Source organism: Callospermophilus lateralis, chromosome 20 (genome assembly GCF_048772815.1).
Source record: "Callospermophilus lateralis isolate mCalLat2 chromosome 20, mCalLat2.hap1, whole genome shotgun sequence".
Taxonomy (NCBI): domain Eukaryota; kingdom Metazoa; phylum Chordata; class Mammalia; order Rodentia; family Sciuridae; genus Callospermophilus; species Callospermophilus lateralis.
The window spans coordinates 1,209,405-1,275,718 of record NC_135324.1 but is presented as its reverse complement, the minus strand read 5'-3'; the positions used below and the strand labels follow the sequence as shown (position 1 = coordinate 1,275,718).

The following is a 66,314-nucleotide window of genomic DNA, read 5'->3' as shown; positions in this document are numbered from 1 at the left end:
GACTTTTCCTTTTCTTTTTTTCTTTTTGGCCCCCCCTCCTCCAGGTTGAGCTTTACAACTCGGACCCTCTCATCTGCCGGGCGGGGCTGAAAGTGTGCTTTGGGATCCAACTACTCAACGCTGTCTCGCGGGTGGAGCGAGCCCTCCCCAAGCTGACCTTGCCCTTCCTGCTGCTCCAGGGCTCCGCAGACCGCCTGTGTGACAGCAAAGGGGCCTACCTGCTCATGGAGTCAGCCAAAAGCCAGGACAAGACTCTCAAGGTGAGCAGCTGCCCGGCCCCGCCCCGCCCCGCCCCGCCCACAGTGTAGCGGGTAGTCCCGCCCACAATGTAGCCCCGCCCACAATGTGGCCCCGCCCACAGTGTAGCCCCTCCCCACCACCTAGCCGCACCCACATCATAGCCCCGCCCCACAGCATAACCCCACTCACAGCATAGCCCTGTCCCACAATTTAGCCACACTCACAACCTAGCCCCGCCCATGGCATAGCCCCGCCCCACCACCTAGTCACACCCACATCATAGCCCCACCCCATATCATAGCCCCGCCCCACAGCATAGCCCTGCCCAGTTAGCCCTGCCCCACCACCTAGCCACACCCACCTCATAGCCCCACCCCCTATCGTAGCCCAGCCCCACAGCATAACCCCACCCACAGCATAGCCCTGTCCCAGTTTAGCCACACCCACAGCATAGCTCCACCCACAGTGTAGCTTCACCACACCACCTAGCCACACCCACATCATAGCCCCACCCCATATCATAACCCCACCCACAGCATAGCCCTGTCCCTCAATTTAGCCACACCCACAGCATAGCCCCGCCCACCGCACAAGCCGCCCCACCACCTAGCCACACCCACATCATAACCCCACCCCTATCATAGCCCTGCCCCACAGCATAACTCCACCCACAGCATAGCCCTGTCCCAGTTTAGCCACACCCACAGTGTAGCCCCGCCCACAGCATAGCCCCGCCCCAGGGCGTGGCAAGAGGCGGGCTTCCCTGTGGGTGTGTCTAATCAGATCCTGGAGAGCTGGTGGGAGGACCTGGACCCTGCCACTGTTTGCTGAACAAATACAGTGTCTTGAGAGAATGTCCCTTCCAAGTTCCAATGACATGCATGGTCTCCAACCTCCCTGGGTGCCAGCCCCAGCAACCCCAGGCCCAGCAGCAGCCGGAGACATGGTCACAGAGATGCTGGGGCACTTGACAGTCTGCAGGAGGTGGCCCTGCGGGTGGACGAGGGACACCTCGCAGGGACAGGCCCTGAGGCTTGGCTATGTGGCCTGTTAGACCCAAGAGACAGCCCTGGCTGCCTCGGACAGACTCTCAAGGTGGGGACGCAGATGTGCTAGTTTTATTTGAACTGGGAGGAAGCCCCCAGATAAGGAGTGGAGCCCCTGCTGAGCCCCCAGGACACATGACCCAGAAACCAGTGGGGCAGATCCCAGCTCCAGGGGGACATTCCGGCTGACAGCTTCTGCCCCCCCACCGGCGGTGCCGTGGCACCCGCCTGTCATCCCAACGACTTGGGAGGCTGAGGCAGGAGGATCGCAAATTGGAGGCCAGCCTCCATAGCTTAGCAGGGCCCTGTCCCCTACCCTGCCCCCCTCTCAAAAAAGTGGGGGGCGGGGAGTGAAAGCCAGATGCTCCAGGGAGCTGGCTCTAAGGACACTGCCCACTCCTGTCCCCTGTGTCCACTCCCCACCCCCACAACCTGCCACTTCTTCTGATGACGTACCCTGACCCTCCCCACCCCGCCCGTGTCTTCTCTGATTGCAGATTTACGAAGGTGCCTACCACGTCCTCCACAAAGAGCTTCCGGAAGTGACCAACTCCGTCTTCCATGAAATAAACATGTGGGTCTCCCAAAGGATAACCATGGCTGTCCCCAGAGGGGTCCCCAGAGGGTCCCCGCCCTGAATGCACTGGCCAAGGGACCAGCTCATGGCCTGGGGGAAGCGGGCAGAGGGAGAGCAGAGCTGGCTACTTCAGAGTGGCTTAAAAACCAACCAATCGCCAAATTGGAGGACCCCTGGCGCAGTTAACTTTAAAAAAAAAATAAATTTATGTCATATATAAGGTTATCAGGCACTGGAACTACCCTAAAGGGTAGACACTATGCAAAAAAAAAAAAAATATATATATATATAATAATAGTAATAATGAGAAAGAGAAGGGTGACAGGCAATTCCCACAGAGGGACTCTATTAAAACTTTTTTTTTCTTAAATAAGCAGGGCCCCGCGTAGTGGCGCACGCCTATAATCCTAGCCACTCCGGAGGCTGAGGCAGGAGGATCGCAAGTTGGAGGCCAGCCTCAGCCACTTAGCGAGGCCCTAAGCGACTCAGCGAGACCCTGTCTCTAAATAAAATATAAAAAGGGCTGGGGACGGGGCTCAGGGGTTAAGTGCCCCTGGGTTCAATCCCTGGGACCAAAAAAATTAATTAATTAATTAATTAAATATGCAGGGACTCTGCCCGCCTCTCCCAGCTCCTACGAGGTTCCCAGGGATCCCTGGTGATCCCAGGAAACCAGATGCAATAATCGGAGAAGTGTCCACCCCTGGCCCCTACTCAAGCTCCCGCCCAGTGGCCCTCTCTGACCAGCCATGACTCTGTGGCCTTTCTCGGGTGTGTAATGACGTGGCCTGTGTCCCCACCCAGGGCCAGCTCCTGGGGCCGACTCACGTGCCCTTCCAAGGCTCAGCAAATGACTGGCACTTCCTCCACATGAGCAGCCACCCGTGACCTTGCCAGCTGATTTACAATCCACTAGAGCCCAGGGGCACCCACCTGTCATCCCAGTGCCTCGGGAGGCTGAGGCAGGAGGATCACAAGGTGGAGGCCAGCCTCAGCCCAAGCGAGGCCCTAAGCAACTCAGCGAGACCCTGTCTCTCAATAAAATAGAAAATAGGGCTGGGGACAGGGCTCAGGGGTTAAAGACCCCCCCTCCCCCGGGGTTCCATCCCTGGTACCCCTCCCCCCTCAGAAAAGAGGCTGCCTGTTTTTGGGGACACTAATGTCACCGATGCTATAAGAGAGAGTTGTATGCAGATGAAGTATCTAAAGCAGAGACTATCGGAATGGGGGGGTGAGTGGCAAGGAGTAGCTGTCCCTGGGCCTGACGGTCCTCCTCTGCCACCCAGAGCCACCCTGGGGATCTCACGGCTGGCTCCACAGCGCCCTCTGGTGGCCAGAGGAGGGAATCACAGTGCTGAGAGCTGGGACCCAGAGGCCCCCCGCCCCCCCCCGCCCAGGGCTCAGTCACGGCCCAAACGGGTGTCGCCCAACCTTTCCCGGACAAGGACCGAGCCTGACCTGGGCTTCTCAGGTGCCCACCCCAGCCCTGGCCCTGCCCGTGGCCTCCCCGTGAGCCAGCAATAACTGGGGACCCCCCGCCCCGCCCCCTGGGAACTCTTTCACCTTGACCTTGGGACTTGCTGTTACCTCAAAAGTCTCGTTAGTGCGACCAGAACCCTGGGCGGGAGCTCAGCTGCTGGGGACACCCCGCGGGGTTGCGAGGGAGAAGTCGGGGTGCCCTTTGGGCCCCTCTTGGGGGAGGGGCTGCTCCTCCTGCCAGGATTCCCCAATATGGAGGCTCAGAATCTGGGGGGCTCAGACCCTTCTTCTTTGGGCGTGGCGGGAGTGCCCTGTCCTTCTTGGGGGCGTGGCCGGGAGGTTCCCCCTGGACCCCTGGATGTCCTTCTATAGAAGCCCTGACAGAGTCACCAAACTTCTATGTCTTGTTCATGAGTTACTAATATTCCAGAGAGAAAAAAAAATGGCCCGAAATGAGGGACCATCTTGTGAACCCTGGAAGAGGGGACAGGGGACACGGACGTGGCACATCAGCCCCATCTGGCAGTGCCCCATGCTGGGTGGCCCTCTGTCTTTCAAAAAGCCGGGCCAGCCTAGAACCAGGGTCACCATCGGCATTGACAGCTCCGTGGTGACATTCTGGCCCTCAGGGTCCTGCCCTGGACCGAGGCGTCCAGGCACTTGGGGTTGGAAGGGATGTGGGCAGCAGCCCACGACGCCCCAGTCCCTTGGCAGAGAGGACGGGAGGGCTGGGCAGCCCCCCTCGGACCCCAGCTCCCTGTCACCTTCTAGAAGGTTCCAGGGGCCACCACCCTCAGGACGCTCTGGACCCCCCCCCCCCCCCAGAGGTCTCTGGCCGCATGCCACCTCCGGGCCCCACCGTCTCTCAGTAGCTTTCCTTCCTCTGGCCGCCGATGGCCGACATCCATCTATTAGGATCCTGGTCATCTTCCAAGCCATGGACGGGTATGTCATTGTCACCGCGGCTCAAGTCACATCCCTCCCGTGTACTGTTAGTGGGGAACGTGGATCGGCTTGGAACTCTTAAAGGAACCCATGTACGCTACCGCTAACCCTAATAAACCAGATGTTTTCTGAACGCTGTCTGTCTGTCTGTCCCACGTGACAGGCCTCCCTTGGAGGGAGCCCCGGGACCCTTTGGGAGGGACAGTGGAGTCCTGGGTGAGCCCTGCCGTGTCGGGCTGGTCGCCTGATGCACACTCCAGCACTCTGGGTTCCGTGGGTGGGTGGCCTCCAGCGCCTGGCCAGGGTCGCATTGTCCTGCTCCCCTGCGGCCCTTACTCTGAAGCAGCAGCCCCCCGACCCCACCCCAGCTGGCCTCAGGGAGTCTGTTGTCCCCAAACAGCCAGAGAGACCCTTAAAACATAAGTGAGCCGGGCACTAGGACACACACCTGTCATCCCAGCGGCTCCGGAGGCCGAGGCAGGAGGATCGCAAGGTGGAGGCCAGCCTCAGTCACTTGGCAAGGCCCTGAGCAACTCAGCGAGACCCTGTCTCTCAATAAAATCCAAAAAGGGCTGGGGACGGGGCTCAGGGGTTCAGCACCCCTGGGACCAAAAAGAAGGAAAACAGAGACACATTCAAGGGGACAGACCTCAAGCGGAAGCAGCAGCCACCTCTCGGTCGGTCTGGGCGTTCCATCTTGCAGAGTGACAGGGACGGAGCCAGCCGTGGGTCAGGGCAGTGACACAACTTCACATCTTGCATCCGGTTCGCGTGTTGCAAGCCACTTGGTCTGGGGCCCTGAAGACAGAATCTGAGAAGTCCGGCCAGAATGTCCCCTCGGGTGCTCCAAAGATAAAGACCTCTCAGGGTACTTCCACTTCTTCCCAAGTGACACGTTCCTGCCCCAGCGACCACTGCTGTCCCCGATCCCAGCCAGAACGCCCGACCCTCTTCCTCCAACCCCCGTGTGCAGGCCGCAGCCTGAGCCCTGCCTTTGATCTTCCATCTGCTCAGCTCCAGGGGTATTGAGGGTTACATAGGAGTTTTCTCAGCAGAGAAAAAGGATATGCAAAAAAAAGAGAAATTATAGGATGGTGGAAAAATGAACTATTATTATGCACTTAGAGACTACAACTCAGGGCAGGGCTGGGCGAGGCACTGAGGGACTCCCTGGGGACACGAGGTCTAAGGAAGGACCAAGCACCTTCATCATCAAGAACCTTCGCTATCAAGAGACGCGATATTTTAAGCTCATAGTTTTAAAAATCAAAATGAATGCGGAAAAAAAAATCACAGGGCACACCAGATATCAACTTGTACCCAAACCCAGGGACACTTTTATTGATTCATGTTGACTTCAAGTCACCCTTTCAGATCTTATTTAGAGACAGGGTCTCGCTGAGTTGCTGAGGGCCTCCCTAAGTGGCTGAGGCTGGCCTCCAACTCGCGATCCTCCTGTCTCAGCCTCCCGAGTCTCTGCGGTGACAGGCGTGGGCCATGGCACCTGGCCCACTTATGTCTCAACAGACCCTCTGTCTGCATGGGCCCCACCTGCACATCACTGTCTTGGTCCCCTCTGCTCTGATCGGTCCAGATCCCCTTCTTGAGAAGCCCCCCCTTGCATTTTAGTGCCAGACTTTAGTTCTTCAGTTTTTTATTTGCCTTTTTTTCCACTGATTTTTTAATATTTTTATTTTTTAGCTTTAGGTGGACACAATATTTTTATTTTACATGTATGTGGTGCTGAGGGTCAAACCCAGGGCCTCGTGCATGCTCGGCGAGTGCTCTACCACCGAGCCACAACCCCAGCCCCTTGATTTATTTCTGTATTTATTTTATTTTATAAATATCTTATATTTTTATTCCTGTGAAATCTTTTCAGTCGGGATAGAAGGCGCAGTGAAACCAGACAGGGTGGCCCTGACCTATAACCCTCACAACAGGGGAGGCTGAGGCAGGAGGATCACAGGTTGAAGGCCAGCCTCAGCAATTTACTGAGACCCTACCTCAAACAAAGGGGGTGGTGGTGGTGAGCTGGGGTTGTGGCTCAGTGGTAGAGCACCCCAGCACCCCTGGATTAAATCCCTAGTATCTACCCCCCACCCCCCCAAAAAAAAAGTTAAATGAGGGTCAGATGTGATTTTGAAACCCTAAAATCCACATTATAGAAACTAAGCAGAAATCCTCTCAATGCCACAGCTCGTCCTGTGTCCCCAGGCCCCCTCACCCCACACCGTGCATCCTGAGTAGCCTCGTGGACTCAGAGGCCTCACTGAGGGCTCCATGGCCACAGGAAGTTCAGCCATATTGACTCCTTCATTTCCTTCCCCATGGCCTACTACCTCCTGGGGCACTGGACGGCTTCGCACAGGAAATGTTTCGCCATCAGACTAAAATGTCGCAGTCCTTGTAGGAAGGGCCACAAGGGGCTCTCTGGAGAGGAGATGGGGTCTAGGCTGAGGGAAAATGATCCTCCTGGAAGGAGGCCCAAAGAGGCCCACCACAGTCAGAGGCCAGAGGCCAATGGAGGCCGGAAGTGGAGGCAGAGACAGGGCCGAGGAGACCTGAGGCCCACAGAGACATCCAGGTCGGCTTTGAGCCTCTGCATTGGGCCCCACTTCTGCTGCCCCCCACCCTCACTCTCCCCAAACTGTCCTCTGACACAGGCTGGGGACCTGCCGCGAAGCCACTCTTTATTACCACACAGGCTGCCCGGCCCTCCCGCCCGGCCCCACACGCGGGAAGGGTCAAAGCAAGCCAGGACCGGGCTGGGCCAGGGCCGGATGCCGGGGAGGGAGGCCCCGAGAGGCCAGAGCCCCTGCCCCGGCTTTTCCTGAGTGGTGCCCAGCCCGAGGTCCTGGAAGCTGGTTTGTGCATTGGGAAGGTGGTGGCTGTGGCCACGGAGACCCTCCCCCAGGGTTCCCCAGGGTTCCCCAGGTCCTGGGTGGGCCAGCGAGCCCCCTCCGCCCACCCTGTTGCTCTCAGTGTGCAAGGAGCAAGAAGACTCCACGCGCAGACGCACACGCACGCCCGTGCCCGAGGGAGGCCCAATCTGGAGGCCTGCCCGGTCACAGGCCTGGCCTCAACAGTCCAAGCCGATAGACACCAGCAGGTCCTCCAGGGCCCGCAGCCGCTGCTGCGCCTCCTCGATGGCGCTGTAGGTCTGCACAGTGCTGGCCACGTGGAAGCGGATGTCGTCCACCAGGGGGATGGAGTCCGTCTCCTGCCGGGAGGCCACGGCCGCGGCCTCCTCCCTCACGGCCTCCACGAAGTCCTCCCGCTCCACAAGCTGCAGGACACGTGGGCTCAGCGGGTTGTGGACACCGGGTGCCCCGCCCACCCGCCTGTAACCACGCCCAGCTACCCGTTGCCCCGCCCACCTGCCTGCTGCTACGCCTACCTCCTGGTCACGCCCACCTGCCCGCCCACAGCCCCACCCACATGCCCGTTGCCACGCCCACCTCCTGGTCATGCCCACCACGCCTACCTCAGTCACGCCCACCTACCCACGCCCCGCCCACTTCCCAGTCACGCCCATCTGCCCACCACCACGCCCACCTCCCCCTGCCCCCTGCCTGCCGCCACGCCCACCTCCCTATCGCCACGCCCACCACCCTGTCGCCACGCCCACTTGCCCGCCGCCCCGCCACCACGCCCACCTCCCCGCCCGCCACCACGTCGCCACGCCCACTTGCCCTCGCCACCCACCTTCTCTATGACCTTGGCCATGAACTCCGTGCACTGGTCCTCCAGCCGCGCCAGGCGGAACAGCTTGGCCACGCGCCACACGCCCACCACAGTGTCCTCGTCCAGCAGCTGGGCCAGGCTGCGGCCACACAGCCTCTTGAGGCCCGGCAGCAGGTACATGTCCGCCACGCTCAGCACGTCATAGGCCGCCTCGGGGGGCAGCTGCGGAAAAGAAGGGGCGACGGCGCAGCCCCAGGTCACCCGTGGCCGCGCTCAGACCTGCGTGGGGAGGGCGGGACATTCCAGGGAGCAGAGGCCACTCAGGCTCTTAAGCCTGGCCCAGATCCCCACCCGTGGGGACACAGGGACAGAAGAGAACTGAAGGGGTGCCTCCCCCCACCACGTGTCTTGGCTGAGTCCCCAATCGCACAGACCTGGGTGGACTGTGCTACTTCTAGCTGTGTGACCCTGGGCAGGTCACTTAACTTCTCTGTGCCCGTTTGCTTGTTCGGGTAAGGTGGTGAGGGCAGAGGAACTGCCTGGGGGGGCTTGGGAGCAACCCAGGGCTCTGTCCCTGGCAGGGGAAGGCTAGGTGTCCGACTAGTGTCAGGCGGCAGGCCCTGTGCCAGGCCAGGTACCCTGCCACCTGCTTGGCTAGCCGTGACATGCGTATTTGCCCAAGACCTGAGGGAGTAAGGGCAGGCATTATCCCAGGTGCTTCCAGAGGGGATCACCGAGACACAGAGAAGTTAAGTAACTTGGGTGAGATCACACAGCTCCCGGGGGCTGGTCCAGTGTCAAACCAGCCTTGGAGCTCAATTCCCGCTGTGAGCTGTCAAGAAGGTGGCCTTGGGGCCAAAAGCTCCTTCAGTAGGGGGCAGTTTCAGGATATACCCCCAGGGCAGGGCCAGAGGGCTGGGCCAAGCGGCAGGATAGGAAAAATGAAGTAGAGAAGGAGGAAGGGAGGCCCGAGGAGCCAGGTAGAGGCTGAGCATGGGAAGGAGTCTGAGCAGAGGCCTCCAGGCCTGGGACTGTGGGAGACAGGAGGCAGCTAAAAGCTCTTTCCAGCTGGGTGCTGCAATGGAGATTGCCATCTGTCCCCTAGAATGCCTCACACACCCCTTTGGGTGCCAGGGACTGAACCCAGGGGTGCTAAACCTACCACTGAGCCCTGTCCCCAGCCCTTTTTATATTTTATTTAGAGACAGGGTCTCACGAGGTTGCTGAGGGCTTCACTGAATGGCTGAGGCTGGCCTCCATCTTGCAATCCTCCTGCCTCAGCCTCCGGAGCCCCTGGAATGACAGGCGGGTGCGGTGGCCCCCGGCTTCTTCTCCCCTTCTTAAAGTGACAGGGACTGTTTCCCAGCCTCCCTCATTGGCAAGTGTGGTCACTAAGCAATCTCTGGGGGAGTGTGAGAACTGACAGGTGCAACTTTCAGTGATTCCTGGGAAAGGAAACCACTCGCCCCCATCTTCCTCTTCCTCCGACATCAGGAAGTTGCCTGTGGCTCAACTTCTGTAAGCAGAAGGTGACGCCCTGGGCAGGTGGGTGAGCCTCAGCCTGGGGGCCGTGGGTGCAAATAAAGTTTTATTGGAACACAGGCCCTCAGCCTGGAAACGCAATGGCTTCTGCTGTGCTAGAGCCAAGTAGCTGAGAGAGACTGCCTGGCTTTGAGAGCCTGAAATAGGCACCTACAGAAGGAAGGTCTGGGGTCCCCTTAGGGGTGGCAGGAAAGCAAGAGGGAGAAGTCAATCTGGGTCCCCAGCAAGCCACCTGCCCTGGGACACTCTCCTCAGATCCTAACCAGAAACAAGCTTGGAGCTTGTGTGGGGTTCTTTTTTTGGTGCCGGGGACTGAACCCAATGGTGCTCAACCACTGAGCCCCGTCCCCAGCCCCCTTTGTATTTTGAGTTAGGGCCTCACTAGTTGCTGAGGCTGGCCTCCAACCGGAGATCCTCCTGCCTCAGCCTCCTGAGCCACTGGGATGACAAGTGGGCGCCGCGCACCCGGCTCAGCTGATCCAGAGTCAAACCAGCCTTGGAGGTGGCCTGTTTTGAGTGCCCAGTGACAGCGGCCATCACACCCTCAAACACCCCACCAGGGGGACTGCCAACCGGGAGGCCTCACGCTGGCGATGCCTCAGGGTGACTGAGGGCAGCGGGAGGCACCAGGGGAGGAAGTGACAGGAGAGCCCGGGACCCTTAAGGACATAGGGTTACAGTCCCCACGCGCCTCATCCGCTGGAGCAACTGGGGATCGTGAGGAGTTGACCCGATGCCCCCAAGGCCCGGAATCTGTCTCCCGTTCTTGGTCGGAAGCCACCAGGGCCCCTCTGTCCAAAAGGCACAGCACCCCCCTCACCCCCATGAAGCCCCCTATGAAGCCCCGCGACATCGCACCCCCACATCTCCCCCCAACTTCTTTCCCCTGACGTCACCCCTCCACGTCTTCCCCCGACGTCACCCTCTGACGCCCCTTCCCAAGTTACCCGGGGTCCACTCTGACCGCAGTATCTTCCCCCCCACGTCGCCCCCGCTCCCCCGACGTCGCCCGGCCGTGGCGCACCTCGGTGCGGTCGCTGTACACGTAGTAGAGCACGTGCGTGAAGACCTCGGGGGAGATGCCTTGCAGGGTGACAACCGGGGGGTCCCCCGAGGCCGCAGGCTCCTCGTTCTCTCGGAAGTGGTCCTCCAACAGGGCCCGGAAGTAGTCACTGCGGCCGCAGAAGAAGGCCTGGGGGAGGCCGGACTCAGCGGGGGCCGGACAGGGGCAGGGGCCAGGGCAGGGCGGGCGACCCGGGGACAGGTACCTTGTGACACAGGAAGCTGCAGCCGGCCACGCGGAAGCAGACATCTGGGCAGCTGTTGAAGCCGTCGGGGCAGGGGAAGGGCAGCTCCCCGAGGTCGCCCTGGGACACGGGAGAGGGACCCATCGGCGCTCAGAAGGGCAGGGGTGGCCCCGGCGGGGAGCCCGGGGCGGGGCAGGGCCACCTGCAGCGCGCTCACCCGCAGCTCGGGGGGCAGCGCGCAGTCGGCCAGCAGCGCCAGGTCCTCCCGGAGCCGGGGGTCGGCGGGCGGGGGCTCGATGGTCAACACCTTGACGCACGTGCCGGGCTTGGAGGCCACTGCGGAGCGAGACGCCATCAGGGCCAGGCCGACCCTGCGGCGCCACCCGGAGCCCTGCGCCCTGCGCCCGCCCAGAGCCCCCGACGCACCGAATTCCGACACCTTCTCGCACTTGGCCTCCAGGTCGCCCAGCAGGTCCCACAGCTGGCACTGCTTGGCCAGGCGCTCGCAGTCGCTGACGTGCTCCACTCCGATGTCCAAGCGGCCTGGGCGCGGGGCGGACCGATCAGGGCCTGGAGGGACCCTCGGGGACATCCCGTGCCCCAAAGGAGCATCCTAATGGTGGCCTGGCGTGGGACCGAGGGGAGGGGACAGCCACAGGTGGCCCAGCGGGCAGGCCAGGCCGCTGCCCACGCCCCACCCGAGAAGGCACCGTGGCAGGGACGAGAGCCTAGAGGTCCAAGGTCACCTGGCTGTCCAGCGAGGTGGCCCTCGCCCCGCCCACCGCACCTGAGCATGGAGTCACCTGTGTACAGGTACTGCAGCAGGGCTCCGAACGCCACCGGGTTGATCTGTGGGACACAAGGACCGCGGGGCAGGACGGTCAAGGGCAGCTGATCAGCGATCAGCGCATGCGCAGCCGTTCCCGGGCCCGTCAGCGCCCCTGAGCCCCGCCCCCCTCGACGGGGCGCACCAGCGGATGCCGCAGCGCCACGACGCTCCGGCCCTTCCACTTGGTGTCCAGCATGTTGGCGAAGTAGGCACTGCGCGCCCCCAGGACGCAGCGATGCGCGCGGAAGGACTTTCCGTGAATCACGAAGACCACGTCACTGTGGATGCCCTGCTCCAGGAGCCTGCGGACACCGGGCAACAGCGACACTCACTGGACGGCTCAGATCATGGCACCTAGCCCAGTGTGCACCCCACTGCGCATGCCCAGCGCATGCAAGCCCCGCCCTCTGCGCATCACCTGGCGCCCAGGGCCCAGCTCACCTCTGCAAGAAGTCATCATAGTAATCCCGGCGCCTGCAGGAGGCCGTGACCTGCTTGTAATCCCGCAGAGCCCGGCGGATGGGGTCGCTCAGTGCCCCGTAGAGGCAGCGCTCGCCATCAAAGGTATTGGCCTCGCAGCGAGCTCCTAGGGCAGCAGGGCTCGGCTATCAGTGGGTTGGAGCCTGACGGAAATCTGAATCTCCCGCCCCTCCTGCTTACCTCTCCACCTGTACAACTCATAAGCCCTGACGCCCCCTTCCCAAGTTACCCTGGGTCCACTCTGACCGCAGTATCTTCCCTGCAAGGTACCGGGCAAGGCAGGTAGACATATACACCCAGATCTGCAGTATAGACTGTACCCACAACTCTGTGGCTAGCCATAAAGGACACAGCCCCCCCCCCCCAAACAGGCCCCTGAGCCCATTGAATTTACACTCTAGTGGGGCCCAAGGACAACGCACAGGTTCATAAGCGATAGTTACATGTCCCTGGCGGGCTCCTTCTCTCACCGTTGGCCAGAAGGTAGAGGACCAACTCTTCATGCCCACAGAGGCAGGCATAGTATCTGAGGGGAGGAAGGATGGGAATGCAGCGGCCAGAGGCGCAGGGGCCCGCCATGCCCATCCAGACCACCCCACCAGCCTGGCACTCACAAGGGGGTGCTGTCCCACTTGTCGCGAACGTTTACCTCCACGTCTCGCTGCTCTAGCAGGTACCTGGTAGGAAGGTCAGAGTCGGGGTCAGAACGGTCATAGTCTGGGGAAGGAGGCTGAAAACCTGCTTTTGAGCTGGGGGAGCCTCCCCTAGACCAGGGCAGACCAGAGGGAGGAAGGCTTTGGAGGACAAGTAGACAAGAAGAGCCGGACACTAAGCATCAAGTGTGGCGGGGAATCCTGGGCTGCGGGTGCAGAGGCCAGGCCCGGGAGGGGAGAAGGATGGGACGCGGAGCTTCCTGCACTTGGGAGAGAGGTGAGGGGGCCCCTATTTCAGCCAGAGCCCTCCGGCTTTGGGGGGCAGTAGGCTGGTTCTGCTAGGGGCAGGGGGAACGACGCAGCTCAGGCATCAGGGACAGGGACAGGGGCGCCGATCTAAAAGGGCACACGTGGAACATGGTAGGTGACCCGGGAGAGAAAGTGAGAGAGGGGGTGATGCGCCAGCTCTGGGCGGACAGGCAGCCCGGAGACTGGGAGAGACCGGGAAGGCTGAGTTCACTCAGCTCCGCGCTTATCCACCAACTCCTGGGTGCCACCTGAAGTCGGGGAGGGCCCCGCGAGGCTTTGCCAGAGTGCCACAGCCTGGGATCAGCCGGGGGAGGGGGTGACAGAAGTCCCGGGCGAGGGAGGACCAAGGAAGAGGGGTGCCCGGGTCCCAACGGGGCGCCCCTGGCCTCCCCGTCCGGCCCCTGGAGCTGGCGCGAGCTGCACGGGGAGCCTCTGCCTCCCGGGGGACCACGGTCCGGTCCGCAGCGTCAGGTACGAGAAAGGAGCCACGTAGGGGGTCCCAGCCTGCCCCGGGGTCCGCATCCGGCGCTACTGGGTGGCAGGGTGCCCTCCTCCAGGGAGCCCTCGGGCTGCGAATCCGCCCCCGCGCTCCGCGGGTGGGAGCTGAGAGCCGCTGCACGCCCGCCGGCCGGGGCACTCCCCCTGCGCCCTCCCGGGACCGCGGGTCCTCACCGCACGCGGCCCACGTCCCCTTTCCTGCAGCTGGCGAACAGGTCGCTGGTGTCCATGGTGCGAGAAGCTCGGACCCCGGCCGGACAACCTCAGGCGGCGACGCGGCGCGCCCGGCGGGACGTAAACATGCGCCGGCCCGCCCCGCAGCGACGCCCGGTCCTGCCTCCGCCCCGCAGCGGCGCAGGCCCCGCCCCTCCCCCCGCCCCTCAGCGACGCCCGGTCCCGCCCCCGCCCCGCAGCGGCTCAGGCCCCGCCTCTTTCCCCGCCAACAACGACGCCCGGCCCCGCCCCGCAGCGGCGCAGGCCCCGCCTCTTTCCTCGCCAACAACGACGTCCGGCCCCGCCCTGCAGCGCCGCAGGCTCCGCCTCTCTCCCCAGTCAACAGTGACGCCCGGCCTCACCCCGCCCCCGAACACGCCCAGGCCCCGCCTCCCGGAAGTAAGAACAGGCGAGCAGCGGACTGGCGGCCCGGCAGTCCCCGGGCGGGTTTAATGAAGTCCCGGGCGGAGCGCTCAGAGCGCCGCCCGCCGCCCGCGGGCCGGGGTTCGCGGGGCCGGGAGAGGGGGCGCTGTGCCGAGGTCGCGGTGTGGAGTCGGGGGAAGCGGGGAGAAGCCCCGCGTCGAGGGCCTGGCCGCGGGTCGCGGTCCGGGGAGGGGGCGCGGGCGCGTGCGGGCTCCGCGGCGGTCTGCTTCGGGGCCGCGCTGCTCCATCCCGGCGCGGACCCCGGCGGGCGCGAGGCCCCGGCCCAGCTCGCAGGCCCGCGCTCACAGGTGCGTGTCCTCCTCGAACACGTCCGAGCCCTCGGGGTCCCGCTTGCCCCCCATGAGCGCGCTCCAGCTCCCCGGGCCGTTGATGGCCCCGCCGCCGTTCAGGCTCGGCTGCTTCTCCTGCATCTCCGACTGGCTGTCGCTGGCCACGTCCAGCGTGGGGTTGTCGTGGCAGCCGTTCTCTACGAAGCGCAGCTCCTCGCCGTGCGACTGCAGCGGTGGGAGAGGGCGCTGAGCGCGGGCTTCGCTCCCCGGCCCGCCGAACTGCCCCGGGGCTTAGTAAGACCCGACGGGGCACCCCCAGGGGACCCCCTGAAGCTGGCATGCTCCCACTTTTCTGGTGCCACGCTGAGCTCCGCACTAGGACACCCTGTCGCCCCCTGGGGTCGTGCGATCCCTTCCAACATCTTTGCAAGTCAAAGTCAAAACGCGCGCTTCGTGGGCTTGGAGCCGGGCCTTGCCCTTGGGAAACCTCCGCTTGGCGCCTGCGCAGCGCCGGCCCAGGGCCTGACTCTGCCACGGACTCTGTAGTGACACACTTGGGGGAGGAGGAGCTGGGGCCCAGGTGGGACCCCGAGGATGAGGACACATCCCCCTCCCGCAGTGCCCGTGCGGTCCTCGGCACAGCCCTGTGCACCCGGGACACCACCACACCATGCCTAAGGCGCGGGCTCCCTCCCGGGCCCAGCCCCGTCCCGTCCCTGTCCCCGGGGCTCACCACGTGCTTGAGCTTGGGCAGCCGGCGCTGCCAGCAGTTGTAGAGCAGGCCGAGCACGATGATGACGAAGCAGATGACCCCGATGATCACCAGCACCACAAAGAGCGTCCCGTAGTCACTGCGCACCTGGGTGGCCCGCGCCTGGCAGCTACTTGTCGTGGAGTAGTTCTGAATGCCAATCTAGGGCGGGAGGGGCCGGGTCCGCGGCTCAGGACCTGGGGGGGCTGCTGGAGCTTGGGACTGGGCTGGGGACAGGCACCTGTGCTCGCTGGGGACTGGGGGTTACAGGCTCCCACCTTGCAGCGGGCGCGGGGGATTCTGGTATGTTCTGGTCATTATGGGCCAGCTTCACGTCCCTGGGACAGTGCTGGGTGCTCTGGGTAGTTCCTGCTGGAGTGTCACTGATGACATGGTGACAGGCACACAGCCGGTGGTCTGTCCCGGGCCTGTCCTGTCTGCCAAGAGGCTGCTGTGCCCTGGGGCTGAGCCCCGAGGGCAGTGACGCCAGGTGGCTGTGTGGCAGGCCTGGGTGCACCACCGGGTCTTTAGTTCTTGCAGTTTCTGTGACCCATCTGCACGTTTTGGGGACTTTCGGTTAACAAGGGTCAGTTTGTCTTGCTAGAACCACCTGCCAGTGTCCTTGCTCAACTCATGCGCTTACATCCTTGCAGAGACCCGGCATGTCCTGGGGCCCAGTCCAGCTGCATCAGGGGCCCAGGAGGACAGAGTGCCCAGCGGGAGGGAGGCAGGTGCAGGAGGCCAAGGCCAGCCCAGGCCTCCACCGTTCCCACCACCAATGTCCCCACCACCAGTGTCCCTAAACCCAGGATTGCAGAACTGGGGAAGATCTCAATAGGCAAGAACTCGATAGGCAAGTGACCTCACTTTTCTGGGTGTGAGGTCACTTGCCTATGGAGTGTGTGTCACCCAGAGGGTGCCCTGTTTAATCCTGACAGCCTGTGGGTGGGGAGCACCAAGGACTAAGTGACAGCACCCAGGTCTGGCCCGAGTGAGCACTGTGTTTACCGAGATAAAACACCAGCACGGAAACAGGGTCCCCTTGCATGTGACAGATAAGGATGTGGCCCAGGGTCACGCGTTCGTATCTACTGTCACACACTGCAGAGCTCAAGAATGAAGGGGACTGACAACACGTCACTGGGTTCCACGAGAGCGGGGTGAGGAATGCAGGGTGCTGCCCTTCGGGGAAGTAGGTAAGGAGACCAGGGACCTCGGCTTCCCGGGGCTGGTCCAGCAGCTGCGGAGAGGCTGCCGTCTGTCCTTCCGCCCAGGTCTCCCCAGGAGGCCCCAGGCATTCGGCACCCAAGATGGCAGTCCACGTCTGGCACCCCAGGTCCCCAGCAGGAGGAGCAATGGCGGCTGGCCATTTGGAGGTACTGGGCTGGTGGCTCCTGAGGCATACCCAGGTTTCCAGAACATTCTTGAGGTTTCTCGAACCTGTCACGCTCCCTCCTCCAGGTGCTACGGGGGTCCTGCTGTTTCCTGTTTGACCCCCACCCCCTCTTCTCCAGGCCCTCCCCTGACTCCCCCTTTCTAGGACCCCAGGCCCCTTCCCAAGGGCCTGGTTGGGAAGGGCCCCCAGGCTCACCCCGCCCAGAGCCCCATCTGTTTGGGCTTCCTTGACCCACGGGCTGTGGGGCCCCCCAGGGAAGTCTGCGTGTCCCCAGAGCTTGAGGGACAGACGGGAGCGAGCTCAGGAGCAGCTCGGGGATCCAAGTCCCTGTACCCTTACCTCCTCCAGGCTCCTGCGGATGTCACCCAGCATGGAGAGGACATCTTGAGTGGGCAGCACCCCTGGGAGGAGGAAGGCCCCCATCAGCACGGCCATGACCCCTGCGGCCCCTCCGGGGGTCCCTAGACCTACACCCCCTCTGGGACCACTGGCCTGAGCCCCTTCAGCCCCACTTTTGGACTCTAATGACACCCAGATCCTCGGGGCGCACAGGCGCAAGCGCGCACCACCAGCTCCTGCAGAAAGAGGTGCGCCCTCTCTGCGTCCTCGGCTCCCTGTCCATTCAGCTGACCCGGTGGGTGACCAGGTAACAGGTGTGACCAGACGTCACCTCTGCAGCCCCTCCTGCCCCTCCCTCCCGCCACACCTGGGAGTCCCCACCTGGGCTGGAACATGCTTCCTTGTGCCCTGCCCCTGCGCCCTCCACCTTTGCCCCCAAACCCAAGCTGATGGGGTGGCCTGGAGCCTGCGACCAGGAGGGGTGCTGTCCTGGGTACCCAGGGCCCAGGCCGCCCGCCCGCCGTCCTCACCCTGCTCGCCCACCAGCGCCATGAGCAGGTGCTGCTCCTTGTCGCTGGGCTTGCTCAGGGAGATGTGCCAGTCCCCGTGACGGCCGCTGCGGTGGCGGGGCAGCACCTCCTCCACTAGGGCCACCAGCTGGAGCCCTCGGTGGCGCCGAAACACCTCCTGCAAGGTCAGAGGCCCGCTCAGGGAGGGACAGACCCGTGTCACCCTGCGCTCCGTGGCCAGAGGCTGAGAAAGACCCTCAGGCTCCTCTGGGGACCACCTGTGAGCCGGAGCCGGGCTGCGGGGTGGGACAGGAGGACGCTGTCCCTTCTGCTCTGGCCGCTCTAGGTGAGGAAGGGGTGGGGCCGCCTCTCTAGCCCCCAGTGGAGCTGGGAGGACAGGGCACAGGTGGCTGCTCCTCGGGCCTGGGGTCAAAGCATAATGGGGTCTGGCATGGGGTACAGAGAGGGTTGGGGACCGTAAGGACGCACATCAGTACAGCCACTGGAGGAGCGGTGACAGGGCTCGTCTCCTGGCCACCACAGCAGCAATGCGGCCCCCAGGATCTGGGGAGGGGTGGCCTGTCTCCCCTCTGCCACCAGAGATCTGGCCCGCGGTGGTAATGAAAAGGGCCACCGCGTGCTCTTATGCTGGTGTCTTCAAGAGAGAGGGCCCAGTGGACCCTGGAACTGGGGACAGGGCGGAGGTGCTGGAGGTCGGACTTCTGCCCACTGGGCGCTCTGCACAGCTGTCCCTGTCCTTGACCAGGCCCAGGCACGGTCACGCCATGTGAAATGAAAACTAGGGTCTGGTCCTAAAGAGGAACCCGGTGGCAGGGGCCCAGGCTGGGGCTGGAGGCCTCTTGGCACACAGATCACCAAGCCACATCGGGGAAGAGACCCTTCTTTGGTCCCAGGGCCACTAGGCCCTCCAGCTCCTCTTCTTCCTGGATGTGCAAAGTAGCTACATCCACGTTCCCAACCTCTAAAGTCGGCAGCCCCCCTCGGGTCGCTCAGCTCGCCCTTGGGTGCCCTGCCACGGACAGGTCAGCCAGGGCTGCTGGCGAGGCAGAGCCACTCCCCGGCCACCCCAAGGGAGCCCCGGTCAGCCCTCGTCTGTAAGCCACCAAAGGTGACAGAAGTGCTGCCTTTCAAGAGTGGGACAACTCCCTTCTCAATATGGGTGCCCAGAGCCAATGGTAAGGAAGCCTTTGGGTGCAATAGCTGTCATCCCAGTGACTCAGGAGGCTGAGGCAGGAGGATCGAAAGTTGGAGGCCAGCCTCTACAACTTAGCCAGGCCCTGAGCAACTCAGTGAGACCCTGTCTCTAAATAAGATATAAAAAGGGGCTGGGGACAGGGCTCAGGGGTCGAGGGCCCCTAAATTCAATGCCTGATATGTTTAAAAAAGGGAGAAAATGAAAGACCCCTTAGAAACCTTAAAATGCAAAAAGCATTCTGTCTCCCTCCCTCCCAGTCTGTGTTGTCCTTGTTTGTGGGTTTGTAGCGTTGACGGGGCTGATGGTCCTGGGGTCAGGCTGGCCCTGGGACCCCGCCCCGCTCTGCCCATGCGCTGGCCGGCCACTCACACAGTCCACGTTCTCGGTCATGTTCAGGATGATGTAGTTCTTCCCCGCCAGGTTGCTCCAGTCCTTGCAGATGACCTGGACCAGGAGACGGAAAGAGGGTGGCCGCAGTAAGAAGGTGTCCCGGGGGACAGAGACCTGACACCCTGTGGGAAGCCGGAAGACGCCGGCTGCTGCGGGTCTGCGGAGCCAAGTGGGATGGGCGACCTCTACAAGGTGACAGGCCACTGGTTCTGCCCAGGAGCCACAAACCCAGGTGGCTTCAGGGACCCGCTGAGGGCGCCTCAGAGAAAAGGGGAACTGTCCCTGGGGCCGGGCTGCGGGGCCCTGTTCAGAGACTGGGGGCAGGTTGCCTGGTCTGTGGGTCCCAGGCTGACCCTATCCTGGTGTGGCTGTGACATGTCCCCAGAGCCCCCGTGGGGACGATGTAGGAAGGTCCAGAGGAGGAGTGAGGGGTGTGAGGGCTGAACCCCAGCACTGAATGGCTCCCTGGGGGTCCCCTGGTGGGGTGTGGGGAGGAGGTGGCCCTGGGGCCGTGGCTTGGGGTCTCTATTTGTCCCTGCTCCCTGGTCCCCATGGGAGCTGCTCCCTCCCCACACTCCTCCTCCATGATGTCCTGCCTCCCCTCACCCAGGAGTGGAGCTGCCGTCTGTGGACTGGGACCTGGGACACCCTGGGCCCCACGTCCACTGTCCCCCTCTGCAGTTGTGCTAGTGGGCTCCTAAGTCACAGCAGCAAAAAAAGCTGCCTACAGCAGACCCCTGCTGGGCACGCCTGTCATCCCAGTGACTCAGGAGGCTGAGGCAGGAGGATCACAGTTAGAGGCCAGCCTTAGCCAAAGTGAGGCCCTGAGCAACTCAGGGAGACCCTGTCTCTAAATAAAATGCAAAACAGGGCTGGAGAGGGGCTCAGGGGTCCAGGGCCCTGGGTTCAATCCCTGGTCCCCCCACCACAAACCTGGCCCCTTCCTTCCCTTCTGGAAACTGTGGGTGTGTGTTGGGGGCCGGGGGTGGAGGGGCGCAGGCCAGCCACCTGCTGCGCTTCTCCTAGGAGCAACACCAGAGGCCACGGCGCAGGCCAGCCACCTGAACAGCGGAAACCAGGAGGGGCCACCAAGCCTCTCCCAAGGTCTTTGCGCTCGAGTGTGGCACACGCCGCAGGCTGGGCCGTGAGGAGTGGCACTGTTCCCAGGCTTCCCTGGGGCTTTGGGGACAGCCCCACCTGACAGGCCCTGCCCCACTGCAGCAGCCGGGGTGACGGGGAGGCCCACAGGGTGCGGCCGAGGCCCATGCGCCCCTCACCTGTGTGGAGTCCCAGGGGGTCCTGGAGGGCGCTGCGGCCACCGGGCCCTCCTGCGGCTGCTGGCTGGGTGTGTCTGGCCCCAGGGTGGCAGGGGAAGGGGTTGGCTCCGAGTCTCGGGGGGCTGGTGGGAAAGAGGCTGAGGTCCTAGGGTCGAGGTGACCCTCGCCTGGGGCTCTGGTGGCAGGGGACGGAGCCAGGGGCGGCAGGTCCCCGGGCCGGCCAGCCAAGTCGGGGGCCCCCACAGTGGCGTCTTCACGGGGTCCTGGAGGGACCTCGAACTCTACCCCGAGTCCCGCCGCTGGCAGCATGGTGGCCGTGTCCTCCTGGCTGGGCAAGTCCTGGTCCCCCAGGGTCACCGTGCGTGGGGTGACAGAGGGTGGCGACAGGCTGGGCTCCGCACTGCTCTCCGCGTCCACGCCCGATGACGCCTGGTCCCCAGAGTCCTCCTGCCGGGGTCTGGTGGCCCCCGGAGCCTGGCTGCTGCTGCCCCTGGGAGGAGAGTCTGGCGCCTGCGTGGTGGCCTCCGCCTGGGGTCCGCTCACAGGAAGCAGCTGTTCTTCCTCCTCCTTCTCCTCCTCCTCCTTCTCCCTCTCCTCCTCCTCTTCCTCCTCTTCCTCCTCCTCCTCCTCCTCTTCCTCCTCCAGGGGCATGTGCCAGGGAGGCTCCACCAGGTTCATCTTGGGCAAGGACGAGGGGAGTCCCAGAAGGTCCTGGGGCTGGTCAGCGTCCTCCAGGGGACCCGACTTCCCCGTTAAGTCCGGGAAGACGTAGTCTAGAGACAGGAAAAGTGCGTTGGCTTCTTCAAACCGGGACTTACTGGGATCCACTGGGCAGGGCTGAGCGACAGGAAAGAGCTACCACCTGCCTACAGGGACAGGGACGCATCAGTCTTGGTCATGTGGGGCGAGAGTGGGAAGTGAGGCTGGGGAGGAGGCGGGGTGAACACAGAACACAGGGGTCTGCTCTTGGTTTTTTTGGTCCCAGGGATTGAACCCAGGGGCCCTCGACCCCTGAGCCATGTCCCCAGCCATTTTTACATTTTATTGAGAGACAGGGTCTCCCGGAGTTGCTCGGGGCCTTGCTAAGCTGCTGAGGCTGGCCTCCACCTTGTGATCCTCCTGCCTCAGCCTCCCAAGCAGCTAAGTGATATCCTGACTCTAAATAAAACATAAAAAAGGTATGGAGACGTGGCTCAGTGGTTAAGTACCCCCGAGTTCAATCTCTGGTACAAAAAAAAAAAAAAAAGAAAAAGGAAAACATCTTAATATTTTCGGATTCGATATGAAATTATACCCATAAAACAAATATATAAAAGGATAAAAATTCTTTACTTCAATATAAGTAAGAATTTTATAATAGATCGATTCAAAAATAAAATTCAGTGCATAGCTGGGTGCTATGGTGCACACCTGTGACTTGGGAGGCTGAGGCAGGAGGATCACAAGGTGGAGGCCAGCCTCAGCAACTTAGCAAGACCCCGAGCAACTCAGGGAGACCCTGTCTCTAAATAAAATAGAAAAAGGGCTGGGGACAGGGCTCAGGGGTAGGGTGGTGGCCAGGCATGTGGAAGGCCCTAGCATCCATTCTTAGCACTGGGGGAGAGACAGACAGCCAGCCACACAGACTGACACGAAGGGACGGATGAAGGGAGGGAGGAGGAGGAAGGAAGGCTCCGTTACACTGTGAGATCTCATGTCTGAAGGTCCCTGGGACAGCAATGTAGGTGACAGCAATCGCGATGACCAGAAAAGCCTCAGGAGAGGCCCCTGTGGGAGAATCGGGGCCCCTGTTGGGGGCTGGTGACAGAAGCAGCCAGCCCTGGCTCGTGGGGGGCACGCGGGCACTGACAGAGTTGGGGACCTTCTAGAAGAGCCCGGCTCAGTGGATAGACTGGACCAGGCGTGTGGAGGGTGCGCTCCCCGCTGACCCCACGAGGCTGGGGAGATCCTGGAGGCCAGCGCCCCCCACATCCTTCTGCTCAGTTGGAGGCCGAGTTTCCCGAAGCTGGACGCCCCCACCCCCGGCCACCTTCCAGTGTCTGGCTCCTCCTCTAACCCCATTGGTGGCACTGGTCATGCTATTGACAACAGTACCTGGCCATGGGGGGACTCAGCCACGAACGGACCTGTCCACACTTCTGCAAGCCCCTTAACCCCTCTGGCTTGGGGTTTGGGGCAAATCACATGGGAATGTCGCGATCCATGATTCCTAAGGTCCTAACGCCTGTATCTTAAGTGTTGGAGGGTCCTGGTGAGTGTCCTCTCCATCGGTGACACTGAACCCCTAGCTCTGCAGCTGGGAGGCTGAGGCAGGAGGATCACAAGCTGGAGGCCAGCCTCAACCATTTAGCAAGACCCTGTCTCAAAACAAAATGAAAGAGCTAAGGACGTGGGCTGGTGGCAAAGTGCCCCTTGGTTCAGTTCATGTCACCGTAAGAAGAAAAGGCCAGAATTGTCCTGGATGTGGAACAGAGAGTCCCACTACTGTGATGCACTGATAAAAAGACAAATATACACCCCAAAGGTGCTGCCTCCAGGAACCCACTTCCTCCAGCCACAGCCCGCCTCCTGCTGCTGAGGCTGGCCTCCAACCTGCGATCCTCCTGCCTCAGCCTCCAGATTGCTGGGATGAGAGGCGTGCCCTGTGCTGGCGAGGCGGGATGCAGAGAGGGCTCCCGGCCTCTAGGATGGCCACCCTCTCACAGATGACCTTTGGCACCAGCTGAAATATTAATGAACCGACTCCTCCATTCAACTCAGGAATTTAAACAGGCATCTGGGGGCCGGAGTCCTTGGATGGTCACTTTAAACGTCCTTTTAGGTTAATGTCAAATCGCTGGAAATTGTCCCCTGAGTGTGAGTCTCAGGCCAGTTATTCAAGCAAGCGATAATGCAAAACCACTCAAAAGTCAAAGGAGATTTGTGAGAAACAGAGGATCACGGGAAGATCTTTCAGTACGGTTAAAACTACTTTTTAATGGTCAACCTCAGTCGGCATCCAAGAAATACAGATCAAGGGTGGAGGACTAACTGGGTGGCAGAGCGCCTGCCTGGCATGCGAGAGGCCCTGGGTTCCATGCCCAGCGCTGCCCAAAAGAGAAAAGAAAAAAAGAAATATAAATGAAAAAAGAGAGGGCAAGTCAGGAGGGGTGGCCCACGCCTGTGATCCCAGCAGCTCAGGAGGCTGAGGCAGGAGGATCGCAAGGTGGAGGCCAGCCTCAGCAGCTCAGCGAGGCCCTGAGCAACTCAGGGAGACCCTGTCTCTCAATGAAATGTAAAAATGGCTGGGGACGGGGCTCAGGGGTTGAGGACCCCTGGGTTGAATCCCGGTACCAAAAAAGAAAAAAAATCAGACATTCAGAAAATAGAATTTCCCTTCTGCCCCAAGGCAACGATTAAAGAAGCAGCAGATCAGCTCAGGCTCTGTGCTGCAAGAAGGGACAAGACGACAGGTTCCTCTTGCCCTGGATATTTCTGTGACAATTCTGGGGCTGGAGAGGTGTGTTTGCCGGCTTGGGAGGAGGATGTAGGAGAACCATCGAGACGTGCACACAGCAGCCCTCGTATCTAAGGGCCTATTTTATAGACACGTTTCCCACAAGGGACAGAAACCCTCAGAGAGACGCCAACACGCAGCATTCATGACTCTGCGAGATGGGATTATGGGTAAATTTATTTTCTTCTTTTATTTGCACTTAATTTTTTTTTGGCACCTGGGATTGAACCCAGGGGTGCTTAACCCCTGAGGCCCGTCCCCAGCCCTTTTTCTATTCTATTTGGAGACAGGGTCTCGCTGAGTTGCTTAGGGCCTCGCTAAGTGGCTGAGGCTGGCCTCCACCTTGCGATCCTCCTGCCTCAGCCTCCCGAGCTGCTAGGATCACAGGGGTGCACCACTCCATGCCTGGCTGCATTTAATTTTTTTTATCTGCTCTGTATTACCAGCATAGAATAAAAAGTGCAGGGCTTGCTTTTTCTCCAGTGTGGGGGTAAAAGGGATTCCTTGGATGCTCCTGTCACTTGGCTCTACAGGTATCTGCCCATCGCTCCTGGTGATCGTCCCCAGTAAGTGTGCGATGGCCCAGAGCTGGGGACCATCCCTCACAGACACAGTGCAAAGAGGGTCTGCTGTGCCCAGAGCATCTCCAGGTCTGGCAGACGGCCGTCCTGATAATCTGCTGCCTCCAGACTTCACTACAGAGGGGGAGGCCTGCAGCCCTCTGAAGCCAACGACTTCACACAGAGGAAAGGGCAGCCGACCTTGAAGCAGAAACCTCAGGCTTGGGACCGCTCTGCCTGTGTGTGATTCAGTGTCACTTTAAAATCTCTGTAACCCAGTGTCCTTAGCTACAACCGAGATATTAATCACGCCTGCTTTTACAGCTTTTGTAGATCTGCTCTGACATTTAAAAAAAGAAAAAATTCACTCCCAAATGATGTGCCAAGCAGGGCGCAGGGGCACATGCCTGTTTATCCCGGCAGCTCAGGAGGCTGAGGCAGGAGGATCGCTAGGTGGAGGCCAGCCTCAGCAATTCAGTGAGGCTGTAAGCAACTGAGCCAGACCCTGTCTCTCAATAAAATATAAAAAGGGCTGGGGACGGGGCTCAGGGGTTCAGCTCCCCTGGAACCAAAAAAAAAATAATTTAAAAAAGGGAGGTTCTGTCAGTTTTTCTGCAGGGTCGCATGGGGCTGGTGTGGAGGAGTGTGCAGACCTGAGATGAGGAACAGACCAGCCACGGGGAGGCCTCCAGATGGCGACATGGCTCAGATTCAAGGAGCGACAGTGACTCTCCTCAGGAGGCCTGGGGCAGCCCCCGGAGATCTGCAGACCCAGGGAGGTAGCCGGGCTCCCGAGCGCCCCCCTGCGGCCTCAGGAGGAAGGACGAGGCGCAGCGGCCTCTCCCACTGGGACTCCCAGACCCGGGAGGGAAACTGCTTAATAGTCCTTCCACAGGGGTCCACGTGGCGACAGGTCTCAGTGGGCGAGGGCAATGAGATCCCACCTTACACGTGCGCCATAATCAGTTACAGTAGATTAGAGGAAGAAGGAAGGGAGGACTGCATATTTCAGTGACGCAAAGACTCGTCATAAAGCGAAGAAAAACAGGCAAAAATGTTTAGAAACATCTAGAAAGAAAGACACTGTCAAGCTTAAAAGATGAGTGTGTCAAATATTACCCATAATGCAAATGAAAGTAGTTGGTCGGGCTCAGTGGTGCAGGCCTGTCATCCCAGCAGCCCGGGAGGCTGAGGCAGGAGGATCGCCAGGTGGAGGGCAGCCTCAGCCACTTAGCAAGGCCCTGAGCAACTCAGCGAGACCCTGTCTCTAAATAAAATCCAAAATAGGGCTGGGGATAGGGGTCAGGGGTTAAGCACCCCTGGGTTCAATCCCTGGTACCAGAAAAAAAAAAAAGTGGGGAACACAGAATAGGGCCTCACTAAATAAAGAGTGGTTAGTATTAAAGAAGCACAGACTCCCGGGGACTTGGCTTTGGCGTCCCGCGGACGGCACTGTGGTGAACCTCGGTGGGGGTCACAGGGGATGCTGGCAGGGGCCCGCCCCCGCCCCTGTGGCCGCCCCACGCTCGCACATGCGCAGGGCGGGAAGCGCTACCTGCAGTGGGCCCCAGGTCGAGGCTGGAGGCGTTGAGCTCCTCCTCCTCCCAGAAGTACTGAGGCGGCTGCAGGATCCGGGACTCCTCGCTCTCGTCGCTGGGGAAGCCCGAGCCGGGGGCCCCCAGGCCGGCTCCCAGGCCCATGGACTCACTGGGCTCCTCCCCGTCCAGCGGCTCCAGGCCGGTGGGCAGCAGCAGGTCCAGCAGAGAGGTGGACGTGAGGCCCTCGGGGCCAGGCTCATCGGTCCCGGCTGCACGGGAACCCAGGGACACTCCTGTGCGGACACAAAGGCCGGACGTTAGGAGAGGCCAAGGGCGGCCCTGGGGGCGCTTGACCCCTCAGCCTCCGCGCAGCCCTTTTTGTTTTGTATTTAAAGTCAGGGTCTCGCTGAGTTGCTCGGGGCCTCGCTAAGGTGTTGAGGCTGGCCTCCACTCGCGATCCTCCTGCCTCAGCCTCCCAGGCCACTGGGATTAGATTTTGTCTCTGACCATCACCTGTCACAAAGGAGATGCCAGAGGCCGGGGATTTCGATGACATCTCTGAATACCCAAGGGCTGCCCGAGGATTCTAAGATGCCATCTTCATCTCAAAAAAGGACCAATTGCTCAGACCTCCATGTGACAGTGGCTAAGGGGAGACAAAGGGAGATGGTAGGAGACAGAGGACTCAGTTGACTTGGCCCCCTCTGGGCTGGGCGCGGTGGCACATGCCTGTATACTCAGCTGATCCGGAGGCTGAGGCAGGAGGATCGCAAGTTGGAGGCCAGCCTTAGCCACTCAGCAAGACCCTGTCTCAAAATAATAATAATAATAATAATAATAATAATAATAATAAAGGCCGGGGATGTGGCTCAGTGGTAAAGTGCCTCTGGGTTCAATTCTCAGTACAAGAAAAAAAAATCTAATATTATTGGGGTCATGTGCTATTATTGGGGTCATGTGCTAAATGCTTTGCAAACAGTGTCTGAATTTTGACCTCCACCGCCACCTTTTGGGGTGGTAGATCCTGAGACCGCGACTGGCCCCGAAAGAAACAGGACCATTCAGACTGTTCTACCAGAAACTAGGGAGCCCGGGGGTTGAGGGGTGTCTGCACCCTGCAGACCCATCACAGCACCAAGAAGGACCCCCCCCAAGGGCAGCGCCTGGCCCCGCAGTGGGAGGAGGAGCCAGGGGAGGAGTCAGGAGCAGAGTTTCCAAGACAGAAAACGACAGGTTGACTGAGTAAAGAAGGTCAGAGAGTCCACGTGGCTTCAGAGCAAGCGCCGGGGTGACAGGTAGAAACGTGGGACAGAGGCCACATGCAGTGGTGCACACCTGTCATCCTGGTGGCTCAGGAGGCTGAGGCAGGAGGATCCCAAGGTGGAGGCCAGCCTCAGCAACTAAGTGAGGCCCTAAGCACCTCAGTGAGACCCTGTCTTTAAGTGAATAATAAAAAGGGCTGGGGACGGGGCTCAGGGGTTAAAGGCCCCTGGGTTCCATCCCTGGGACCAAATTATCATCATCGTCATCGTCATCCACGGGCCTTGAGCCCCAGGAGGCCAAGTCACAGCTGCAGGGAGGCCCTGGGTTGAGGCTGGGAGTTGGGGAGGCAGTGACCTTGCTCCCCCAGTGCCTGCTCTGTGGCCGTTCCCTGCCCAGAAGGCTTCCGGTGCTCGGGGACACCACGGTCAAGGTCTACGGTGCCACTTCCAGGTGGGCTTGGCTCCGAGCCCCGGACCCCGCGTCCACACCAGGGACTCAGATGCAGAGCCAGGCGCCTGGGTGGGGTGGTTCCCAGAGCCGAGGTCCTCAGAGCCCCAGAGCTACGGGCACCGATGTGGGTCCACCTTCCTTGGACAGTCCGCTGTCCCCAGGAATGGGTGGCACTGTGGCTGAGACCGGAGGTGCCCCCAGGGGCCCATGTGTGAGATGGTGCAGGAAGGCTGAGAGGTGACTGGGTTCCGTGGCCAGAGGTGGGGACGAGTCAGTGGGTTCATCTGGGGATGAGCCAGGAACAGCTGCAGGCTGGGGGGAGGCTGGGGGAGGAGGCCAGGCGGGGGCGAGGCTGGGGAAGGAGGCCCCCAGGAACGTGCCTCTGAGGTCTATCTATGTTTTCTCCCTGGGGAGCAGGGCTCTCTCTGCCTCCTGGTGGCCATGTCCTGAGCTGCTGTCCTCCTCCACCCCCTTCTGCCATGATGTCCTGCGTCACCTGAGGCCCAGGGCTGTGGAGTCCGCTGACCACAAACTGAACCTCTAAAACCAGACTCCAAGTAAGCTCTCCTCCCCGCAGTGGGTCTGGCCAGGGCTTTTGGTGACATGAGGACGGAGCAGCCTGACGCACGTGGACTTCGGCCCTTGGATCCTTTCTACCCAGGCCTCTCAGGACCTTCCCCTCCGACCCCCTCCGCCATCGCTGGGGGCCCTGGCTGCTGTCGTGGGGAACTTGCTAGAGAATGAGGTTCCTGGGCTTCCTCGTAGAGCACCTGAACTCCGGCTCCGGGGTGGGGTCCCCGCTGATGCCCGTGGCCCAGGGGTCACACCTAGGAACAGCTGCGCTGAGCCACTAAATTTGGGGGTGATTTGTTACGCAGAACTAGCTGACGGATACAGCCAGAGAATCATAACGGAGTTCTCCTTGCAGATCCGAGTGAGGCCTGAGTGGTGATTGCCTTCTGTCATCCACCCACCCACCTATCTGTCCCCCACCCATCCACGCACCCACCCGTCCATTGACAGAGACCTCACAGCAACAGGGTCGCAGCAGGTGCTGACGTGCCCCGGACACTAGGGATGGAGCAAAGTTCAAAGGCACCTAGTGGATGTTTGATGATGGTCTCTTGAGCTCAGACAGGCATCCTCTGGCTTTGCCCCACCTGAACGCAAAAGCCAAGCCGTCAAGAGGACCACGGCAGCAGGGCGTAGTGGCGCATGCTGTCAGCCCAGCAGCTTGGGAGGCTGAGGCAGGAGGATCGCAAAGTGGAGGCCAGCCTCAACCAAACCGAGGCCCTGAGCAACTCAGTGAGACCCTCTGTCTAAATAAAATAGAAAACAGGGCTGAGGATGGGGCTCCGGGGTCAAGGGCCCCTGGTAGGAAAAGAGGAAGAAGGAGGAGAGGCTTTGGACACATTTCCGGCCTCCTGGCCTCTACAGGAGTTCTTTTAGCACCTCCAAAAAAAACTCAGGGCTCCTCCAACCCCCCTGGGCTTTGGTGGTGTGTATGAATCACCTGGCACTCTGGGCTTGGGCTCTGGGCTGTGGATGGGGTCTGCAGGCCTCGCCTGTCCCCAGACCGCACTTTGAGTAACAAAGCTCAGAGAAATCTAAAATGCAAATGAGGCTCCAAGACCCGTCACCACGACAACGCAGGCCAGACTCTTTAAAGTGGCAGGGACTCCTCACCCTGGGTCTCCCTCCCTCCCTCCACTCTCCGCAGCCCCTCCCTGAGCTGCAGATGAGCCGAGCTTCTAGCAATTTCCCGGACCCCACAGTCTGGGAGCCTCCTGGATCTTGAGACACGCTGCCCGCCACCTTTCTCCTGGCGAATCCGGCCTCCTGCCTGCAGCCTCAGCGCCTGACAGCCTTCGCTGGAGGCTCCCCTGGGTGGGTGGCCCGCCTCTGTCCACACACCACCCTGAACAAGGTCCTGTCCTCCAGGTGTCCCTTGGCACTTGGAATTCCAGGGCCTGCCACAGTTCCTGGCACAGGACAGGGCTGGGTCCAGAGATAAGGACCAGACCCAACCTCTGGGTTCACAGTCGAAACCACTGAGGACTCCTGGGGTCCAGGTTAAATGGCGAGTGAACAGGAGACCTGTAATTAACACGTTTTCCCCACAAAAATGTCTTACAGGAGATGAGCCTGGTGGCACTCGCCTGTAATCCTGGAGGCTCAGGAGGCTGAGGCCAGAGGATCACAAGTTGGGGAGGCTGAGGCTGGAGGATCGCAAGTTGGGGAGGCTGAGGCCGGAGGATCGCAAGTTGGAGGCCAGCCAATTTGTATTAGACGGTCAGCTGCACAGAGCCACCTGTCATTCTGAGCTTCTATGATTCTGGGCCAAGCAGCGTGCGAGGCCCTCTCAGGAGACAAAAGATGACAACGATCTCTGTCCTCAGTTAAATTACCAGATTTTTTGTTTTTGGTATCGGGGATTGAATCCAGGGGCCCTCGACCCCTGAGCCCCGTCCCCAGCCCTATTTTGTATTTTATTTAGAGACAGGGTCTCCCTGAGTGGCTTGAGCCTCGCTTTTGCTGAGACTGGCCTCCAACTCACGATCCTCCTGCCTCAGCCTCCGGAGCTGCTGGGATGACAGGGTGGGTCACAAGCCACCAGCTGTGATAATAACCCTCTTTTGCAGGGGATACATCTCCAGGGTTGAGTAACATGGATGGCAAGGAACGAAACTATAAGAGACAGATCAGGAAAATCTCATTAGTGCATTTGGGGAACAAAAAAAAAAGTCATTTAATGAGAAATGTTGGTGATGATTAAACAATGCACATTTTGCATGTTCCCGGAGGCCCTGAGCGACCAAAGGTGGAGAGGCTGCAGTTCATCTTTAGCTACGCGCTCCAGCATGCAGGAAAAGTTCACTTCAGCCTTATTTAAATAAAAGGTAACTTCTTCTTTTTCAAATGTTTTTTTTTTTCAAATATTGTTTACTTGTGGATGGACACAATACCTTTATTTATCTTCATGTGGTGCTGAGGATCAAACCCAGGGCCTCCCACATGCTAGGCAAGCGCTCTACCCCTGAGCCCGAGCCCCAACCCCAACTTATTCTTCTCAAGCATCCTGGAATTCACCCACTAAAACAACCTCTGAGTTCAGGTTCAGTGGCACATACCTGTCATCCCCAGCAACGAGGGAGGCCAAGGCAGGAGGATCACAATTGGAGGCCAGCCTCAGCCACTTAGCGAGGCCCTGAGCAACTCAGGGAGACCCTGTCTCTAAATAAAATGCAAAATAGGGCTGGGGATGGGGCTCAGGGGTCGAGGATCCCCCAGATCAATCCCCAGTACCCCCCAAATATTAATTTAAAATATTAAAAAACCACGGAAGGTTGGGATATGAGTTGCCTCCTGAAATCTCCAAGTGTCTCTGTCACATCTCAATGAAGTGTGGTGGAGAGGACGCTGATCCCATTTAGGCTGTGGTCCGGCTGCACAGAAGCACCTACAACTCCCCCAAACTCCTCCTGTCCTGAGCAGAGGAACCCTGTTTACCACCACTCAGGTGACAGCCTCCATTCTCTGACCCTCTTTCTGCCAGTCAAGCCCCAAGTTCCTCTCCTGATGGTCTGATAGGAATTATTATTATTTATTTTTTTGCAGTATTAGCAATTGAACCCAGGTGTCCTTGACCACTGAGCTTCATCCCCAGTCCTATTTTTTTTTTTTCATTTTGAGACAGGGTCTTGCTAAGTGGCTGAGGCTGGCCTCCAATTTGCGATCCTCCTGCCTCAGCCTCCCGAGTCACTGGGATTGCAGATATGTGACACCACACCCAGGTGGCACTGTGAAATCCTGTTGAAAAAAGGAACCTGGTATTCTCCTGGTCTTTCATCCCTTTTTCAGTAAACAGTTCCATTTTCTTTTTTTTATTATTATTATTTTTTAGTTGTAGTTGGACACAATACCTTTATTTTATATATTTATTTTTGTGTGATGCTGAGGATCAAACCCAGGGCCTTGCACATCCAGGCGAGCGCTCTACTGCTGAGCCACAACCCCAGCCCAGTTTCATTTTCTTGAACTTATTTTTCCTTACAATGACTGTTTGGTCTTTATATAGACCTTGATATTTTCAAAAGCATTGGCAATCCATAATTATTTAGGTAATTACTAGAGGCTCCTCCTTTTTCAAACTCGCCTACCATGAGATGACACCAAAATAGCAGCAGAGAACACCATTCTGCTGTTCATTTTGTGCCTAATAATTAATCTGCCTTGTTGGGTACAAGGGCACACATCTGTAATCCCCGCAACTTAGTTGGGAGGCTGAGGCAGGAGGATTGCAAATTGGAGGCCAGCCTCAGCTACTTAGCAAGACCCTAAGCAGCTCAGGGAGACCCTGTCTCTAAATAAAACATAAAAAGGGCTGGGGACAGGGCTCAGGGGTTAAGCACTCGCTGGGTTCAACCCCTGGTACTAAAATAATAATAACAACAATAGTCATAATAATATAATATCTGCTTTAGTTGAGATCGCACCTGACTTAAAATTGCAGAATCACACTCTTTGCGTGACTGATTAGTATTTCCCTCTAGCACCTGCGATGTGTCACTTCATCATTCCGGGGACAGAAGGTGAGAGAAGAAGGAAGACAGGGGTGGAGAATGGGGGTATTAACCCAAACTCAGAAACAAAAAAAAGGCCCATAAGAGAGGCTGAGGAATTAGAGGCTCAAAACACAAAGACACCCACACCCCAGGGCCCCGGCTGCACAGTGGGGTCTCCCCTGTCCACCTCGGTGCCTGCAACCTTGCAGCCGGGCCCTGTGGGACTTCCACCGTCAGGGACACGCCCACCTCCCCGTGATTGGCAGCTTTGAAATCCAGATCCTCCCCAAGGCCTGGGCTCGCGCCAGCCTGGGAGGTGCCCGGCGGCATCTGTCACGCAGCCCCCACAGCCTGGCGTCAGCCACAACAGAGACGGTCGGGTACTATCACCCAGCCTCGCTCGCACACCTCCACGGCTGCCTGCAGGACCCGCCACGGTGCCTGTCGGGCCCGGAGGACAGGGAGCATGCGACAGGGGAGGAGGGGACAGGCTTTTTTTTTTTTTTCTTTTGGTCCCAAGGACTGAGCCCAGAGGCACCTGACCCCTGAGCCCCGTCCCCAGCCCTTTTTCTATTTTATTTAGGGACAGGGTCTCGCTGAGTGGCTCAGGGCCTCGCTAAGGGGGCTGAGGCTGGCCTCCACCTGGCGATCCTCCTGCCTCAGCCTCCAGAGCCGCTGGGGGTCACAGGCGGCAGTGCCCACTGGAAGGAAGGCCATCGAGGGGGCCCTGCCACCGTGCACACCCCCTGCCAGCACCTTCGCCTGGCCGCAGAGCAAGGAAGGTGCCCCCCTCTGGGGCTGACCACGTGGCCTTTCAGCCACGTCCTGATGTGACCCAGCTCTGCGGACCGGCTCCTGTCCCTTGCTGAACCGCTGGCCCCCGCCAGCTGCCAGCGCCCGGGCGTCCCTTCCTCACACCGCGCATCCGTGGTGTCCCGCCCCGCTGTCACCCGCCCTGGGAGGCTGTGGATGGGGACCCCCGCCGTGGCCATGTCACTGTCACCCCTGCCCGTGGGCTGGCGGATGGCGCTCGTGGGGCCTGCAGCCCCCCCACGCCCGCCCCGGGGACCCTCGCGAGTGGCCCCCCGCGTCCCGGCGTGAATGTCGCCGCGCGCTCCCGCCGCCCGTGCACGCGCACACACGCCCCTCGGCCGCGACACGCGCACCTGTCACCTCCCGGGCGGGCGGCGCTCGGAGCGCTACCAGGGAGGGGGGGGGGACCCAGGTGCCCGCGGCCCGGCCACCGCCCGCCTGGCCCGCGCCACTGTCGCCGGAGGGGCGGGGACCCGGGGACACCGGCGCGTGTCACCGCACGCCCACCCCGCGCCCGCCACCGCAGCCGCCGCGCTCCGGGGGGGGGGTCGCCGTGGCCGCCCACGCCCTGTCCCCGGCGCGGGGCGGGCGGCCCGGGGGGACACGCGCGGCCTCGGCCCCGCCGCCCGCGCGGCGCCTTTGTTGGCGGCCCGCGCCGCCGTCCCGCCCCGCCGCCCGCCCGCCCGCCCGCCGGCGCCCGCGCTCACCCGCGGCCAACAGCAGCAGCAGCGGCGGCAGCAGCAGCGGCGGCAGCCGGGCGGCCCGCAGCAGCCGGCCCATGGTGCAGCCGTCGCCGCCCGCAGCCGCAGCGGCGCGGCGCCCGGGCCCGCGTCAGGGAACCGCGCTGGCGGCGGCGGCGGCGCGCGCTCTCCTCATTGGCCCGCGCGGCTGTCACTCACGCCTGGCCCCGCCCGGCCGCGTGCCGCGGGCGCGCCCCCGCCGAGACGAGGTGGGCGCGCTGGCGGCCGCCCCCCCCCTCCGCAGCGCCCCCGCGTCGGAGCGGCCAATCAGCGCCCGAGGAGGCTTCGGGGGGCGGGGCCTCGCCGGCTGGACCCTGGGCCTCGCACCTCAGCCTGGCAGCTGAGCGTGCGCTGCTGCTGCTGCTGCTGCTGCTGCTGCTGCTGCTGCGCTGGCTGCTCTGCGCACGGGGACCTGGGGGGGTCCGGTCAGCACTAAAGAGAAGCTGGCACTGATGACAATGTGCAGGTGACCACCCATCCCGGGCTCTTGGATTGGGAGGACTCTGGGCCAAGGCCACAGCCAAGGACCAGACTTAGAGCCCAGAGGTTGAGTTTGCTTCTTTTTTTTTGGGGGGGGGGTCCCAGGAATGGAACCCAGGGGTGCTCACCTTCTGAGCCCTGTCCCCAACCCCTTTTTAGATTTTATTTAGAGACAGGGTCTCCCTGAGTTGCTTAGGGCCTTGCTAAGTGGCTGAGGCTGGCCTCCACCTTGCGATCCTCCTGTCTCGGCCTCCTGAGTCGCTGGGATGACAGGCGTGCGCCATCTTGTGTCAAATGGGCTTGTGAAATGTGTCCTCAGCCCTCCCTGGGGTGTGTATCACGGGAGATGATCTCACACGAGTCTTGCAGGATAAATCCTTGGGAGAAATAGGATTGGCAGGAGCAGAGGTATGGAGGAGAGTGGGTTTCAGTCAAAGGAAGGGACGTGGGCATAAGATGGCATCACATGACAGTGGAGGACACCTGTGTTGTGAGTATCAGGAGGCTCAAGGAACAGAAGGGAAAAAGTAACGACATTCTTGGTTATTCTGGACCAAGTAAGTAGACCCTTCTCCAGTTCCATCCATATATCAGCAAATGCCATCGTTTCCTTCTTCTTGATGGCTGAGTAATATTCCACTGTGTATATGGACCACATTTTCTTTATCCATCCACCTATTGAAGGGCATCTAGGTTGGTTCCACAGTTTAGGTAGGAAAAAGTGGCAATGGATGGCAAGATGAAAACAGAGACCGTAAAATGAGAATTTACGCAGTAAAGAAGACATTCTTTAATTTAATTCATAGAACTCTATGGCTTCATTTACCCTGGGGTCGACAAACTCCGTGGCCCAGATGATTTGGTGGATCCTAGGCAGCTAGGCGAAGATCAGATAGTACAGGATCTCCAATGTCAGCATGACAAGATTGGACGAGACCCAGAAGCAATTCATGTTTCCACCGGGGCATGATGGTGCACGCCTGTCATCCCAGTGGCTCAGGGGGCTGAGGTGGGAGGATCACAAGGTGGAGGCCAGCCTCAGCAACTTAGCAGAGCCCTAAAAAACTTCACAAGACCCTGTCTCAAAATACAAAAGGAGAAGGGCTGGGGACGGGGCTTGGTGGTTAAGCACCCCTGGGTTCAATCCCTGGTACCAAAAAAAAGAAAAAAAAAAAAAAGGGTCATCTTCCACTCCTGTGGCTGGACCTGCTGTGGGGTGTCCCTGGTCGTGGGTTCCACTGTGAACATGGGAAAGTGACGTCCATTCATTCCCCTGTCTCTCCCAGTCCCCTCCACTCCCATGTGTCTCATCCAGTGAATTGCTATTCTCTGCCCCCCTATTGTCAGTGTCCCCATATCAGAGAGGACACTTAGCCTTTGTTTTTTGGGGACTGGCTTATTTCACTCAGCGTGATTGTCCCCAGCTCCATCCATTGACCAGCAAATGCCATCATTTCATTCTTTTTGATGGCTGAGTAATATTCCACTGTGTATATGGACCCGTTTCTTTACCCATCCACCTGTTGAAGGGCACCTAGGTTGGCTCCACAGCTTAGCTACTGTGAACTGAGCTGCTATAAACACTGATGTGGCTGTGTCCCTGTTGTGTGCGGATTTCAAGTCCTTTGGGTATAAACTGAGGAGTGGGGCGGCTGGGACCCATTGCCAGTTTTCTGAGGAATCTCTACCCTGCTCTCCAGTTCCTGGGAATGACAGGAACCCCCCCCCCAAAAAACAAAACAAAACAAAACAAAACAAAAAAAACAGTACAGCCAGATTAGCCTGTGGATCTGAAATGGTGATTGCTTGAAAAATAAAAAGCAAAAGAGACTGAATTGATGGAAGAGGAAATCATGATCCGAAATGCATGTTTCTAAACAACTCCAGGGTTAAAGAGCACATCATAATTTAAATTCAGTTGTGTTGAGAAATTCATGAAAAGAACATTGCTCACAAGGAACCATGAAATACAGCCAGGCGCGCGCCCTGTCATCCCAGTGGCTTGGGAGGCTGAGACAGGAGGATCGCAAGGTAGAGGCCAGCCTCAGCAACTCAGCGAGACCCTGTCTCTAAATAAAATATAAAAAGGGCTAGGGACAGGGCTCAGGGGTTAAGCTCCCTTGGGTTCCATCCCTGGGAAGAAAAAAATAAAAGAACAGAGGCCAATAGATAACCAAGGTTTCGATTTTATTCAACTTTATTAAAAATCTGAACTACAGAAAGAAAAAATTATGTACAAAGCATTGCGGAAACATAACCCGGGACGAGAATCCTATTAATATAGGAGTAAAAGCGGTGAACAATCCATGTGCCCCGTGGCAGATTCCTCATGTCCCGCTGGGGGACAGAAGCCACACTATCACAGGAATCACAAGCACTCAAGTAGGAGCCGTGAGTCCTTCTACAACAGGACAGAATTCCAGGAAAAAATCTGCAGACAGGAGGTACCACGGGTAGGAACCTAAGCAGTCAAAGGCGCCCACTTAAAAAGGTCTAACGGGCGCCGTGGCGCATGCCCAGTATCTCAGCGACTCGGGAGGCTGAGGCAGGAGGATCTCAAGGTGGAGGCCAGCCTCAGCAAAAGGCACTAAGCGACTGTGACCACCTCTAAATAAAATACCCAATCGGGCTGGGGATGCCACTGAGTGGTCGAGGGCTCCCCGAGTCCCATCCCTGGTACCCCCCACCCCTTAAAAAGTGTTCCTGAAGCAAAAAAGCGAGGCCAGAAAAATAAATACCACCAGTGACGCTAGACATCCCGCAGCCAACCCTAACCCCCTGAGTCTCCCAGGAGTTTGGGTTTCATGTGCACAAAGTGACTGAGCGCTTGGTCTGATTTCCCCTGAATACGGTGTGTCATCGGGGAGTCCCTCTCCGGGTGGCCCCGGGGGGGAGGGCCTCAGAACTGCTGCAAGATCAATTTCCGCTTCACGTCGAGGCTGAACTTGTTCATCCTGAAGAGGTCACTGTCGTAGAAGGCAGAGAGGTTGTGGATGTTGATCTGCCGAGCCTAACGGGGGGACAAAGGACAAGTGTGCGAGTCAGTGGACTTAAAGGGCCCCGGAGGAGGCGATGTCCAGAATCCTCGCAGCCCGGGAGGCTGAGGCAGGAGGATCGTGAGTTGGAGGCCAGCCTCAACCAACTTCCGGCTGTCGCTGGAGGCCCATCCGCCAAGCCCCGGCCCCGACCTCCCACGGGAACCGGTACCTTGTCCACCAAGTCCTTCTCGGGCACTTCGATGGTGTCCTGCTGGGCTCCAAAGCGGTTACGCTGATAGGTCACCTGCTCGGCCACCAACTGCTTCAATATGAAGAGCAGCAGCTCGTTGTTGTCGCGACGGAAGGAAAGATAGCGGGCAAAGGTCTGCAGGAGGAAGGACAGGTCAGACACCACCCAGCGGGGACCATTTTGGGTTCCCGCCACCTCAGCTCCCAACAGCCAGGTGAGGGGCAGGGCCACACCCAGGTGGGACACCCACCCCCGCCAGTCCCCGGCTCTGCTCGTTTGAGACAGTCTTGCTCAGTTTCTTAAGGTCTCGCTAAATTGTAGAGGCCGGCCTCCACCTTGGGATCCTCCTGCCTCAGCCTCCTGAGCATGTGGGAGGCAGACCAGAGCCCCCAGGCCTGCTTCCCAGAGCTGGCCCTCCCGGCCACACTGCATGGGGGGGTCCCCCGGCGCCCACCTTCCTCATGCTGCGCATGACACTGAACTTCTGCGTGTCGATGAAGCTCTCCAGCATCACGCGGATGGCCATGTTGACGTCGTCCTCGATCACGTAGTTCCGCAGGTGGATGCGCGCGTGGGCCTCGGCCATGCGGATCATGGACTCAATGTGCCGCACGGTGATGGGGATGCTGCCCGTGGCCTGCAAGCGGGGGGACAGGGCAGGCTCAGTGAGGGCGGAAGGAGCTACCCAGTGAGCTCAGGGCCTCTTCCAACCGCAAACCGGTCCACTCCAGGGGCCGCTGTGCCTCCCGCTTGGTGCTAACGTTGGGCACCCGGGGGGACGGACCCCAGGATGCTGCCACCCCTGAGCCCCGTCCCCAGCCCCTTTTATTTTTTTATTTAGAGACAGGCTCTTGCTGAGGGGCTGAGGCCGGCCTCCACCTTGCGATCCTCCTGCCTCAGCCTCCCGAGCCGGCGTGCACACAGCGGCGGCCCAAGCACTCACCATGGACTCCTTCCTCAGGTCGCTGTACATCTTGGCCACCTTGTCCTGGTCCATCTGGTTGAGCTTGGGGTGCACCTTCTCCTTGGCGTAGATGATGTATTTCTTGAGTACTTCTTGGGGCAGCGGCTCCACGCCGTACGTGTTGGGCATGGCGGGCTCCGGAGCGCTGCCGTTGACCAGCCCCCCGTCCTCCTTGTTGCTGGGGTGGTGACGCACGTGGCTGCCCACCACGAAGCGGGCCAGCATCTCGTCCTATGGCAGCGGGGACAGACAGGCGCTGAGCCTGGTGGGTCACACACATCCTGCCCACCGTGTTTAATTTTTTGGTCCCAGGGATGGAACCCAGGGGCGCCTACCCCCTGAGCCCCGTCCCCAGCTCCTTCTGTATTTTATTGAGAGACAGGGTCTCGCTGAGTTGCTCAGGGTTTTGCTCAGTGGCTGAGGCTGGCCTCCACTTTGCGGTCCTCCTGCCTCAGCCTCCTGAGCCACTGGGATGTGACGGCGTGGGCCATCTGCTCTTATATTGTCTCCAGGCCGTTTTCAGAGCCCAGAACACGATGCTAAACCTGACAAAGCCTTCCCAGAGCTCACTGCCTGGTGAGAGAGAAGCTATCAACACACTCCAAGTGGGATACAGTGCCACACCCCTATAGGGCCAGCTTCACAAAAGTGCTATGGCCCAGGAGTGTGGGGTCAGCCCGGCCAGCCCAGCAAGTCCCCGTTTCAGAACAAAAGACGACACGGCACCAGCCTGTCATCTAGCAATTTGGGAGGCTGAGGCAGGAGGATCGCAAGGTGGAGGCCAGCCTCAGCCACTTAGCGAGGCCCTGAGCAACTCAGCGAGACCCTGTCTCTCAATAAAATAGAAAAAGGGCTGGGGACGGGGCTCCGTGGTCGAGGGCCCCTGGTATTGAGGTGGCTAGGGAGGCAGATGGTCAGGGAGGGACCAGGGTGGAAAGCCAGATGACCAACCCCAGGGACAGCAGCCCCTGGACGAGGGGGACAGGAGCAGAGAGGAGCAGGGGACACAGGAACAGGCGGAGGACCGTGAAGGGCACTGGGGAGGGGGGAGCAGATGCGAAGGAAGGAGACTTCAGGACAACTTGGGGACAAGAGGACGAGGCTGGGCCTCAGGACGTTCCCGTGCGGTGGCCCTGTCCCTGGGCAGGCGAGGCCGTACCTGCACAGGGTCCACGGTGTCCCTCACCACACAGAGGACATCGAAGCGGGAAATGATGGGCTCCGTGAGGTCCACGTTCTCCGAGAAGGTCAGCGAAGGGTCGTAGCGGCCACCTGAAACCCCGAGGAGCCCTGGTCAGCGTGCCGGAACCCACCCCACTCCCCACCTGGGGAAACTTCTCCCAGCCCCAAAATGGCTGCACAGTGCCTGCCATCTGCTCTGGACCAGGAGACAGTAAAGGGATTCCTATAGCAGAGCCCCAAAGAGCCCACGGTGCGGCAGAAAGCCGTTCCCCAGGAAGGACACGTCAGAGCAAGACGTGAGGGGAGGACCGGGCGCAGTGGCACACGCCTGTTTTTACCACAAGGGCTTGGAGGCTGAGGCAGGAGGATCGCAAGTTGGAGGCCAGCCTCAGCCACTCAGCGAGACCCTGTCTCTGAGCCTACCAATGGGGTTGGCGGCGGCGATGACGGTACAGCGGGCCTGCAGGGAGGTGACAATCCCGGCCTTGGAGATGGAGATGCTCTGCTGCTCCATAGCCTCGTGGATGCTGGTCCTGTCCTGGTCATTCATCTGTGAGAGACACAGAGGCCCGGGAGGCTGAGGCAGGAGGATCGCGAGTTGGAGGCCAGCCTCAGCCACTGAAGGAGGCCCTGAGCAACTCAGCAGAGACCCTGTCTCTAAATAAAATAGAAAATAGGGCTGGGGACGGGGCTCAGGGGTTGAGGGACCCTGGGTTCAATGCCTGGGACCAGGAAAAAAAAAAAAAAAAAAAAATTCCAATTCCTGGACCCCACTGTCCCCGTGTCCTGGGACCCACCTTGTCGAACTCATCGATGAGACACACTCCTCGGTCCGCCAGAACCAGGGCCCCAGCCTCTAGGGTCCACTCTCTGCTGACCGGATGCCGCTGGACGTAGGCCGTGAGGCCCACAGCCGAGGCCCCCTGCCCCGTGGTGAAGATGGCACGGCTCGACACCTTCTCGATGTATTTGAGGAACTGAGACTTTGCTGTCCCGGGGTCCCCACACAGGAGCACGTTGATGTCACCCCGCACTTTGTGTTTCCCGCCTAGAGACAGAGACGGGGGTGGACAGGTGGGCGAGGACCCCAGGATGCGGCTGGATCGTCCCCCAACCCTCCCCAAACCTACGCGTTAGATCTTTCCTGATACATCCTTTGGGTGGCCTGGGGACTGAACCCTGAGCCGGGCAAGTGCTCCACCCCTGAGCCCCGTCCCCAGCCCTATTTTGCATTTTATTGAGAGACAGGGTCTCCCTGAGTTGCTCAGGGCCTCGCTCAGTGGCGGAGGCTGGCCTCCACCTTGCGATCCTGCTGCCTCAGCCTCCCCAGCCCCTGGGATCACACTGCACCTGGCTGATTTTAGTTCTTTTATGGAAAAAAAAAAAAAGAGAATTAAAACGAGCCACTAGAGAGAGCCACCAGGAGAGGCACGTGGGACCCCCGGGGTGCTCACCTGGGTTCTTGGGCTCCCCGCCAAACAGCGCCAGGGCCAGGCCTCTCTTGATGTCCTCGTGCCCGTAGATGGAGGGGGCGATACTGGCAAAGATCTGAGGAGAGCAGGGGACACGCAGGTGAACAGGAGCCCAGCACTGACCCCTCAGAAGGAAAAGAGTCACTACCCTTTTTGGGGGGTGGGGGTAACCAGAGGTTGGACCCAGGGGTGCTTAACCCCTGAGCCCCCATCCCCAGCCCCTTTTTATTTTATTTAGAGACAGGGCCTCGCTCAGTGGCTGAGGCTGGCCTCCACCTTGCGATCCTCCTGCCTCGGCCTCCCGAGCCCCTGGGGTGACAGGCGTGGGCCGCCGTGCCCAGCTATATGTACATGGATCATGTTCTCAACCTCCACAGCCCCCTGCCCTGCCAGGCTCTGCTTAGCAGCACCTGGGGACACCGCCGTCTCCCTCACACTGTCACCAAGGGTGACATATTCCACTCCTGTGTCTCAGCTTGTTCATGGGCACAGAGGAGACCCGCAGCCCGGGAGTCTGGGGGCTGTTTTGGGGGTAAATGAGGCCCGTGGGCAGCCGGCGATTCTCCTTCCATCCTTCCTCTGCCTGGGGACTGCCCGGGTGTCGCTGGGCCGCAGAGACGGCCGGTCCCCGACACCGTCCCGCCCAGCCCCTCTGGCCTCCCGGTATGAGGTAATGTCTCTGCAGGACAGAGTCACCGGCCAGCTCCCTGCTTCCCATGCAGGACGGACGCCCCAGGCTCAGCTTCTCTTCAAGACCCTGGTTTCCTTCTGGTCTACAAAGGAGAGACACTGCCGGGCGCCCCTGAGACCCCAGTGACCCGGGAGGCCGAAGCAGGAGGACCACAAGTTGGGAGGCCAGCCTCAACCCAGCGCTGAGCAACTCAGTGAGACCCTGTCTCTAAGATATGAAAAGGGCTGGGGACGGGGCTCAGGGGTTGAGGGCCTCTGGGGTCCATCTCTGGGACCTCCCCGCCCCCCACATCCTGCCACACACACACAGAATTCAAGAGGCCGAACGAGAAGCGAGGCTGAGAACCCGGAGCCACGGGGGGGGACAGGAAGGAGTGTGACCAGAGATGCCTGCTGACCCGGGTGTCACAGAAGGTGACCCTGACCTCTGACCCCAGGAACCCTGACCCAGGGCACAGGGAAGTCCTACTGCTGATCCCACTGCCAGTACTCAATATCAAAGTTGAGCCCGATATCCCCGCCGCCACCTGCCTTCTCCCCAATCTGCTGGTCCTTGGAGAGGCTGGTGATCATCTTCACGTCCTCGTCCGTCAGCTCTCCGATGGCCACCTTGTTGTCCTTCTTGGCCACGTGGTTGGCCAGGATGACGGTGGCAAAGACGGGGAAGCCGTGGGCGGTGTTGAGGGACCCGTCGTAGTTGTTGTGGTAGATGCCGGTCAGCTCCTGGGGACGGCCAGAGGCCAAGTGGTCAGGGGGGACAGGGCCAAGCAACCCCCAGGCTGAAACCTCAGAAACCAACGTGAACCTTTTTTTTTCCTTATACGTTGATTATCTCGGTTGTTTTGTCACAGCAACGAAAGCTGACAGATACACAATCCGTCGCAAACAGGAAAAGCTCTTTGCCCCAAGGACTCAGGACCTCATCTCAGGCCAAGTGTCCCTCCTACCAGTGACTGCTGACCGCCCCCCAACAGGCGTGGTGGCTCACACCAGTTCCCTCTGGACCTCGGCCCCTTCCCCAGAGCACGCCTGGCCACTTACGATCTCGTCCCCCGGCTTGCAGCTGTCCACCAGATCGGCGAGGAGGATGGCGTCCTTGGAGCGGGGCAGCCGGCCCGCGGCCACTTTGCCCGGACTCTCCTGGATGCGGATGCGCTGGTAGTTCTGATAGATGGTCTGCGAGGGACACAGAGGAAGTCCTGGGCCTCGTTCTCCCCACAGACAAGACTTTCCTGTCCCTAAAGCATCCCCACTGGGGCCCAGTAGGCTGCAGCATGGACCTGCAGGGCCACCGTCCCCCGAGAACGCCCTCTATTGGCTACTTGGGTTCACGTTCTGGTGCTGGGACCTAAGCTGTGTGATCTTGGGCAAGTGAATCCCTCTCTCTGTGCCTTCACAGAATAGAGATGATCATATTGAAACCAAAAACTCAAGACAGGGATCAAGTCAAGGAATGGATACGGAGCCCCTGGAGCCATGCCAAGGTCAGCAAGTGTCAAGAAAGCCCCAAAGTGACAGGACCAGCCAGCTGTGCACAGAAAGTTCTCGACTTTCAGCCAAAACTAACCTTTCTGCATTATAACCCGGTTATCTCTAGTGTTTTGTTACAGTAACAGCTGGCAACGAATTAAGATAGTCGAAAGCGTAAAACTCGGATCAGCATTTTTGCTTGACCTTGGATCCTCCAGGCCACTTGGCTAGGTGGTCCCCTCAGCCGGTCACTTCTCTGAACACCCATTTCTCCCTCAGGAAAGTGGTGCCACCTGCTTCACGGGGCTTCCAGAAGACGTACATTCTGGGTTCCCAGGAAGCGGGGTCTGAACCTGCCCATGAGCAAGACACTTCAGGGGAAGGGCGGGACCCGTAAGGACCCCAGGGAAGGCCGGTGGACCTGGGGAGGTCCCTGGACAAAACCGGCTTGGGCCTTCCCACAGCAGGTCTTTGGCTGTGGGCGGTCACAGGCAGAAGTTCTAGAACCTTCCAGGCACTTCCTGGCTAGGTGAGTCCAGTTTGGACAACTTATAGGAACTGCAGAACCGCGAGAAAGGAATAGCCAAGCCCGACAGTGGACAGGCAGGGAAGGGGAGCCGGGCACCCTCCATAAGAAACAGAAATCCTAGCGGCTCGGGAGGCTGAGGCAGGAGGATCGCAAGTTGGAGGCCAGCCTCAGCCACTTAGCAAGGCCCTGTCTCTAAATAAAATAAACGCAGTGTGGTCACCCTGAGGCTGCACCCTGCCCACAGCCCACAGCAGGCCCGGGGCCTCTCACCTGTTCCATGTTGACCTCGAAGGGCCCGGCGGACTGGCACTCGGGACAGGAGCCCGGCTTCACCTCCTGGTTCTGGGACTGGCAGAAGGGACCCAGGACGAAGCTGCACTTGTTGCAATTGTACTTGACCATGCTCAGCTGGGGCAGGACGCCCGTGCAGCTGGTCACCACGCCGCTGGTGCGGATGAGCTGGTTTAGGTGCAGCTGCCTGCGGGGGAGGCCGAGGCGCATCAGAGGCCAGGAGGGGAGGCCGAGGCGCGTCGGAGGCCAGGATGGGGAGGCCAGAGTCATGGGGGCACCTGGCACGCCACCCCACCTGAGCGCCTTGCGGTCATGACACCGCCCTGGACCCCAGGGTCCCCTCCCAAAGTCACCTCAGGGAGCGCAGCTCCTCCACCAGGGGCAGGTGGGAAATGCGGACGTGGATGTGGCTGGCGATGCGGTCGTACTTGGGGTACATGGCTAGCACCACCTCCAGGGCCGCCTCGTCGAAGATCTGCAGCAACTCGGCGGGTGCCTCGGGGAGGAAGTAGGCCAGGACGTGCTCGCGGGCCGCCAGGTCCTCGTAGTTGACCACCAGGCTCTCCTTGTTCTCTGCAGGTGACAAGGGGGACGCTCGGCTCACGGCCCAGGAAGCCCCCCCTCCCCCATTGCCAGCTCCCCAGAGGGGCAAGACCCACAGGGACCAAGGCTGGAAAGGAAACTAGTAGCTCGGGAGGCTGAGGCAGGAGGATCGCAAAGTGGAGGCCAGCCTCAGCCACTTAAGACCCCAAGCAGTTCAGTGAGACCCTGTCTCTCGATAAAATATAAAAAGGTCTGGGGACGGGGGCTCAGGGCTGGAGGGACCCTGGGTTCAATCCCTGGCACCCAAAAGAAAACCCCAGATCTGTAGCCGATCTGCCCCAGTACCTTTGCACATGTCGCTGATGCGCTCCTTGAACACGTTGTGCCCGTGGCCGTCCACGTGCGTGCGCAGGAAGTTCTTGAAGCGGTGGTAGATCTCCAGCCGCGGCCCGGCCATGCTCACCCACTCGCGCACCGAGTGGCCCTTGAGGTCCTCCAGGTTCTCGATGCTCTCGATCATCTCCTCATCCTCCTCGCCCTCCTCGGTGGCGCGCTCCACCTGGCGCCTCTTGCGTGCAGGGCGCTCATCGTCCTCCTCGTCGCTGTCTGCCAAGGCCGGGGACAACTGTGTATGAGGCCACTCCCCTGCTTGGTGGCCCCGCCCCGCCCCTCTCACAGTGCACAACCTGACCTACCGTACAGCAGGCCCCTGCGCATGCGCCCCAGGCCCCGGCCAGCCTCCCGGTCTCGCTGCCGCATGACCCGCTCAGCGGCCTCCCTCTGGCTGGCGGTCAGCTCCTCCACGTCCTCGTCATCCAGGGCCAGTCCCTCGGTCTCATAGGCGTCCAGCTCTGGGATGGCCCGGTAGTCCCTGAGAGAGCCCCCAAACGGAACCAGTCAGTGACCACCCCCGGACCCCAAACCGCACCCAAAGCCTGGAGCTGCCCCCAGGAGGCTCAGGAACCCCAGCCCGCCACCTCCAGGTCGGAAAACCGCACGCCTGTCACCCCAGCGGTTCGGGAGGCTGAGGCAGGAGGATCGCAAGTTGGAGGCCAGCCTCAGCCATTCAGCAAGGCCCTGAGCAAACTCAGCCAGACCCTGTCTGGGAGGGGCACTGTGAGTCATGAACTTGTCCCCCACCCCCAGACCCTGGACCCAGCTGTTCTGAAAGGCGAGAAGGCACCCGACCCAGAACTTTCCGGCACCCTCAGCGAGGTCACCAGGACAAACGGGCTCCCTGCCACCAAGCCCAGAGCCCGCAACGAAGGTACCTCTCCATGCCGTCTCCAATAAGCTCCTCCCCATCCTCCTCTTCCTCCATGGGCCCCTCGGTGCCCAGCAGCCCCTCAGACTCATCCTCAAAGGGAGGAAGGTCCCGGCCAGGGCTAGAGGTCAGCGCATCGGCCCTCCGGGAGCTCCGCCCAGGGCTGGAGGTCAGGGGGTCGTTGGCTCTCCGTCGCCGGGCAGGACTGGACGCCAGGGAAAGAGACTCGGATGATTCCTGCAAAAAGAAGATGCCACCATCCAACACCCAGCGGACGTCTGAGGACGAGCTGCAACCTCAGGACCTTTGCACTTGCGGTGCCACGCTGCCTGCATGCTCTCAACTGAGCAAATATCTCAAGTGACAGCTGGGAAACAACTTGTCACAACCCCCCCGCCCACAACACGGCAGATCACTCCCGTTACCCTCCATTTTCTTCATGAAAAAAACATTCCCGTGAAGAAGTGCAGCGCCAATCATCCCAGCGGCTCTGGAGGCTGAGACAGGAGGATTGCCAACTGGAGGCCAGCCTCAGCTATCGGGTAAGGCACTAGGTGACTTAGGGAGATCCAGTCTCAAATTTTTTTTTTTTCTTAAAAAGGGCTGGGGACAGGGCTTGGTGGTTACGTGTCCCCTGGGCTCGGTCCCCAGAACCAGGAAAAAAAAAAAAAGTGCAGGAAGAGGTGGCGGCCCCGCGCCTAACTTGTGCACGCCCCGCCAGGTATACAGATGGCGCCCAAAACGTGCGCGAAGTGGAAAATGAAAGGGGCCGGGAAGGTCGGGCTTAGGGAGGACCACGGGGACGCGGGTGTCCCCAGGCGGAATCGAGCAGCGCGGGTCCCCATCACCACGCGGGTCTTGCAAGTCAGATGGGGACAGAGGGGACCGACCTCCCCCGGCGTCCCCACCCCGGGCCGGCCGCACAGGGGCAACACGCGGCCTCCACCCGCCGTCTCGGCGCTCGCACGCCACCCCCGCGGCCCGGCCGGTGTCCCCGCGAGCCCCACCGCCGCGCGCTCACCGCCATCGCCGCGCCGCGCTCCGCTCCGCAGCTCAGGCCGCCACCAGCTTTCGCGCCAAAAGCGGCCCACGTGACCCGCCCGAGCCCGGGAAAGCGTCCGGAATAACATTACGTCACGACGCAGCGTCCGTTTGCGTCAGGGGGCGGGCCAGTGGGCCGTATCGCCCGAGGCCACGCCCACGCGGGCGGAGGCCACGCCCACGCCGCCTCCTGGAGCTCAGCGCTCGCTGCGCTTCACAGACCCGCAGCCGAGCGGGAGCTGCCTGCCGCCGCGGGGGACTTAGGGGACCGGCCCCGCCGACGGAGCGGCGTGACCTTCATCAAGGTAGGGCCATTTTAGAGACGAGGCCACGGAGTCCCAGCGCCTTGGTGGAGGAGCACGGCTTCCTGTCTGAGGAGCGGACCAATGCACTTCTGCAAAAGCTCTAAGGCTCCGCACTCTGGTTGGGTGGGAAGTTCATCTGATAGTCTAATCCGAGTCATCCTCAACCAGAGGAGCCAAGAGGCCAAAAGGGTGTCCAGCTAGAAGGAATGGCATGTGCGAAGCTGTCTGTCTGCTCGCGGAGTGGGCGTGGAAGCCATTCCTTGGATCTGGTTAACAGGTTGTTAACCCCAGGGAGGGACATCACCAAAGATCTGGAGGTCTTCCTAGGGGGTCTGAGCTGAGGGTCCCAGGGATTGAACCCAGGGGTGCTTCACCCCTGAGCCCCGTCCCCAGCCCCTTTTTCTATTTTATTTAGAGACAGGGTCTCGCGGAGTGGCTCGGGGCCTTGCTCAATGGCCGAGGCTGGCCTCCCACTTGCGATCCTCCTGCCTCAGGCCTCCTGAGCCGCTGGGACAAGTCCCTCATTCTTCCTACGGTCGATCTTCTCCCTTCTGGAGCACCTCTCTCAAAGTCCCCCGTTCACTAGTCACTTGGTCATCCAGCCCGGTGAGCTCAATGACATCCACAGGGTCAACCAGAACAAGGCTCAGAATTATGTCACATGGTGGCTTAGCCCCTTTCAGACTAGCCAAAGGTGGTCCAGTCCCCCCAGGGCCTGCGGCAAGACCGCTCTTGCCACCTTGATCCGTTCCTGTAAATGCAAAGGATTCCTGAGAGGGATAGAAGAGGGGTGTGGCCAGATGGAAGGCCACACCCCAAGTATCTGGCCTCCCAGAGGATCAGTCTACACTAGGGAGATGAATTCAGCCAGGCCCGCACACCCATGAGGCACAGAAAAGTAGACAGGGTAAGAAAAGTGACCCCGAGTGTGTGAGGAGAGGGATTCTTCCTCCTCTTGTGGTGGGGGCCAGCCCCCCAACATGATGGAGGTGGCCCATGCCTGTCATCCCAGCGGCTCGGGAGGCTGAGGCAGGAGGATGGCAAGTTGGAGGCCAGCCTTAGCCACTTAGTGAGGCCCTGAGCCACTCAGGGAGACCCTGTCTCTAAATAAAATAGAAAAAGGGGCTGGGGACGTGGCTTAGGGGTTAAGCACCCCTGGGTTCCACCCTGGGTACCCCAAATTAAAAAAAAAAAGTGGCGTGGATCTCCGCCATTTTTTCTTGGGTTGTCTTGGTCGGTCGTGGGTGAGGTTGGTGTTTGAGGACTTTCTCTTGATTTTTATCATTTAGACCAAGGAACCCTGATGGGCCTGCTGCCAGCTACTGAGCGCATCTGTTTTTTCAGAGACAAGTCTTCAACCTTGAGGGTCAAGGGCACCCTCTTGGTCTCTGATGGCTATGCACGACCGATGGCTTTTATGGGCCTTATTTACCAGGGATTCAATCCAGATTGAACCCAGGGGTGCTTCACCCCTGAGCCCATCCCCAGTCCATTTTATTTTATTTTTTTATTTAGAGACAGAGTCTCCCTGAGTGGCTCAGAGCCTCACTCAGAGGCTGAGGCTGGACTCCAACTTGCCATCCTCCTGCCTCAGCCTCCTGAGTCTCTGGGATGGATGTCAGGCGTGCACCCCCCTTTTGCCAAACTGCTACTTATTGAACTTCGTGGAGGTCACACTCTACCCTGTGTGTAGAAGATAACGACAGGGAATGAGCCCTGCCTCAGCTCTCATAGGGAAGGAGGTGACGTGGATGCCCTCGATTATTCCACAAATACAACAGAACCCACAGACACCCACATTTGGGGTCCAAAATTCAAGAGCATAAAAATGCAGAATTGTGTATTTTGGTAGTTATAGATCCCCCCACCACACACACACCACACTCCAGACGAAGCCTTTAGTCATAAGACAAACAGAAAAGAAGCCAGGCATGGTGCAGTCCCAGCAGCTTGGGAGGCTGAGGCAGGAGGATCGCAAGTGGGAGGCCAGCCTCAGCCACTGAGCGAGGCCCTGAGCAACTCAGGGAGACCCTGTCTCTCAATAAAATGCAAAACAGGGCTGGGGACGGGGCTCAGGGGTTAAGCGCCCCCGGGTTCAATCCCTGGTGGCGTCCCCCCCAGCTTTGTCGCTTCCTAGTTGAGTGGCCTCCGTTTTCCCGCCGCGGGGTTGTTAGGAGGAGTGGCTGGGACGCTTAGGTGGCGGGCCGCGCTGGGGGAACTGCGTCGTGCAGAGGGAGGGACGTTCCTGCCCTTCCTTCCTCGGGCAGGTGACCAGAGGTCACCAGTGCTGGGCGCCTGGGGCGGTGGCACGCGAGAGGGCGGTCCCTGGAGGCTCCGCCCTGGACCGTCCAAAGGCGGCCACCCTGGCCGGGGGAAGTGGCCGGCTGGCGGCGATCTGGTGGGTTGACAGCTGCTGACAGCTGCAGGCGCGGTGGGTGGGGAAGCGGGTGGCCTTCTGCCCTCCAGCCCGCGGTTCCGCACCGCTTTCCGGGTGAGCCCCCTCCAGCCGCTTCGCCATCCCCGCAGCGGCCCGGTACCGTCTCTTTAAGAGATTCGCGGGGCGCCCCGCCTCCTAGAGATCTGATTGGTCGCCTCCGCTCGTTTCGGTAAGAGGTCTATCCCGATTGGCTACCGAGGGCCCGGGGGGGCGGGCCTGAGTGTTTCAAGTAGGGGCTGTGGATGTTTTCGCAGTTTCGGATGGGCGAAAAACACGCTCCGGCTTTCTGGGTCGCCGCTGCTGGGAAGGGCTGCCCGGTGTCCTCGGGGCTGGCGGGCCCTGCGCGCTGGTGACGTCTCTCCCACCTCGCCCACCCGCCCCCATTCGCGTGGAACCGGCTTCCGAGGCTCTTGCGCGACGCTCCCCGTCCCCTGCCGCCGACTCTGGCCGCTGAAGGCCGGAGTCCCCGGGGCCTGAGCTGGGTCCTGGCACCCGGCGGCGACAGTGGATGGGTGGCCCGGGCGGCCAGGCCTGAGCGCTGCCCCGGGGCTCTCAGGTGAGAAGGCGACCCTCTCCCCACCCCCCTGCCACCTCCAGCCCGGCACGAAGTCCTCCCTCCTCCTGTAGGGACAGTGGCCCACCTGTCCCCAAGAAGGTCCCCCGCGAAGGTCCCCGTCCCACTCAGGGCTCAGCCTCACCAGGCAGCTTTGGGGAAGTTTGAGAGAGGCCTCTGGGGGGGGGGGGAGGGTGGTTTACAGGAAGAGGGCAGAGGGGACTTGGGGACCCTTGGGGACAGCGACAAGGGGAGGGGTCCGGCAGGGACCTGGGCCCCCTGCGGCCTGAAGGGTCACAGCGTCCCTGTGCATAAACACGGTGGCAGCACCTGCCCCCAGAGGGGGCCTGCACTGTTTATAAGTCAACTCTGGGTAAAGGCCAAGGGACACTTTGAAGGCCAAGGACTCTACCCCCAGGGGACCGAGGTCACAGGCGAGTGGCCAGCGATGGCAGACTGAGTGTCCCCTCACGTCTCAGCGAGCTGGGCACTGTGGGGGGACCCCCCTCTCCCCGCAGCCCCAGCTGTCAGTCACGCATGCCCTCAGGTTTTATTGAGAACCTACTTTGTACCAGCTCTGCTCTGGGGGACTGGGCCAGGTGGACACACAGCCAGGGCCACTGTGGTATTCCCCCCACCTCCACTTTGATCCTGGGGATTGAACCCAGGGGTGCTAGACCTCTGAGCCCCGTCCCCAGCCCCCTTTTTTTTTTTTTTTAACTTTTTATTTAGTGACAGGGTCTCACTGAGTTGCTGAGGCTGGCCTCCAACTGGCGATCCTCCTGCCTCAGCCTCCCCAGGCACTCTGCCCTACTTAGGACGGCTTGGAAAGGAGGTCAGGCCCTGTAAACCAAACCCAGGTGAGCTGGCCCGGGAGATGTAGTTAAGGTGGCTTTCTCAAAGGAGGTAATGACAGGGCTGAGACTCAGATGACGAGACCTGGACCTGTGGGCTGGCTAGAGGACAAGTCAGCACCTGGGCCCCTAGGTAGGAATGTCACCGGCAGCTCGCTCCTTGGTCCAGATGCCAATCCATTAAGGAGGTTTTGAGAAAAAGGAAAAAAAGAAGGCTTCTTGCTTTGCTAGCTAAGGAGAGATTATCCCTGTGACACCCAGAGAGGGGAAGTGATTCACCTAAGGTCACACAGCAATCAGAGCCTCCTGTCCCAGAGGCTATGATTCTGCCCATCAGCAGGGACAGGGGCCATTAGAGAGGGGAATCAGAGAAAATGAGACTAGGGCAGGAGATCAGGGAGGAGAAGGTCAGGGGGAAGAAAATCAGGGAGGAGAGGTTTAGAAAAAGAAGATTAGATTAAAAAGAAAGAAAGAAACATGTACCTTTTTAAAAAAAATTTTTTGGCATTGGGGATTGAACTCAGGGGCACTTGACCCCTGAGCCCCATCCTCTGCCCTATTTTGTGTTTTATTTAGAGACAGGGTCTCGCTGAGTTGCTCAGGGCCTCACTAAGTGGCTGAGGCTGGCCTCCACCTTGTGATCCTCCTGCCTCAGCCTCCCGAGCCTCTGGGATAACAGGCGTGGGCCACTGCGCCCAGCTGTATTTAAAAAAAAAATAAAATAAAATAAAAATCACTATTTCAGTTATTTTAGCAGCTTTGAGACATAATGGCAATTCTGGTATGGCCCACAGCCCATAACTCCAGTGTGGTCACCGAAAGAGACACAGGTCCAATGGCCACACTCTTGTCCCTAACTTGTTACCAGGGGACTCCATGTAGAAAGAGCATCTGATAAGCCCTGCTTCAGGCTCCATAGCAACAGAGGCTTCAGAAGGGACCCCCTGGGCCCACAAAGAGACTCCTTTCTCCTTTTACCCGCCCCCCAAGTTTCTTCCCTGGTAAGAGAAGCAACCACTTCTTTGTGTGTGGCTTTTGTGGACATTTTATGGGTCTGGTTTTGTTTGATCCTTAAGACAACCTTGCTAGGTGGGTGTTATTATCCCTGTGACACCCAGAGAGGGGCAGTGACTCACCTAAGGTCACACAGCAAGCATGTGGCAGAGCCAGAAGTCCAAGCCCTGTCCATCAGACAATGGTAGCTGGACTTTTTCAGGCCTTTGGGCTTGTTGAGTCTCCACTTCCGGGTACTGACTGCAAAAGTCTCAGGGCAGATTCTCATTGGTCAGGGAGGTGGAGCTTCCTGATTGGCCAGGCTGAGATCACGTGCACATTCCCTGGAGTTGGGAAGGGGTGGAGTCAGGCATGTTAAATCGCAGGGTGAGGGGGTGTGAAGCAGGGTAATGATGAGACCCCTTGTGGGTTGACCCTCTGCTCCGTCTACACTGCTACCTCTAGTTGAGCCTGTCTCTCATCCTGAGGGTTAGAGTAGCTCCTCAGGGTCTCCCTCTGCCACGGTAGGCACAAATTGGGACCTTGTCACCTCCCTTTCGGATACCCTTCTTGTCGCAGTTAGCATGAAATCACCCTGCATAGGGACAGATTGCCCCATACGATCTGGCCCTGCTAAGATTACCTCTCCAACTACCCTGGCCTACTTTTTTCCCTGCCCTTTTGCCAAGTGTGTCTCTATCTACCTCAGGGCCTTTGCACCTACTTTTCTTTCCCTACAATGTTGTTTATCCAGATTTTTCCCCCCCCAAGGCTGCCTCCTCCCTTATTTAGATCTCTGTTCAGATGTCACCTCCTCTGGCCACCCAATCCAAAGCAATACCACTTTATATTCTTTGAAATTTGGGCTTCGCTATCGCAACAAAAGTCAAAATAACGAGATGATTATTTGTTGCATGACACTCTATGTAAACAGGCCAGGACATGCATGGAGAGGCACACATTCTTACTGCTTCGTTATCCTCCAAAACATGGTTTTTAGCTTGTAATCGAAACACATGGCTTCTTTCTCATGGTCTAAAAATGGCTGCCCTTGCTCCCACCATCACACCCATATTCTAGCCAATGCAAAGGGACAAACCTCATTCCATTCATGCCTCCCTGAGGGGAGGGGGAAATTGGCCATGGGGCCGCTCCCAGCTGCAAAGGAAGCTGGGAAAAAAAGTAGCCATTGCTCTGGGAAGCCACAGGCGAGTTAGAATGCATGGGTTCTGCTACTGAAGGACAGGATAGACGTGGGGTCCTGCGTCCCATGGTTCTGCCCCCACTCGGCTGTTTTCCTCTCTTCTTGGCACTTGCCTCTAAGAGAAATGGGGGTGGCTTTGTTATTGCTTGGGTAGAGGCTGAGACTAGAGGCTGGGCCTCTACCCTGAAGGCTGTTCTCTGTGTGGGAGCCCCATACTCGACTCCCCTTGCGAGCCCCTCTGGGGTCTGTGTTTCCCTGGGGGCCTGAGACCCAGAGGCCCCCCTAAACCTAGGGTATTGGCTCCTCAGGGCGCTGCGGCAGGATGTCCGCCCCGGGAGGCACCAACGGGAGCTCGGAGCCCGCGCCACCCCTGGCGCCCAACATCACCGTGCCCCACCGCTGCCTGCTGCTGCTCTATGAGGACATCGGCACCTCCAGGTGCGCCTGCGCTGTCCAGGGGGGCGTGCAGGGAGGGGCTGGGGTGGGGCACCTCCAAGTGCGCCTGCGCCCTTGGCACCTCCATTTGCGCCTGCGCTGTCCAGGGGGCGTGCAGGGAGGGGCTGGGGTAGGAGGACCTTGGCACCTCCATTTGCGCCTGCGCTGTGCAGTTAGGGGCTGGGGTGGGAAGACATGAGCACCTCCAAGTGCGCCTGCGCCATCCCCGAGGACATGTGGGGAGGGGTCTGGGTGGGAGGAGGGATGCCCCAGCGCATCAGCCACCTGCTCTGCACCCCTCTGTCAGGGTCCGGTACTGGGACCTCCTGCTGCTCATTCCCAACGTGCTCTTCTTCATCTTCCTGCTCTGGAAACTTCCATCTGCTCGGGCCAAGATCCGCGTCACCTCCAGCCCCATTTTTATCACCTTCTACATCCTGGTGAGTTCACTCCCATTGGTGACAGCAAACCCAACTCCCACGGGCTGGAGCCAAAAAAAAAAAAGGGGGGTGGAATTCACTCTCTCTGGAATAAAAATCAAGCTTCAGGTATGGCTGGATCCAGGAGGTGAAAGGATGTCAGCAAGGCTTTTTGACTCTGCTCTCTGCTGGCCTTAGCTCAGATATGTTCCCCCCGCCATGTGGTGTCAAAGACGGTCAAGAGCAGCTTGCGCTAATGTCGTTCCATCAGAGGGTGCCTCTGTTCTAGGGGTACCAGGGTAGGTAGGCCTGGCATGAGCCAGACACCATGATGGCACGGAAAGGGGTTCTTGGGTGCGCCGCCAGATCACGTTGACTGAAGGAGGTGGATGGTCCCTAAAAGAAAAGTGCAGAACTGGCAGTAGAGGGCAGGGGAAGCCAGGTAGGAAAACGTCCATAGTAATCTCTGTCCATCTGTCTGTTTCTGGAGACTTCTTTGGAGCAGATTGGTACCAGGGACTAAACCCAGGGGGGCTTAACCCCTGAGCCCCGTCCCCAGCCCTTTTTCTATTTTATTTAGAGACAGGGTCTCGCTGAGTTGCTCAGGGCCTCGCTAAGTGGCTGAGGCTGGCCTCCAACTCTCGATCCTCCTGCCTCAGCCTCCTGAGCTGCTGGGATGACAGGTGTGCGTCACAGCACCCGGCTGGAAGAAGGCTCTTTTCTAGAGGAAGGGCACAGACCCCAGGTAGACAGAGGTGACAGGTGCCATGCCCAGGCATTTCTGCAAAACCTGCTGAGCCCGAGTCCTCTGTGGGCTCCTTTCCCCCAATTCCTCTGCGTCTCCAAATCAGAAACCACAAACAGAATAATTCCGAAGGCAGATATGTACTTAGCCCTTCCCGGATGCCAGGCATGGCTTCTGCCACATTATATTAACCCATCTGATGCCACCACCAACCAAGGACAGCAGGTGTGACTTTTACTCCTGTCTTATGGATGGGAAAACAGGCAAGGCTGGTCACCGTGGTGCACGCCTGTCATCCCAGCAGCTTGGGAGGCTGAGGCAGGAGGATCAGAAGTTGGAGGCCAGCCTCAACCACTTAAGGAGCCCCTAAGCAACTCAGTGAAAACCTGTCTCTCAATAAAATATAAAAACGGGCTGGGGAACGGGGGTGGCTAAGCAATCCCCAGGATCACAAAAAGAAAACAAAGAGGGACCGAGGTTCAGTCACTTGCCTGAGGTCGCGGAGCGGGAAGGCAGCGGAGCTGGGATCAGAGCCCCCTTGGTCACCCCTGCTAAGCCCTCGGGTGCAAGGCAGGAAATCGTGGCCCAGATGGAAGGGGCAGGCCTGAGGTCAGCAGCCGTGGAGACTCTCCATGTCTCTGAGCCTCGCCTCCTGGAGGCCGCTCCCAGCCTCCCTGCCTCCCTGTGGTCTAGTTTGGAATCCTTCCATCCTTGAGGTCTCAAGAGAGTCTTGTAGAAGACGCGGGGTGGCTTACTGTCCCAGCTGTGGCCTGACGCCCCCTCCCCACCCCCTCCCTCCCCCACCAGGTGTTTGTGGTGGCCCTGGTGGGCATCGCCCGGGCCGTGGTGTCCATGACCGTCAGCGCCCGGGCCACGGTGTCGATGACCGTCAGCACCTCAGACGCTGCGACTGTTGCCGACAAGGTGTGACAGGGCCCGCTGCGGGGAGGAGGCTTGCGGGGGGACCCAGTCCCCGCCTGACGCCCTGCCCGCTCTGTGTGCAGATCCTGTGGGAGATCACCCGCTTCTTCCTGCTGGCCATCGAGCTGAGCGTGGTCATCCTGGGTCTGGCGTTTGGTGCGTGCGACGCCGGGGCTCTGGGGCTCTTCCCTGGTCCCCTCCCTGGCTGGGACCAACCCCGACCCGGTTACCCGGGGCTGGATTCCACGGACTGACCAGCAGGTCTCTTCCAGGTCACCTGGAGAGCAAGTCAAGTATCAAGCGGGTGTTGGCCATTACCACCGTGCTGTCGCTGGCCTATTCTGTCACCCAGGTAAGAGGGGGGACACCAGGGATTGAACCCGGGGGCGCTTAACCCCTGAGCCCCGTTCCCCAGCCCTGTTTTGCATTTTATTGAGAGACAGGGTCTCGCTGAGTGGCTCAGGGCCTCGCTAAGTGGCTGAGGCTGGGCCTCCAACTTGCGATCCTCCTGCCTCAGCCTCCCGCGTCCCTGGGAAGACAGGCGTGTGCCCAGGGAGAACCTGCCATCTGAATGAGTAGAACCAGGGGAGCACACCACCCCCCAGGACAGGTCCCCAGGCTGGGCCGGTGACTGAGAGCCAGGGGAGGCTGGGGGGAAGCGTTTAGCGGGGGGTGGCAGCCTCTGGAGGCTCCCCCTGCCTGCCTGCCTGCAGGGGACCCTGGAGATCCTGTACCCGGACTCCCACCTCTCCGCGGAGGAGTTCAACATCTACGGGCACGGGGGCCGCCAGTTCTGGCTGGTCAGCTCCTGCTTCTTCTTCCTGGTGAGCTGGGATGGCGGGCAGGGGGCTGGGTGCCCAGTTTGGGGGGGGAGCCTGGGCCAGGAGGCCCACCCTCCTCCCTGCCCTCTCTGCAGGTCTACTCCCTGGTGGTGGTCCTGCCCAAGACGCCGCTGAAGGAGCGCATCTCCCTGCCCTGTGAGCAGCGGGCAGGCGACCCTGGGACGGGGACACAGCAGGGACAGGGATGGGGGGGTATTGCTGGCCTAGAGCTGGGGGATCCTGGGCGGGAGGGCCCCCCCCAGGGGTGTGAAGGGTGGGGGAGGCCAGGGGCAGCCCCTCAGGACCCTCTGGTCCCCCAGCGCGGAGGAGCTTCTACGTGTACGCGGGCATCCTGGCGCTGCTCAACCTGCTGCAGGGGCTGGGGAGCGCGCTGCTGTGTGCGGACGTCATCGAGGGCCTCTGGTAGGCGGGGGCTGAGGGCGGGGCCTGGCCCAGGGTGAGGGCGGGGTCTGGCCCAGGATGAAGGCGAGGTCTGGCGGGGTTGGGGGGTGAAGGTGGGACCTGGCCTAGGGGAGAGGGTGTGGCCTTGCCTACGTGGGGGCGTGGCCTGACTCAGTATTGGTGGAGTCTGGCCCAGAGTAGGGGGCGGGGCCTGGTCAAGGAAGGGTAAGGGTGAGGCCTGGCCCAGGCTAGGGGCGGGGTCTGGTCCAGGGTGAGGGCGGGGTCTGGCCCAGGATGAAGGCGGGGCCTGGCGGGACCTGGCCTAGGGGAGAGGGTGTGGCCTTGCCTACGTGGGGGCGTGGCCTGACTCAGTATTGGTGGAGTCTGGCCCAGGGTAGGGGGCGGGGTCTGGTCAGGGAAGGGTAAGGGTGAGGCCTGGCCCAAGTTAGGGGCGGGGCCTGGTCCAGGGTGAGGGCGGGGTCTGACAGTGAGGGCGGAGTCTGACCCAGCGCGGGGGCGGGGTCTGGGCATGGCCCGGCAGCCTGTGGACCTGGAGGACTAGGACAGGGTGGCCCTGGAGCCTCAGGGCCAGTAGCACTGATGAGAATCCGTCCCCATCTCCAGCTGTGTGAACGCCACCACTTTCCTCTACTTCAGCTTCTTCGCGCCGCTCATCTACGTGGCCTTCCTCAGGGGCTTCTTTGGGTGAGTCTGGCCGGTCCTGGACCTGCTCTCTGTCCAGCACACCAAGGCTCCAGGGCCACGGGTGCCCTCACGCGGTGGACAGTGAGACTGCGCCATTTGCTTCCTGCGCATGCGCGGGGTGGTAGCCGCACTCGGATACAGGGCGAGGCTTGCACGGTGTATGTACGTGCATGCGCAAAGACGTGCACCCGCGCATTCTCGCGCCTACGTGCGCGTCCACGTATGCAGACAGATAGAATAGGCCGTCGTGAACGCGGACTTGGGCACTTTCCCCAGGAGAGTGTGGCTGGGCATGGCGCCCTGCGTTGCTGTCTTGCACTCATTCATGAAGCAAGCTTTCGCTGAGCACCTACTATGTGCTGGTATTGCTGTAGCCAGTAGACACCACAGGGCAGGATTGAAAACAAGGCTTGTGCCATATCAGGAACTGAGGAGGCCAAGGCAGGAGGATCGCAAGTTGGAGGCCAGCCTCAGCAATTTAGGGAGGCCCTGAGCAACTTAGCAAAGATTCTTGTCCCAAAATTAAAAAATTTTAAAAAGAGGGCTGCAGATGGGGCTCTGTGGTTAAGCGCCCCAGTTCCATCTCTAGTACCCCAGTCTGGGCGGTGACCTTAGGGTGGGCTTCCATACCTGGGCCTCTCTGGACTCCCAGGGTGAGGCCCCCAATCCTCTCTCCTACCCACCAGCTCGGAGCCCAAGATCCTGTTCTCCTATAAATGCCAAGTGGACGAGACGGAGGAGCCGGACGTGCACCTGCCCCAGCCCTACGCCGTGGCCCGGCGGGAAGGCTTGGAGGCCGCGGGGGCTGCCGGGGCCTCCACTGCCTCCTATTCCAGCACACAGTTCGATTCCGCGGGCGTAGCCTACCTGGACGACGTGGCGTCCATGCCCTGCCACGCGGGCAGCATCAACAGCACCGACAGCGATCGGTGGAAGGCCATCAACGCCTGAGAGCGGCCTCCCTGGACCTGCGGGGACAGACGGGACAGGGGGCCGAGGCCGGACTCCCAGGTGGAGCAGATGAAGGGTTGGGGGCGAGGCCTGCACCTCCTGCCCTCCAGCCCCCAGTTCCCTTGGTGGCCAATGCTCCAGTTGGGGACCCCTCGTCCTTTGTCCATCCCCTCGCCCTGCTCAGCAGGCCAGACTGGTCTCCCAGGGATAGAACCTCATTGCACAGGATGGCTGCTGCCCACCTCCCCTCACTGCCCCACTCCGCAGCCACTGGTCTCCTCCGCGCCCACAGCGTGGGGGACCAGCGGTGGCGTGTATATTTTCTTGATTTTATTTTTTAATAAAAAGGAAAAGAGTAGAAAGTGTTGATGTGGAAGTTTCTAGAAGGTGGAGCCAGGTTCCTCCGGGCAGCGTGAGGGGGCTCCTCTTGGCTCAACCAAGGGACATTCAAAGATGTCAGCCGCCCTGGAAGTGCCTCTGTAGAGGCCCCGGGGGGAGCTGGCACATTTGTCCCCTGGTGGCGGTGGAAGAGGTCCCCTTGGAGGAGCAAGGAGGGGGCAGGGCCACCAGGAGGGGAGTGACTCTGGCTCTTCTCAGGGCTCTGCGTCAGCCTGGCCTTCCAGACAAGACCCACCGTCCCCTGGAGGCCAGAACTGCACCCAAAATCTGCCCAAAGACTGCATGTCCAGAGCATTCCAGAATGTTCTACATGGGATTCAGACACACACACCCCCGCCCCCAGGGCAGGGGGCAAACACAAGATCCTTCTGGATTTCTCAAGGTTGCAGTTTCTCCAAAGATGTGCCCTGTGCCTGGTGCAGTGGTGCCTGCCTGTCATTCCAGCCACTGGGGAGACTGAGGCAGGAGGATCGCAAGGTGGAGGCCAGCCTCAGCCACTTAGCAAGGCCCTAAGCAATTCAGCGAGACCCTGTCTCTAAATAAAATAGAAAAAGGGCTGGGGACGGGGCTCCGTGGTGAAGTTCCTCTGATGTGTAATTATCAGGACTGTCATTATTAATAATCATTAATGTCATTAATGATAGTTATTATTCATAATTAGCATAATTAATTACTCCCTTGAGATGAGCGTGGGGTGTGAAACTAGCTGTTAGATTCTGAAGACAGACGAAGACCGATTTTTTGGGGGGGAGGTGGGATCGTACTGGAGATTGTACCCAGGGGACGCTTACCCCTGAGCCACCTCCCCAGGCAGGTCGCGAGGTCTGCTGGTTCTGGGGCGGGTGGGGACACGGGGACAGCAGCATCAGGAACAGCTCATATGGTCCCCTGGGCTCCTTTACCCTCCACTTTTTTAAAAAAAAAAAATATTTTTTATTTCTTCTCCTTAGCTCCCCGTGACAGCAGCGAGCATCCTGCCATGTCCCACCTACCCGGGGTGTGACGTCCCATTCCTGTGGCTGGACCTGCTGTGGGGTGTCCCTGGTCGTGGGTTCCTATGTGAACATGGGAAAGGGACGTCCATTCATTCCCCTGTCTCTCCCAGTCCCCTCCCCTCCCTTCCCTCCACTCCCCTGCGTCTCATCCAATGAACTGCTATTCTCTGCCCCCCTTATTGTGGGTCAGCGTCCCCATATCAGAGAGGACCCTCAGCCTTTGGTTGTTTTGGGGACTGGCTGATTTCACTCAGCGTGATCGTCTCCAGCTCCACCCATTGACCAGCCAATGCCACCATTTCATCCTTCTTGATGGCTGCGTAATATTCCACTGTGTATATGGACCCCAGTTTCTTTATCCATCCCCTGTTGAAGGGCACCTAGGTTAGTTCCCCAGTTGAGCTACTGTGAGTTGAGCTGCTGTGCACACTGATGTGGCTGTGTCCCTGTCGTGTGCTGATTTTGAGTCCTTTGGGTATAAACCAAGAAGTGGGACATCCGGGTCCCGTGGTGGCTCCGTTCCTAGTTTTCTGAGGCATCTCCACCCTGCTCTCCAGAGTGGCTGCACCAATGGGCAGTGCCAGCAGCCAGCAGTGAGTGGACCTTGTCCCCACATCCTTGCCCACATGGATTGCTGCTTGTATTTTTTTTTTTAAATACTTTTGGTTCTAGATGGACCCAATACCTTTATTTTGTTTATTGGATCTTTTTTAAGGTGGTGCTGGGGATCGAACCCAGGGCCTGGCCCCTGCGAGGTGCACTCTGGGGCGGCGGGGGGACCCCAGGGCTGCCTGGGGTCTGGGCTGCTGGCCGTGCAATTGGTCCTGGTGACCAGGGGGTCCCTGCTGGCCACCCAAGCGCCCTACGTTTTCTTTTCTCATATTTTCCGGAGACAGAGGCTCAGCTGAAGGCATCCGGCAGATCCTGATCCAACCACCCGCGGAGAAGCTTCTGGAAAGCCGGTCCAGCCAAGATCTCCTTAGGGGGTCCGAGGCCCTGGGACACCCACTGGGTTCTGCCTGGCCAGACCATAGTGATGTTCTGGGGGGGGGCACCCCCCGAGGACACTGTCCTCCCAGATTTGGGGGACGTGAGCTGTTTCCCCCCTCTCCTCTGGCTCTGGGAACCCCTCTGCGGGAAGAACCTTCTAGAAGGTTCTAGGTCTTTCCCTCTCGCTCCGGTTCCAAATACTAGCCTTTATCATCGCCCCACATTGAGATGCCCCCCGGGGACTTGCGCGATATTTGGAGAATTAGCTGTCACAATGTCCGTGGGAGGAGAGGTCACACACCACCCGATTTTCTGCTCCTAAAAACAAACAAAACCTCAAACAGCAATAAAATCACAACCACCACCAATGCACAAGCCCCAGGCCCAGTCCTGACAGGTCCTCTTGGTCTGTATGGACCACTCTGTGAGCCCTGTGAGAAGATCTCAAGTTCAAGGTGGACCTCAGCAACTTAGTGAAATAATAATAATAATAATAATTATTATTATTAATTATTATTATTTGGTAGTCCTGGGGATTGAACCCTGGCCCTTGTGCATATGAGGCAAGCGCTCTCCCCACGGAGCCCCGTCCCCAGCCTTATTTCCTATTTTATTTAGAGACAGGGTCTCGCTGAGTGGCTCAGGGCCTCGCTAAGTGGCTGAGGCTGGCCTCCACCTTGCGATCCTCCTGCCTCAGCCTCCCCTCCCCAATGGCTGGGATGACAGGCGTGTGCCCCATGGCGCCCGGCATAAAGAATCCAATACCCCTGTTTGTCCTTGGGGGAAGAGAGCTAGCCATCTGGGGTCAGGGGTGGGGGAAGATGGGCTCATGTTAGTCACAAACCTGTTTATATTTTCATGAACATTTTTTTGTGTGTGTGTTGGGTGTGGTGGCACGCCTGTCCTCCCAGCGGCTCGGGAGGCTGAGGCAGAAGGATCGCAAGGTGGAGGCCAGCCTCAGAAACTTAGCAAGGCCCTGAGCCACTCAGCGAGACCCTGTCTCTCAATAAAATAGAAAAAGGGCTGGGGACGGGGCTCAGGGGTGGAGGGCCCCTGGGTTTAATGCCTGATACCCTCCCCCCCCCAAAAAAAAATCTATATTTTTGCTTTATTTGCATGTCTCCTATTTGAAGGCCTGAATCAAAAATGAAGAAAAAGGAAAGGCATGCTTAGGTAAGCACGTTAGCAGGGATGTCCCCGGGGGCTAGGGACACACACACAAGCCACCCAGCGTCTGAGTCTTACAGGTGGTTGGGCTTCACATGGGGCTGGGAATTGGTGCAGGGGACACGAACTGAGGGGGGGAGCTGGGAACAGTGGCATTTTGTGCCTTGAATTCCCCCTGGCTGGCTGAAATGCCAATTTTCTGCTAGGCTGGCTGTGAGCGGCTGGGGAATGGCTTCTGTTAACCAACCGAACTGCAGAGCGAAGCAATTAGATAATTAAACTGTTTTTAAATTGAATTGAGAGCCCTGTGATTTCTCTGGGATGGTGGTCTCCTGGCCTTCGCCTCTGCACTGTGACATGGATGGGAGAGGAGAGGCGCTTTTAAAGGACAGGAGGAGGGGGACCAGGCGTGGTGGTTGCACCACCTGTCATCCCAGCGGCTCTGGAGGCTGAGGCAGGAGGATCTCGAGTTGGAGGCCAGCCTCAGCCAAAGCGAGGCCCCCTGAGCAACTCAGGGAGTTGCTCTGAGCCCCGTCCCCAGCCCTAATTTTGTATTTTATTGAGAGACAGGGTCTCCCTGAGTTGCTGAGGGCCTCACTAGGTTGGTGAGGCTGGCCTCCAATGAGCGGTCCTCCGGCCTCAGCCTCCAGAGCCGCTGGAAGGACAGTCCTGCCGCACTCTTTCGGGCTGGACATCTTTTAAAGAGGGCTGAACTTGACAAGGGGAGGGTCTTCCTTCTTCTTTGCATGCCAGGTCCTGGGCCAGCAGGGGGGTGTGACAATCCTGGTGGACACCTTAGCTCTGCCAGGACCCAGCTGCAGGACCTGCCTGGCTTTGGGTCTGGGTGACCTTGACCGCGGTGCAGAGAAGGGAGGGGCCGCCCAAGGTCCTGGGGCATTACCTCCCGGGGCGTCCCTGACGATCTGTGTCCCCACCGCGTGGGATCTAGGGCGGCTGCTGGTGTCGCTGTCTCTCACCCGGGTGCAGCCCAGGGGGGGCCCAGCTCAGTGGCTCCGCGGTGATGATCCCGGTGCAATTCTCCGTGTGGCCACTAGAGGGCGCTGCGGCACCGAGGACCGCGCACTCCCCGGCCACCAGCGCAGGGGGAGGGGACACCCGGGGTCCCTGTCGGGGGCGCACTCCGCGGCTCAGCCTCGGATGGATGTGGCGGAGCTCTGAGCTGGGCCCACCCCTCCTTGTGCACGCCCCGATCGCTTCTCCGGGCCCCAGCTCCTGCCGCACCCCCACAGTCCCCAAGATGTCCCCTCCCCCAGACCCCGCCTTAGGGGGTCCTCCCCAAGGATCCCCCCTCTTGGTGCTTCCTCTGCCGGACCCACTCCGTGTCCCATCCGTGTCAATTCTTCCCATGCCCCTAACCTGATCTTCCACCTCATGTCCCTTCCCAGGTCCCCAGCCATGTGTCCCACCCCCTAGACTTTTTTTTTGTGTGTGTGTGTGTGTGTGGTACTGGGGATAGAACTCAGGGGTCCTCGACCCCTGAACCCCATCCTCAGCCCTATTTTGTGTTTTATTTAGAGACAGGGTCTCCCTGAGTGGCTGAGCACCTCGTTTTTGCTGAGGCCGGCCTCCAACCCGCGATCCTCCTGCCTCAGCCTCCCCGGAGGCTGGGATGCGCCCTCGCGCCCGGCCCCACCCCCAGACGTCCCTGGTAACCCCCAAACCGGTGCCGCTCTGTTCCCAACTTGCCTCTATCCCCGCACCCGGAGTCCCCAGAGCCTCCCTCCTCTTTATTTTCTTGCTGGGGCCCTGGGCTTGAGGGTTCCGCTGACCCTGCCCAGGGCCTCTTTGTGAAATGGAAGGTCCACTGCAGCGCTCTGCTTCCAACCCTCCCCGGGGGACTCCGGTCACCTTAAAATAGAACCCCAGCGCCTGGTGGCTTGGCAGATCCGGCTGACATCACCTTCCACCGCTCCTCCTGGCTCTCAGCCCCGTATCGACCTGGCCGCCAGCAGAGGATGGAGGTTGGATGAGCCTCTAAGCCTCCATTTGCAATCCTCTCTGGGTGGAGTGGGGCTCCTGGCCCACCCTCTCCATCTTTCCTGATGTCCCCTGCTCACTAAGATCTCTCTCCGGCTCCAAACCAGCTCCAGGTCCCCCACGGTCGGCTGTTACCCAGCCCACCTTGAACTTCAAGAGCAGCGTCCTCCACTCTCCAAGTGTCCCTTGGACTAGAGAGAATGGAAACAGAGGTGGTTGGAGACTGGCTTTCTGTGAATCTGGTCACCGTGCCACAGTCCTTGGCCACAACCTTGACTCCAGACTCCCCCGGGGGAGAGGGACCTGGGTCAGCTCACAACTTCCTGCACTGGTGTTTAGTGAGCACTTAGTATATGCTAAGTGCTTTTCTCGAATCATTTTATGGCATTGTTGCCGAAAGCTCCGTCCTTGTCCCCAAAGCCAAACCAACAACAAGGACACGGTTTTGAGACAAAGGAAAGGGGAGGTATCCTGCTTTCCTAGCCTAGGAGAAGCGCAGGGAGCTCCTGTCCCAGAGGCTGGGGTTCTGCCCATCCGTAGGGACAGGGGCTGGGAGAGAGGGGACTCCAAGGCTGCACCCCCGTGTCCTCTGTTGGAGCTGACGGTCACCTTGGGAGACGGTCATTTCTGAGACCTTCTGGGGACGGAATTACAGAATCTCATCCTGATGTATTAGGTCTCCATTTTATGGGTAAAAAACATCCAGTCTCAGAGAGGTGAAGCCACCTGTCCGGGGCCACACAGCACCAGTGGAAGAGGCTGATGGCGAATTCGGAGACAGGCTGCTTCTTTCCGGAGATATGAAGGGAGAGGTCTCCCGGAGTGTCACGGTGATTGTGTGAAGGAACAGATGGGGACATTGACGTCTCATGTCCAAGTCTGACAGCTGAATGAGGTAGCAGTAAGGCTCTGACCTCCACGTTTCTAGGAAGAATTCATTTCGGGGGTCCCGAAATAATAATAATTCAGGGATTGAACTCGGGAGCCCTCGACCCCTGAGCCCCCGCCCCAGCCTTATTTTGTATTTTATTTAGAGGCAGAATCTTGCCAAGTTGCGGAGGCTGGCCTCCAACTCACGATCCTCCTGCCTTAGCCTCCGGAGTCGCTGGGATGACAGGCGTGCGCCCCTGCGCCCGGCTCCTCCCCAATAACTCTGTCTTCAACATATACCACGGAATCCCTCCCTGCCCGCTGATTGTCACCTCTTTGTGCCCGGCTTTGTCTTCTCGGTCATCGCGGTGTCCCTTGGTGTCCTTGTTAACATGACAGGCGCGTTGTGAGTGAATGGATCCATGGATGGATGGGAGGGTAGAGGGATCAGTTGGCTGGGGAGGGAGGCTGTTCTTCCCCAGGGATCCAATTAGTAGAAAGTCCCCAAGAGCCAGCAACAGAGCTCAGAGCCGTCCAGCCCTCCCTGCAGGCCCATCTGGAGCTTTGTTTAAAGATACAGAAATCGGGGACCACACACACCCCTCCCGGGGCTGCAGACTGGGAAACCAAAGGGAGGTGTGCATTTAGGACTGGCGGACCCTCGCTGACACAGTCTTGCCAGGAAGGCCCAGAGAGGGCTGGGGTCTTGCCCAAGGTCACACAGTAAGGTTAGGACCAGGTCTGAGTCTAGGATCAGGGACAGGTTTGGGAGGTAGGGCAGGGTGTGTGTGGGGGTGTCTAGTGAAAAGAGCCGTGGGAATTTCTTCTTTTTTGGGGGGTACCAGGGATTGAACCCAAGGGTGCTTAACCCCTGAGCCCCGTCCCCAGCCCTATTTTCTATTTTATTTAGAGACAGGGTCTCCCTGAGTTGCTGAGGGCCTTGCTAAATTGCTGAGGCTGGCCTCCAACTTGTGATCCTCCTGCCTGAGCCTCCCCTGCTGTTGGGATTACAGGCATGCGCTCTGAGCCCAGAAAAATGATGCTGATTGAATGGACCGATCAATGGCAGGTGGGGCAGAGGGGGTCTCCCGCCGCTGCCTCCTTCCTGCCATGGTGGGTCGCAACAGAGGCCAGGCCCCGCCCCTGCCTCTCCTCTGGGTGTGTCCAGCGGCGGCCAAGCCTGCAGTTTGTCTAGGCAGCATGCTTTGGAATGCAGCAAGAGGCTCTGGCTGGAG

The 66,314-nt window shown here is 59.7% G+C and overlaps 5 protein-coding genes across 10 annotated transcripts in view; 2 read left to right on the top strand and 3 right to left on the bottom strand.

Annotated features, from left to right (window-relative positions):
- The window catches only part of Mgll (monoglyceride lipase), a 67,736-nt gene extending 63,316 nt beyond the window's left edge, over positions 1-4,420 (top strand). For both annotated transcript variants that reach the window (XM_077106168.1, XM_077106167.1), the window contains exons 7-8: positions 45-260; positions 1,784-4,420. In XM_077106168.1, coding sequence (XP_076962283.1) covers positions 45-260; positions 1,784-1,924 — 357 coding nt within the window. In that variant the 3' untranslated portion in view covers positions 1,925-4,420. The remainder of the gene's footprint in view (positions 1-44; positions 261-1,783) is intronic.
- Positions 4,421-5,924: 1,504 nt separating this feature from the next.
- Abtb1 (ankyrin repeat and BTB domain containing 1) lies at positions 5,925-13,863 on the bottom strand. The gene is made up of 12 exons (XM_076841078.2): positions 13,707-13,863; positions 12,687-12,749; positions 12,543-12,598; positions 12,034-12,178; positions 11,735-11,894; positions 11,567-11,612; positions 11,190-11,306; positions 10,981-11,099; positions 10,785-10,883; positions 10,541-10,708; positions 7,996-8,196; positions 5,925-7,576 (listed from the first exon to the last, which is right to left on the bottom strand). The coding sequence occupies exons 1-12, from the start codon at positions 13,760-13,762 to the stop codon at positions 7,370-7,372; spliced, it is 1,437 nt and encodes a 478-aa protein (XP_076697193.1). The 5' UTR covers positions 13,763-13,863; the 3' UTR covers positions 5,925-7,369.
- Positions 13,864-14,277: 414 nt separating this feature from the next.
- Positions 14,278-33,810, bottom strand: Podxl2 (podocalyxin like 2). Its single transcript, XM_076841077.2, has 8 exons — positions 33,729-33,810; positions 25,948-26,223; positions 20,337-21,109; positions 19,039-19,113; positions 17,475-17,631; positions 16,945-17,006; positions 15,192-15,371; positions 14,278-14,683 (listed from the first exon to the last, which is right to left on the bottom strand). The coding sequence occupies exons 1-8, from the start codon at positions 33,799-33,801 to the stop codon at positions 14,471-14,473; spliced, it is 1,809 nt and encodes a 602-aa protein (XP_076697192.2). The 5' UTR covers positions 33,802-33,810; the 3' UTR covers positions 14,278-14,470.
- A 2,674-nt stretch (positions 33,811-36,484) lies between these two features.
- Mcm2 (minichromosome maintenance complex component 2) lies at positions 36,485-46,956 on the bottom strand. Its single transcript, XM_076841112.2, has 16 exons — positions 46,896-46,956; positions 45,882-46,111; positions 45,306-45,481; positions 44,956-45,216; positions 44,421-44,640; positions 44,047-44,254; positions 42,819-42,953; positions 42,309-42,500; positions 41,070-41,163; positions 40,413-40,663; positions 40,039-40,165; positions 39,593-39,705; positions 38,413-38,664; positions 37,924-38,106; positions 37,449-37,604; positions 36,485-37,251 (listed from the first exon to the last, which is right to left on the bottom strand). Exons 1-16 carry the CDS (start codon positions 46,899-46,901, stop codon positions 37,141-37,143), a joined length of 2,715 nt encoding a protein of 904 aa, XP_076697227.1. The 5' UTR covers positions 46,902-46,956; the 3' UTR covers positions 36,485-37,140.
- Positions 46,957-47,103: 147 nt separating this feature from the next.
- On the top strand, positions 47,104-59,022 carry Tpra1 (transmembrane protein adipocyte associated 1). Of its 5 annotated transcripts, XM_076841173.2 has the most exons (13): positions 49,481-49,826; positions 49,912-50,213; positions 50,943-51,070; positions 53,570-53,699; positions 54,004-54,136; positions 55,668-55,784; positions 55,865-55,937; positions 56,054-56,133; positions 56,495-56,605; positions 56,698-56,758; positions 56,923-57,025; positions 57,629-57,709; positions 58,396-59,022. In XM_076841173.2, the coding sequence occupies exons 4-13, from the start codon at positions 53,584-53,586 to the stop codon at positions 58,658-58,660; spliced, it is 1,140 nt and encodes a 379-aa protein (XP_076697288.2). In that variant the 5' UTR covers positions 49,481-49,826; positions 49,912-50,213; positions 50,943-51,070; positions 53,570-53,583; the 3' UTR covers positions 58,661-59,022. The 5 variants fall into 5 exon arrangements, with proteins under 5 accessions (XP_076697289.2, XP_076697287.2, XP_076697290.2 ...); XM_076841172.2 differs by lacking the exons at positions 49,481-49,826; positions 50,943-51,070 and adding an exon at positions 47,109-47,220; XM_076841171.2 differs by lacking the exon at positions 50,943-51,070.
- The last annotated feature ends 7,292 nt before the right edge of the window (positions 59,023-66,314 follow it).

Excerpts from the sequence above, each read along its gene's own strand:
- Abtb1 (XM_076841078.2), bottom strand. The coding sequence starts at position 13,762 with ATGGACACCAGCGACCTGTTCGCCAGCTGCAGGAAAGGGGACGTGGGC. Across the intron at positions 11,613-11,734 it reads TGGCGCTGCGGCATCCGCTG|ATCAACCCGGTGGCGTTCGG; the intron begins GTGCGCCCCGTC and ends TGTGTCCCACAG. Across the intron at positions 7,577-7,995 it reads TGGCCAAGGTCATAGAGAAG|CTTGTGGAGCGGGAGGACTT; the intron begins GTGGGTGGCGAG and ends CGTGTCCTGCAG.
- Podxl2 (XM_076841077.2), bottom strand. The coding sequence starts at position 33,801 with ATGGGCCGGCTGCTGCGGGCCGCCCGGCTGCCGCCGCTGCTGCTGCCG. Across the intron at positions 21,110-25,947 it reads CGACCTGGGGCCCACTGCAG|ACTACGTCTTCCCGGACTTA; the intron begins GTAGCGCTTCCC and ends TCCTGTCTCTAG. Across the intron at positions 14,684-15,191 it reads TGCCCAAGCTCAAGCACGTG|TCGCACGGCGAGGAGCTGCG; the intron begins GTGAGCCCCGGG and ends CCACCGCTGCAG.
- Mcm2 (XM_076841112.2), bottom strand. Across the intron at positions 44,255-44,420 it reads GAGGAGCTGCGCTCCCTGAG|GCAGCTGCACCTAAACCAGC; the intron begins GTGACTTTGGGA and ends CCTCCCCCGCAG. Across the intron at positions 40,166-40,412 it reads TCATCGATGAGTTCGACAAG|ATGAATGACCAGGACAGGAC; the intron begins GTGGGTCCCAGG and ends TGTCTCTCACAG.
- Tpra1 (XM_076841174.2), top strand. The coding sequence starts at position 53,584 with ATGTCCGCCCCGGGAGGCACCAACGGGAGCTCGGAGCCCGCGCCACCC. Across the intron at positions 54,137-55,667 it reads TTATCACCTTCTACATCCTG|GTGTTTGTGGTGGCCCTGGT; the intron begins GTGAGTTCACTC and ends CTCCCCCACCAG. Across the intron at positions 56,759-56,922 it reads GGAGCGCATCTCCCTGCCCT|CGCGGAGGAGCTTCTACGTG; the intron begins GTGAGCAGCGGG and ends CTGGTCCCCCAG.